The sequence below is a fragment of the Phasianus colchicus genome, chromosome 9 (assembly GCF_987193195.1).
Source record: "Phasianus colchicus chromosome 9, bPhaCol1.hap1.1, whole genome shotgun sequence".
NCBI lineage: Eukaryota > Metazoa > Chordata > Aves > Galliformes > Phasianidae > Phasianus > Phasianus colchicus.
In genome coordinates this window covers 657,009-729,097 of record NC_143444.1, presented here as the reverse complement: position 1 = coordinate 729,097, position 72,089 = coordinate 657,009, and positions in this window count along the sequence as shown.

Sequence of the window (72,089 nt, the reverse complement as noted above, 5' to 3'; positions counted from 1 at the left end):
TACACTCCGCAAGAGGACAGTTTCTTTCAGAAATGTGGCATTTTATCACAGATACACCATTTTTATGCCCAGTAGAGCTCCTTTTCTCCCAGAAATAGCACTGCTCTTAGGAAGAGCTCCCATTTTCTAACCAAAATGCTGCTTTTCACTCCTCAAGATCACACTTACCCCCATCAAGATGGCAGTGTCACAGAAATACCAGCTTCTGCCCCCAAAATGGGACTTTGGCTCTCCAAAACAAGACATTTTCTCCCAGAAATACCAGGACTCTTAGAAATACCTCACGTTTCATCTCAAGAATACTGCTTTCCACTCCTCAAGATCACACTGACTCCCATCACAATGGCCTTTTCTCCCACATACACCAGCTTTCTCCCAAATACACGACATTTTCTCCCACATACACCCGTTTTCTCCCAAAGATGGGACATATTCTCCAAGAAATGCCAGCTTATTCTTTAAAAAACGGCCTTTTTTCCCCAAAATACCAGCCTTTTCCCTCTCTAGCATCTGTTTCCTCACCAATACCTGGCATTTTCTCCCAGAAACACCAGCTTTCTCACAGATACATCACCTTCCCCCCCACATCAGACCTCTTCTCCCAGAAATACCAGGACTCTGCTGAATATTTCCCATTTCCTCCGGAACATACAGCATTACACTCCGCAAGAGGACAGTTTCTTTCAGAAATGTGGCATTTTATCACAGATACACCATTTTTATGCCCAGTAGAGCTCCTTTTCTCCCAGAAATAGCACTGCTCTTAGGAAGAGCTCCCATTTTCTAACCAAAATGCTGCTTTACACTCCTCAAGATCACACTTACCCCCATCAAGATGGCAGTGTCACAGAAATACCAGCTTCTGCCCCCAAAATGGGACTTTGGCTCTCCAAAACAAGACATTTTCTCCCAGAAATACCAGGACTCTTAGAAATACCTCACGTTTCATCTCAAGAATACTGCTTTCCACTCCTCAAGATCACACTGACTCCCATCACAATGGCCTTTTCTCCCACATACACCAGCTTTCTCCCAAATACACGACATTTTCTCCCACATACACCCGTTTTCTCCCAAAGATGGGACATATTCTCCCAGAAATGCCAGCTTATTCTTTAAAAAACGGCCTTTTTTCCCCAAAATACCAGCCTTTTCCCTCTCTAGCATCTGTTTCCTCACCAATACCTGGCATTTTCTCCCAGAAACACCAGCTTTCTCACAGATACATCACCTTCCCCCCCCCACATCAGACCTCTTCTCCCAGAAATACCAGGACTCTGCTGAATATTTCCCATTTCCTCCGGAACATACAGCATTACACTCCGCAAGAGGACAGCTTCTTTCAGAAATGTGGCATTTTATCACAGGTACACCATTTTTATGCCCAGTAGAGCTCCTTTTCTCCCAGAAATAGCACTGCTCTTAGGAAGAGCTCCCATTTTCTAACCGAAATGCTGCTTTACACTCCTCAAGATCACACTTACCCCCATCAAGGTGGCAGTGTCACAGAAATACCAGCTTCTGCCCCCAAAATGGGACTTTGGCTCTCCAAAACAAGACATTTTCTCCCAGAAATACCAGGACTCTTAGAAATACCTCACGTTTCATCTCAAGAATACTGCTTTCCACTCCTCAAGATCACACTGACTCCCATCACAATGGCCTTTTCTCCCACATACACCAGCTTTCTCCCAAATACACGACATTTTCTCCCACATACACCCGTTTTCTCCCAAAGATGGGACATATTCTCCCAGAAATGCCAGCTTATTCTTTAAAAAACGGCCTTTTTTCCCCAAAATACCAGCCTTTTCCCTTTCTAGCATCTGTTTCCTCACCAATACCTGGCATTTTCTCCCAGAAACACCAGCTTTCTCACAGATACATCACCTTCCCCCCCCCACATCAGACCTCTTCTCCCAGAAATACCAGGACTCTGCTGAATATTTCCCATTTCCTCCGGAACATACAGCATTACACTCCGCAAGAGGACAGTTTCTTTCAGAAATGTGGCATTTTATCACAGATACACCATTTTTATGCCCAGTAGAGCTCCTTTTCTCCCAGAAATAGCACTGCTCTTAGGAAGAGCTCCCATTTTCTCACCAAAATGCTGCTTTACACTCCTCAAGATCACACTTACCCCCATCAAGATGGCAGTGTCACAGAAATACCAGCTTCTGCCCCCAAAATGGGACTTTGGCTCTCCAAAACAAGACATTTTCTCCCAGAAATACCAGGACTCTTAGAAATACCTCACGTTTCATCTCAAGAATACTGCTTTCCACTCCTCAAGATCACACTGACTCCCATCACAATGGCCTTTTCTCCCACATACACCAGCTTTCTCCCAAATACACGACATTTTCTCCCACATACACCCGTTTTCTCCCAAAGATGGGACATATTCTCCCAGAAATGCCAGCTTATTCTTTAAAAAACGGCCTTTTTTCCCCAAAATACCAGCCTTTTCCCTCTCTAGCATCTGTTTCCTCACCAATACCTGGCATTTTCTCCCAGAAACACCAGCTTTCTCACAGATACATCACCTTCCCCCCCCCACATCAGACCTCTTCTCCCAGAAATACCAGGACTCTGCTGAATATTTCCCATTTCCTCCGGAACATACAGCATTACACTCCGCAAGAGGACAGTTTCTTTCAGAAATGTGGCATTTTATCACAGATACACCATTTTTATGCCCAGTAGAGCTCCTTTTCTCCCAGAAATAGCACTGCTCTTAGGAAGAGCTCCCATTTTCTAACCAAAATGCTGCTTTACACTCCTCAAGATCACACTTACCCCCATCAAGATGGCAGTGTCACAGAAATACCAGCTTCTGCCCCCACAATGGGACTTTGGCTCTCCAAAACAAGACATTTTCTCCCAGAAATACCAGGACTCTTAGAAATACCTCACGTTTCATCTCAAGAATACTGCTTTCCACTCCTCAAGATCACACTGACTCCCATCACAATGGCCTTTTCTCCCACATACACCAGCTTTCTCCCAAATACACGACATTTTCTCCCACATACACCCGTTTTCTCCCAAAGATGGGACATATTCTCCAAGAAATGCCAGCTTATTCTTTAAAAAACGGCCTTTTTTCCCCAACATACCAGCCTTTTCCCTCTCTAGCATCTGTTTCCTCACCAATACCTGGCATTTTCTCCCAGAAACACCAGCTTTCTCACAGATACATCACCTTCCCCCCCACATCAGACCTCTTCTCCCAGAAATACCAGGACTCTGCTGAATATTTCCCATTTCCTCCGGAACATACAGCATTACACTCCGCAAGAGGACAGTTTCTTTCAGAAATGTGGCATTTTATCACAGATACACCATTTTTATGCCCAGTAGAGCTCCTTTTCTCCCAGAAATAGCACTGCTCTTAGGAAGAGCTCCCATTTTCTAACCAAAATGCTGCTTTACACTCCTCAAGATCACACTTACCCCCATCAAGATGGCAGTGTCACAGAAATACCAGCTTCTGCCCCCAAAATGGGACTTTGGCTCTCCAAAACAAGACATTTTCTCCCAGAAATACCAGGACTCTTAGAAATACCTCACGTTTCATCTCAAGAATACTGCTTTCCACTCCTCAAGATCACACTGACTCCCATCACAATGGCCTTTTCTCCCACATACACCAGCTTTCTCCCAAATACACGACATTTTCTCCCACATACACCCGTTTTCTCCCAACGATGGGACATATTCTCCCAGAAATGCCAGCTTATTCTTTAAAAAACGGCCTTTTTTCCCCAAAATACCAGCCTTTTCCCTCTCTAGCATCTGTTTCCTCACCAATACCTGGCATTTTCTCCCAGAAACACCAGCTTTATCACAGATACATCACCTTCCCCCCCCCACATCAGACCTCTTCTCCCAGAAATACCAGGACTCTGCTGAATATTTCCCATTTCCTCCGGAACATACAGCATTACACTCCGCAAGAGGACAGTTTCTTTCAGAAATGTGGCATTTTATCACAGATACACCATTTTTATGCCCAGTAGAGCTCCTTTTCTCCCAGAAATAGCACTGCTCTTAGGAAGAGCTCCCATTTTCTAACCAAAATGCTGCTTTACACTCCTCAAGATCACACTTACCCCCATCAAGATGGCAGTGTCACAGAAATACCAGCTTCTGCCCCCAAAATGGGACTTTGGCTCTCCAAAACAAGACATTTTCTCCCAGAAATACCAGGACTCTTAGAAATACCTCACGTTTCATCTCAAGAATACTGCTTTCCACTCCTCAAGATCACACTGACTCCCATCACAATGGCCTTTTCTCCCACATACACCAGCTTTCTCCCAAATACACGACATTTTCTCCCACATACACCCGTTTTCTCCCAAAGATGGGACATATTCTCCCAGAAATGCCAGCTTATTCTTTAAAAAACGGCCTTTTTTCCCCAAAATACCAGCCTTTTCCCTCTCTAGCATCTGTTTCCTCACCAATACCTGGCATTTTCTCCCAGAAACACCAGCTTTCTCACAGATACATCACCTTCCCCCCCACATCAGACCTCTTCTCCCAGAAATACCAGGACTCTGCTGAATATTTCCCATTTCCTCCGGAACATACAGCATTACACTCCGCAAGAGGACAGCTTCTTTCAGAAATGTGGCATTTTATCACAGATACACCATTTTTATGCCCAGTAGAGCTCCTTTTCTCCCAGAAATAGCACTGCTCTTAGGAAGAGCTCCCATTTTCTAACCAAAATGCTGCTTTACACTCCTCAAGATCACACTTACCCCCATCAAGATGGCAGTGTCACAGAAATACCAGCTTCTGCCCCCAAAATGGGACTTTGGCTCTCCAAAACAAGACATTTTCTCCCAGAAATACCAGGACTCTTAGAAATACCTCACGTTTCATCTCAAGAATACTGCTTTCCACTCCTCAAGATCACACTGACTCCCATCACAATGGCCTTTTCTCCCACATACACCAGCTTTCTCCCAAATACACGACATTTTCTCCCACATACACCCGTTTTCTCCCAAAGATGGGACATATTCTCCCAGAAATGCCAGCTTATTCTTTAAAAAACGGCCTTTTTTCCCCAAAATACCAGCCTTTTCCCTCTCTAGCATCTGTTTCCTCACCAATACCTGGCATTTTCTCCCAGAAACACCAGCTTTCTCACAGATACATCACCTTCCCCCCCCCCACATCAGACCTCTTCTCCCAGAAATACCAGGACTCTGCTGAATATTTCCCATTTCCTCCGGAACATACAGCATTACACTCCGCAAGAGGACAGTTTCTTTCAGAAATGTGGCATTTTATCACAGATACACCATTTTTATGCCCAGTAGAGCTCCTTCTCTCCCAGAAATAGCACTGCTCTTAGGAAGAGCTCCCATTTTCTAACCAAAATGCTGCTTTACACTCCTCAAGATCACACTTACCCCCATCAAGATGGCAGTGTCACAGAAATACCAGCTTCTGCCCCCAAAATGGGACTTTGGCTCTCCAAAACAAGACATTTTCTCCCAGAAATACCAGGACTCTTAGAAATACCTCACGTTTCATCTCAAGAATACTGCTTTCCACTCCTCAAGATCACACTGACTCCCATCACAATGGCCTTTTCTCCCACATACACCAGCTTTCTCCCAAATACACGACATTTTCTCCCACATACACCCGTTTTCTCCCAAAGATGGGACATATTCTCCCAGAAATGCCAGCTTATTCTTTAAAAAACGGCCTTTTTTCCCCAAAATACCAGCCTTTTCCCTCTCTAGCATCTGTTTCCTCACCGATACCTGGCATTTTCTCCCAGAAACACCAGCTTTCTCACAGATACATCACCTTCCCCCCCCCACATCAGACCTCTTCTCCCAGAAATACCAGGACTCTGCTGAATATTTCCCATTTCCTCCGGAACATACAGCATTACACTCCGCAAGAGGACAGTTTCTTTCAGAAATGTGGCATTTTATCACAGATACACCATTTTTATGCCCAGTAGAGCTCCTTTTCTCCCAGAAATAGCACTGCTCTTAGGAAGAGCTCCCATTTTCTAACCAAAATGCTGCTTTACACTCCTCAAGATCACACTTACCCCCATCAAGATGGCAGTGTCACAGAAATACCAGCTTCTGCCCCCAAAATGGGACTTTGGCTCTCCAAAACAAGACATTTTCTCCCAGAAATACCAGGACTCTTAGAAATACCTCACGTTTCATCTCAAGAATACTGCTTTCCACTCCTCAAGATCACACTGACTCCCATCACAATGGCCTTTTCTCCCACATACACCAGCTTTCTCCCAAATACACGACATTTTCTCCCACATACACCCGTTTTCTCCCAAAGATGGGACATATTCTCCCAGAAATGCCAGCTTATTCTTTAAAAAACGGCCTTTTTTCCCCAAAATACCAGCCTTTTCCCTCTCTAGCATCTGTTTCCTCACCAATACCTGGCATTTTCTCCCAGAAACACCAGCTTTCTCACAGATACATCACCTTCCCCCCCCCACATCAGACCTCTTCTCCCAGAAATACCAGGACTCTGCTGAATATTTCCCGTTTCCTCCGGAACATACAGCATTACACTCCGCAAGAGGACAGTTTCTTTCAGAAATGTGGCATTTTATCACAGATACACCATTTTTATGCCCAGTAGAGCTCCTTTTCTCCCAGAAATAGCACTGCTCTTAGGAAGAGCTCCCATTTTCTAACCAAAATGCTGCTTTACACTCCTCAAGATCACACTTACCCCCATCAAGATGGCAGTGTCACAGAAATACCAGCTTCTGCCCCCAAAATGGGACTTTGGCTCTCCAAAACAAGACATTTTCTCCCAGAAATACCAGGACTCTTAGAAATACCTCACGTTTCATCTCAAGAATACTGCTTTCCACTCCTCAAGATCACACTGACTCCCATCACAATGGCCTTTTCTCCCACATACACCAGCTTTCTCCCAAATACACGACATTTTCTCCCACATACACCCGTTTTCTCCCAACGATGGGACATATTCTCCCAGAAATGCCAGCTTATTCTTTAACAAACGGCCTTTTTTCCCCAAAATACCAGCCTTTTCCCTCTCTAGCATCTGTTTCCTCACCAATACCTGGCATTTTCTCCCAGAAACACCAGCTTTCTCACAGATACATCACCTTCCCCCCCCCACATCAGACCTCTTCTCCCAGAAATACCAGGACTCTGCTGAATATTTCCCATTTCCTCCGGAACATACAGCATTACACTCCGCAAGAGGACAGCTTCTTTCAGAAATGTGGCATTTTATCACAGATACACCATTTTTATGCCCAGTAGAGCTCCTTTTCTCCCAGAAATAGCACTGCTCTTAGGAAGAGCTCCCATTTTCTAACCAAAATGCTGCTTTACACTCCTCAAGATCACACTTACCCCCATCAAGATGGCAGTGTCACAGAAATACCAGCTTCTGCCCCCAAAATGGGACTTTGGCTCTCCAAAACAAGACATTTTCTCCCAGAAATACCAGGACTCTTAGAAATACCTCACGTTTCATCTCAAGAATACTGATTTCCACTCCTCAAGATCACACTGACTCCCATCACAATGGCCTTTTCTCCCACATACACCAGCTTTCTCCCAAATACACGACATTTTCTCCCACATACACCCGTTTTCTCCCAAAGATGGGACATATTCTCCCAGAAATGCCAGCTTATTCTTTAAAAAACGGCCTTTTTTCCCCAAAATACCAGCCTTTTCCCTCTCTAGCATCTGTTTCCTCACCAATACCTGGCATTTTCTCCCAGAAACACCAGCTTTCTCACAGATACATCACCTTCCCCCCCCCACATCAGACCTCTTCTCCCAGAAATACCAGGACTCTGCTGAATATTTCCCGTTTCCTCCGGAACATACAGCATTACACTCCGCAAGAGGACAGTTTCTTTCAGAAATGTGGCATTTTATCACAGATACACCATTTTTATGCCCAGTAGAGCTCCTTTTCTCCCAGAAATAGCACTGCTCTTAGGAAGAGCTCCCATTTTCTAACCAAAATGCTGCTTTACACTCCTCAAGATCACACTTACCCCCATCAAGATGGCAGTGTCACAGAAATACCAGCTTCTGCCCCCAAAATGGGACTTTGGCTCTCCAAAACAAGACATTTTCTCCCAGAAATACCAGGACTCTTAGAAATACCTCACGTTTCATCTCAAGAATACTGATTTCCACTCCTCAAGATCACACTGACTCCCATCACAATGGCCTTTTCTCCCACATACACCAGCTTTCTCCCAAATACACGACATTTTCTCCCACATACACCCGTTTTCTCCCAAAGATGGGACATATTCTCCCAGAAATGCCAGCTTATTCTTTAAAAAACGGCCTTTTTTCCCCAAAATACCAGCCTTTTCCCTCTCTAGCATCTGTTTCCTCACCAATACCTGGCATTTTCTCCCAGAAACACCAGCTTTCTCACAGATACATCACCTTCCCCCCCCCACATCAGACCTCTTCTCCCAGAAATACCAGGACTCTGCTGAATATTTCCCGTTTCCTCCGGAACATACAGCATTACACTCCGCAAGAGGACAGTTTCTTTCAGAAATGTGGCATTTTATCACAGATACACCATTTTTATGCCCAGTAGAGCTCCTTTTCTCCCAGAAATAGCACTGCTCTTAGGAAGAGCTCCCATTTTCTAACCAAAATGCTGCTTTACACTCCTCAAGATCACACTTACCCCCATCAAGATGGCAGTGTCACAGAAATACCAGCTTCTGCCCCCAAAATGGGACTTTGGCTCTCCAAAACAAGACATTTTCTCCCAGAAATACCAGGACTCTTAGAAATACCTCACGTTTCATCTCAAGAATACTGCTTTCCACTCCTCAAGATCACACTGACTCCCATCACAATGGCCTTTTCTCCCACATACACCAGCTTTCTCCCAAATACACGACATTTTCTCCCACATACACCCGTTTTCTCCCAACGATGGGACATATTCTCCCAGAAATGCCAGCTTATTCTTTAAAAAACGGCCTTTTTTCCCCAAAATACCAGCCTTTTCCCTCTCTAGCATCTGTTTCCTCACCAATACCTGGCATTTTCTCCCAGAAACACCAGCTTTCTCACAGATACATCACCTTCCCCCCCCCACATCAGACCTCTTCTCCCAGAAATACCAGGACTCTGCTGAATATTTCCCGTTTCCTCCGGAACATACAGCATTACACTCCGCAAGAGGACAGTTTCTTTCAGAAATGTGGCATTTTATCACAGATACACCATTTTTATGCCCAGTAGAGCTCCTTTTCTCCCAGAAATAGCACTGCTCTTAGGAAGAGCTCCCATTTTCTAACCAAAATGCTGCTTTACACTCCTCAAGATCACACTTACCCCCATCAAGATGGCAGTGTCACAGAAATACCAGCTTCTGCCCCCAAAATGGGACTTTGGCTCTCCAAAACAAGACATTTTCTCCCAGAAATACCAGGACTCTTAGAAATACCTCACGTTTCATCTCAAGAATACTGCTTTCCACTCCTCAAGATCACACTGACTCCCATCACAATGGCCTTTTCTCCCACATACACCAGCTTTCTCCCAAATACACGACATTTTCTCCCACATACACCCGTTTTCTCCCAACGATGGGACATATTCTCCCAGAAATGCCAGCTTATTCTTTAACAAACGGCCTTTTTTCCCCAAAATACCAGCCTTTTCCCTCTCTAGCATCTGTTTCCTCACCAATACCTGGCATTTTCTCCCAGAAACACCAGCTTTCTCACAGATACATCACCTTCCCCCCCCACATCAGACCTCTTCTCCCAGAAATACCAGGACTCTGCTGAATATTTCCCATTTCCTCCGGAACATACAGCATTACACTCCGCAAGAGGACAGTTTCTTTCAGAAATGTGGCATTTTATCACAGGTACACCATTTTTATGCCCAGTAGAGCTCCTTTTCTCCCAGAAATAGCACTGCTCTTAGGAAGAGCTCCCATTTTCTAACCAAAATGCTGCTTTACACTCCTCAAGATCACACTTACCCCCATCAAGATGGCAGTGTCACAGAAATACCAGCTTCTGCCCCCAAAATGGGACTTTGGCTCTCCAAAACAAGACATTTTCTCCCGGAAATACCAGGACTCTTAGAAATACCTCACGTTTCATCTCAAGAATACTGCTTTCCACTCCTCAAGATCACACTGACTCCCATCACAATGGCCTTTTCTCCCACATACACCAGCTTTCTCCCAAATACACGACATTTTCTCCCACATACACCCGTTTTCTCCCAAAGATGGGACATATTCTCCCAGAAATGCCAGCTTATTCTTTAAAAAACGGCCTTTTTTTCCCAAAATACCAGCTTTCTCACAAACACCTGTCATTTTCCAACCAAGTCTGCTACTATCTCCCAGAAACAGCCGGTTTCCGAGAAATACCTGACGTTTGCTCTCCCAAATACTACTTGACACTCCTCCAGAGGACATTGTCTCCCCTATTTACCACGTTGTCTCCCCAAGAGACCACTTGGCACACCAAAAAGACCACCGTTGCTCTCCAGTACAAGATCTTCTTTCCCACCGGTTCCCACTTTTCTCCCCCAGCTATGTCATTTCCTCCCAGAAATGCCACTTTTCCCTTGGAAATTTCACCTTCTCTTCCAAAAAGAGGAGATTTGCTCCCAGAAATACCCCTTCTCTTACAACTGCCACACGCTTTCTCCCCAAAAAGCCTCCATGACAATGCCAACTGGGACACTTGCAGCCAAGAAGAGGACACCTTCTCTCAGAAAGACCACTTTTCTCCCCAAGAGAGGAGATTTTCTCCCAATTGGATGACATTTGCTGTAAGAAAGACCTCTTTTCTTCCCTCAAGAGGACATTGTCTTTCCCACTGAGGACATTTTCTCCCAGAAGTGCCGCTACTCTGTGAAACACCTCCATTTCCTCCCAAATCTAATCCATGACACGCCTCAGGATGACACTTACTCCCCGATTTGGGGCATTTTCTCCCAGAAATACCACTTCTCTCCCAAAGGGATGGCCTTTTCCCTCTCTAGCATCTGTTTCCTCACCAATACCTGGCATTTTCTCCCAGAAACACCAGCTTTCTCACAGATACATCACCTTCCCCCCCCCACATCAGACCTCTTCTCCCAGAAATACCAGGACTCTGCTGAATATTTCCCATTTCCTCCGGAACATACAGCATTACACTCCGCAAGAGGACAGTTTCTTTCAGAAATGTGGCATTTTATCACAGATACACCATTTTTATGCCCAGTAGAGCTCCTTTTCTCCCAGAAATAGCACTGCTCTTAGGAAGAGCTCCCATTTTCTAACCAAAATGCTGCTTTTCACTCCTCAAGATCACACTTACCCCCATCAAGATGGCAGTGTCACAGAAATACCAGCTTCTGCCCCCAAAATGGGACTTTGGCTCTCCAAAACAAGACATTTTCTCCCAGAAATACCAGGACTCTTAGAAATACCTCACGTTTCATCTCAAGAATACTGCTTTCCACTCCTCAAGATCACACTGACTCCCATCACAATGGCCTTTTCTCCCACATACACCAGCTTTCTCCCAAATACACGACATTTTCTCCCACATACACCCGTTTTCTCCCAAAGATGGGACATATTCTCCCAGAAATGCCAGCTTATTCTTTAAAAAACGGCCTTTTTTCCCCAAAATACCAGCTTTCTCACAAACACCTGTCATTTTCCAACCAAGTCTGCTACTATCTCCCAGAAACAGCCGGTTTCCGAGAAATACCTGATGTTTGCTCTCCCAAATACTACTTGACACTCCTCCAGAGGACATTGTCTCCCCTATTTACCACGTTGTCTCCCCAAGAGACCACTTGGCACACCAAAAAGACCACCGTTGCTCTCCAGTACAAGATCTTCTTTCCCACCGGTTCCCACTTTTCTCCCCCAGCTATGTCATTTCCTCCCAGAAATGCCACTTTTCCCTTGGAAATTTCACCTTCTCTTCCAAAAAGAGGAGATTTGCTCCCAGAAATACCCCTTCTCTTACAACTGCCACACGCTTTCTCCCCAAAAAGCCTCCATGACAATGCCAACTGGGACACTTGCAGCCAAGAAGAGGACACCTTCTCTCAGAAAGACCACTTTTCTCCCCAAGAGAGGAGATTTTCTCCCAATTGGATGACATTTGCTGTAAGAAAGACCTCTTTTCTTCCCTCAAGAGGACATTGTCTTTCCCACTGAGGACATTTTCTCCCAGAAGTGCCGCTACTCTGTGAAACACCTCCATTTCCTCCCAAATCTACTCCATGACACGCCTCAGGATGACACTTACTCCCCGATTTGGGGCATTTTCTCCCAGAAATACCACTTCTCTCCCAAAGGGATGGCCTTTTCCCTCTCTAGCATCTGTTTCCTCACCAATACCTGGCATTTTCTCCCAGAAACACCAGCTTTCTCACAGATACATCACCTTCCCCCCCCCACATCAGACCTCTTCTCCCAGAAATACCAGGACTCTGCTGAATATTTCCCATTTCCTCCGGAACATACAGCATTACACTCCGCAAGAGGACAGTTTCTTTCAGAAATGTGGCATTTTATCACAGATACACCATTTTTATGCCCAGTAGAGCTCCTTTTCTCCCAGAAATAGCACTGCTCTTAGGAAGAGCTCCCATTTTCTAACCAAAATGCTGCTTTTCACTCCTCAAGATCACACTTACCCCCATCAAGATGGCAGTGTCAGAGAAATACCAGCTTCTGCCCCCAAAATGGGACTTTGGCTCTCCAAAACAAGACATTTTCTCCCAGAAATACCAGGACTCTTAGAAATACCTCACGTTTCATCTCAAGAATACTGCTTTCCACTCCTCAAGATCACACTGACTCCCATCACAATGGCCTTTTCTCCCACATACACCAGCTTTCTCCCAAATACACGACATTTTCTCCCACATACACCCGTTTTCTCCCAAAGATGGGACATATTCTCCCAGAAATGCCAGCTTATTCTTTAAAAAACGGCCTTTTTTCCCCAAAATACCAGCTTTCTCACAAACACCTGTCATTTTCCAACCAAGTCTGCTACTATCTCCCAGAAACAGCCGGTTTCCGAGAAATACCTGACGTTTGCTCTCCCAAATACTACTTGACACTCCTCCAGAGGACATTGTCTCCCCTATTTACCACGTTGTCTCCCCAAGAGACCACTTGGCACACCAAAAAGACCACCGTTGCTCTCCAGTACAAGATCTTCTTTCCCACCGGTTCCCACTTTTCTCCCCCAGCTATGTCATTTCCTCCCAGAAATGCCACTTTTCCCTTGGAAATTTCACCTTCTCTTCCAAAAAGAGGAGATTTGCTCCCAGAAATACCCCTTCTCTTACAACTGCCACACGCTTTCTCCCCAAAAAGCCTCCATGACAATGCCAACTGGGACACTTGCAGCCAAGAAGAGGACACCTTCTCTCAGAAAGACCACTTTTCTCCCCAAGAGAGGAGATTTTCTCCCAATTGGATGACATTTGCTGTAAGAAAGACCTCTTTTCTTCCCTCAAGAGGACATTGTCTTTCCCACTGAGGACATTTTCTCCCAGAAGTGCCGCTACTCTGTGAAACACCTCCATTTCCTCCCAAATCTACTCCATGACACGCCTCAGGATGACACTTACTCCCCGATTTGGGGCATTTTCTCCCAGAAATACCACTTCTCTCCCAAAGGGATGGCCTTTTCCCTCTCTAGCATCTGTTTCCTCACCAATACCTGGCATTTTCTCCCAGAAACACCAGCTTTCTCACAGATACATCACCTTCCCCCCCCCACATCAGACCTCTTCTCCCAGAAATACCAGGACTCTGCTGAATATTTCCCATTTCCTCCGGAACATACAGCATTACACTCCGCAAGAGGACAGTTTCTTTCAGAAATGTGGCATTTTATCACAGATACACCATTTTTATGCCCAGTAGAGCTCCTTTTCTCCCAGAAATAGCACTGCTCTTAGGAAGAGCTCCCATTTTCTAACCAAAATGCTGCTTTACACTCCTCAAGATCACACTTACCCCCATCAAGATGGCAGTGTCACAGAAATACCAGCTTCTGCCCCCAAAATGGGACTTTGGCTCTCCAAAACAAGACATTTTCTCCCAGAAATACCAGGACTCTTAGAAATACCTCACGTTTCATCTCAAGAATACTGCTTTCCACTCCTCAAGATCACACTGACTCCCATCACAATGGCCTTTTCTCCCACATACACCAGCTTTCTCCCAAATACACGACATTTTCTCCCACATACACCCGTTTTCTCCCAAAGATGGGACATATTCTCCCAGAAATGCCAGCTTATTCTTTAAAAAACGGCCTTTTTTCCCCAAAATACCAGCCTTTTCCCTCTCTAGCATCTGTTTCCTCACCAATACCTGGCATTTTCTCCCAGAAACACCAGCTTTCTCACAGATACATCACCTTCCCCCCCACATCAGACCTCTTCTCCCAGAAATACCAGGACTCTGCTGAATATTTCCCATTTCCTCCGGAACATACAGCATTACACTCCGCAAGAGGACAGTTTCTTTCAGAAATGTGGCATTTTATCACAGGTACACCATTTTTATGCCCAGTAGAGCTCCTTTTCTCCCAGAAATAGCACTGCTCTTAGGAAGAGCTCCCATTTTCTAACCAAAATGCTGCTTTACACTCCTCAAGATCACACTTACCCCCATCAAGATGGCAGTGTCACAGAAATACCAGCTTCTGCCCCCAAAATGGGACTTTGGCTCTCCAAAACAAGACATTTTCTCCCAGAAATACCAGGACTCTTAGAAATACCTCACGTTTCATCTCAAGAATACTGCTTTCCACTCCTCAAGATCACACTGACTCCCATCACAATGGCCTTTTCTCCCACATACACCAGCTTTCTCCCAAATACACGACATTTTCTCCCACATACACCCATTTTCTCCCAAAGATGGGACATATTCTCCCAGAAATGCCAGCTTATTCTTTAACAAACGGCCTTTTTTCCCCAAAATACCAGCCTTTTCCCTCTCTAGCATCTGTTTCCTCACCAATACCTGGCATTTTCTCCCAGAAACACCAGCTTTCTCACAGATACATCACCTTCCCCCCCCCACATCAGACCTCTTCTCCCAGAAATACCAGGACTCTGCTGAATATTTCCCGTTTCCTCCGGAACATACAGCATTACACTCCGCAAGAGGACAGTTTCTTTCAGAAATGTGGCATTTTATCACAGATACACCATTTTTATGCCCAGTAGAGCTCCTTTTCTCCCAGAAATAGCACTGCTCTTAGGAAGAGCTCCCATTTTCTAACCAAAATGCTGCTTTACACTCCTCAAGATCACACTTACCCCCATCAAGATGGCAGTGTCACAGAAATACCAGCTTCTGCCCCCAAAATGGGACTTTGGCTCTCCAAAACAAGACATTTTCTCCCAGAAATACCAGGACTCTTAGAAATACCTCACGTTTCATCTCAAGAATACTGATTTCCACTCCTCAAGATCACACTGACTCCCATCACAATGGCCTTTTCTCCCACATACACCAGCTTTCTCCCAAATACACGACATTTTCTCCCACATACACCCGTTTTCTCCCAACGATGGGACATATTCTCCCAGAAATGCCAGCTTATTCTTTAACAAACGGCCTTTTTTCCCCAAAATACCAGCCTTTTCCCTCTCTAGCATCTGTTTCCTCACCAATACCTGGCATTTTCTCCCAGAAACACCAGCTTTCTCACAGATACATCACCTTCCCCCCCACATCAGACCTCTTCTCCCAGAAATACCAGGACTCTGCTGAATATTTCCCATTTCCTCCGGAACATACAGCATTACACTCCGCAAGAGGACAGTTTCTTTCAGAAATGTGGCATTTTATCACAGGTACACCATTTTTATGCCCAGTAGAGCTCCTTTTCTCCCAGAAATAGCACTGCTCTTAGGAAGAGCTCCCATTTTCTAACCAAAATGCTGCTTTACACTCCTCAAGATCACACTTACCCCCATCAAGATGGCAGTGTCACAGAAATACCAGCTTCTGCCCCCAAAATGGGACTTTGGCTCTCCAAAACAAGACATTTTCTCCCGGAAATACCAGGACTCTTAGAAATACCTCACGTTTCATCTCAAGAATACTGCTTTCCACTCCTCAAGATCACACTGACTCCCATCACAATGGCCTTTTCTCCCACATACACCAGCTTTCTCCCAAATACACGACATTTTCTCCCACATACACCCGTTTTCTCCCAAAGATGGGACATATTCTCCCAGAAATGCCAGCTTATTCTTTAAAAAACGGCCTTTTTTTCCCAAAATAGCAGCTTTCTCACAAACACCTGTCATTTTCCAACCAAGTCTGCTACTATCTCCCAGAAACAGCCGGTTTCCGAGAAATACCTGACGTTTGCTCTCCCAAATACTACTTGACACTCCTCCAGAGGACATTGTCTCCCCTATTTACCACGTTGTCTCCCCAAGAGACCACTTGGCACACCAAAAAGACCACCGTTGCTCTCCAGTACAAGATCTTCTTTCCCACCGGTTCCCACTTTTCTCCCCCAGCTATGTCATTTCCTCCCAGAAATGCCACTTTTCCCTTGGAAATTTCACCTTCTCTTCCAAAAAGAGGAGATTTGCTCCCAGAAATACCCCTTCTCTTACAACTGCCACACGCTTTCTCCCCAAAAAGCCTCCATGACAATGCCAACTGGGACACTTGCAGCCAAGAAGAGGACACCTTCTCTCAGAAAGACCACTTTTCTCCCCAAGAGAGGAGATTTTCTCCCAATTGGATGACATTTGCTGTAAGAAAGACCTCTTTTCTTCCCTCAAGAGGACATTGTCTTTCCCACTGAGGACATTTTCTCCCAGAAGTGCCGCTACTCTGTGAAACACCTCCATTTCCTCCCAAATCTACTCCATGACACGCCTCAGGATGACACTTACTCCCCGATTTGGGGCATTTTCTCCCAGAAATACCACTTCTCTCCCAAAGGGATGGCCTTTTCCCTCTCTAGCATCTGTTTCCTCACCAATACCTGGCATTTTCTCCCAGAAACACCAGCTTTCTCACAGATACATCACCTTCCCCCCCCCACATCAGACCTCTTCTCCCAGAAATACCAGGACTCTGCTGAATATTTCCCATTTCCTCCGGAACATACAGCATTACACTCCGCAAGAGGACAGTTTCTTTCAGAAATGTGGCATTTTATCACAGGTACACCATTTTTATGCCCAGTAGAGCTCCTTTTCTCCCAGAAATAGCACTGCTCTTAGGAAGAGCTCCCATTTTCTAACCAAAATGCTGCTTTACACTCCTCAAGATCACACTTACCCCCATCAAGATGGCAGTGTCACAGAAATACCAGCTTCTGCCCCCAAAATGGGACTTTGGCTCTCCAAAACAAGACATTTTCTCCCGGAAATACCAGGACTCTTAGAAATACCTCACGTTTCATCTCAAGAATACTGCTTTCCACTCCTCAAGATCACACTGACTCCCATCACAATGGCCTTTTCTCCCACATACACCAGCTTTCTCCCAAATACACGACATTTTCTCCCACATACACCCGTTTTCTCCCAAAGATGGGACATATTCTCCCAGAAATGCCAGCTTATTCTTTAAAAAACGGCCTTTTTTTCCCAAAATACCAGCTTTCTCACAAACACCTGTCATTTTCCAACCAAGTCTGCTACTATCTCCCAGAAACAGCCGGTTTCCGAGAAATACCTGACGTTTGCTCTCCCAAATACTACTTGACACTCCTCCAGAGGACATTGTCTCCCCTATTTACCACGTTGTCTCCCCAAGAGACCACTTGGCACACCAAAAAGACCACCGTTGCTCTCCAGTACAAGATCTTCTTTCCCACCGGTTCCCACTTTTCTCCCCCAGCTATGTCATTTCCTCCCAGAAATGCCACTTTTCCCTTGGAAATTTCACCTTCTCTTCCAAAAAGAGGAGATTTGCTCCCAGAAATACCCCTTCTCTTACAACTGCCACACGCTTTCTCCCCAAAAAGCCTCCATGACAATGCCAACTGGGACACTTGCAGCCAAGAAGAGGACACCTTCTCTCAGAAAGACCACTTTTCTCCCCAAGAGAGGAGATTTTCTCCCAATTGGATGACATTTGCTGTAAGAAAGACCTCTTTTCTTCCCTCAAGAGGACATTGTCTTTCCCACTGAGGACATTTTCTCCCAGAAGTGCCGCTACTCTGTGAAACACCTCCATTTCCTCCCAAATCTACTCCATGACACGCCTCAGGATGACACTTACTCCCCGATTTGGGGCATTTTCTCCCAGAAATACCACTTCTCTCCCAAAGGGATGGCCTTTTCCCTCTCTAGCATCTGTTTCCTCACCAATACCTGGCATTTTCTCCCAGAAACACCAGCTTTCTCACAGATACATCACCTTCCCCCCCCACATCAGACCTCTTCTCCCAGAAATACCAGGACTCTGCTGAATATTTCCCATTTCCTCCGGAACATACAGCATTACACTCCGCAAGAGGACAGTTTCTTTCAGAAATGTGGCATTTTATCACAGATACACCATTTTTATGCCCAGTAGAGCTCCTTTTCTCCCAGAAATAGCACTGCTCTTAGGAAGAGCTCCCATTTTCTAACCAAAATGCTGCTTTTCACTCCTCAAGATCACACTTACCCCCATCAAGATGGCAGTGTCACAGAAATACCAGCTTCTGCCCCCAAAATGGGACTTTGGCTCTCCAAAACAAGACATTTTCTCCCAGAAATACCAGGACTCTTAGAAATACCTCACGTTTCATCTCAAGAATACTGCTTTCCACTCCTCAAGATCACACTGACTCCCATCACAATGGCCTTTTCTCCCACATACACCAGCTTTCTCCCAAATACACGACATTTTCTCCCACATACACCCGTTTTCTCCCAAAGATGGGACATATTCTCCCAGAAATGCCAGCTTATTCTTTAAAAAACGGCCTTTTTTTCCCAAAATACCAGCTTTCTCACAAACACCTGTCATTTTCCAACCAAGTCTGCTACTATCTCCCAGAAACAGCCGGTTTCCGAGAAATACCTGACGTTTGCTCTCCCAAATACTACTTGACACTCCTCCAGAGGACATTGTCTCCCCTATTTACCACGTTGTCTCCCCAAGAGACCACTTGGCACACCAAAAAGACCACCGTTGCTCTCCAGTACAAGATCTTCTTTCCCACCGGTTCCCACTTTTCTCCCCCAGCTATGTCATTTCCTCCCAGAAATGCCACTTTTCCCTTGGAAATTTCACCTTCTCTTCCAAAAAGAGGAGATTTGCTCCCAGAAATACCCCTTCTCTTACAACTGCCACACGCTTTCTCCCCAAAAAGCCTCCATGACAATGCCAAATGGGACACTTGCAGCCAAGAAGAGGACACCTTCTCTCAGAAAGACCACTTTTCTCCCCAAGAGAGGAGATTTTCTCCCAATTGGATGACATTTGCTGTAAGAAAGACCTCTTTTCTTCCCTCAAGAGGACATTGTCTTTCCCACTGAGGACATTTTCTCCCAGAAGTGCCGCTACTCTGTGAAACACCTCCATTTCCTCCCAAATCTACTCCATGACACGCCTCAGGATGACACTTACTCCCCGATTTGGGGCATTTTCTCCCAGAAATACCACTTCTCTCCCAAAGGGATGGCCTTTTCCCTCTCTAGCATCTGTTTCCTCACCAATACCTGGCATTTTCTCCCAGAAACACCAGCTTTCTCACAGATACATCACCTTCCCCCCCCCACATCAGACCTCTTCTCCCAGAAATACCAGGACTCTGCTGAATATTTCCCATTTCCTCCGGAACATACAGCATTACACTCCGCAAGAGGACAGTTTCTTTCAGAAATGTGGCATTTTATCACAGATACACCATTTTTATGCCCAGTAGAGCTCCTTTTCTCCCAGAAATAGCACTGCTCTTAGGAAGAGCTCCCATTTTCTAACCAAAATGCTGCTTTTCACTCCTCAAGATCACACTTACCCCCATCAAGATGGCAGTGTCAGAGAAATACCAGCTTCTGCCCCCAAAATGGGACTTTGGCTCTCCAAAACAAGACATTTTCTCCCAGAAATACCAGGACTCTTAGAAATACCTCACGTTTCATCTCAAGAATACTGCTTTCCACTCCTCAAGATCACACTGACTCCCATCACAATGGCCTTTTCTCCCACATACACCAGCTTTCTCCCAAATACACGACATTTTCTCCCACATACACCCGTTTTCTCCCAAAGATGGGACATATTCTCCCAGAAATGCCAGCTTATTCTTTAAAAAACGGCCTTTTTTCCCCAAAATACCAGCTTTCTCACAAACACCTGTCATTTTCCAACCAAGTCTGCTACTATCTCCCAGAAACAGCCGGTTTCCGAGAAATACCTGACGTTTGCTCTCCCAAATACTACTTGACACTCCTCCAGAGGACATTGTCTCCCCTATTTACCACGTTGTCTCCCCAAGAGACCACTTGGCACACCAAAAAGACCACCGTTGCTCTCCAGTACAAGATCTTCTTTCCCACCGGTTCCCACTTTTCTCCCCCAGCTATGTCATTTCCTCCCAGAAATGCCACTTTTCCCTTGGAAATTTCACCTTCTCTTCCAAAAAGAGGAGATTTGCTCCCAGAAATACCCCTTCTCTTACAACTGCCACACGCTTTCTCCCCAAAAAGCCTCCATGACAATGCCAACTGGGACACTTGCAGCCAAGAAGAGGACACCTTCTCTCAGAAAGACCACTTTTCTCCCCAAGAGAGGAGATTTTCTCCCAATTGGATGACATTTGCTGTAAGAAAGACCTCTTTTCTTCCCTCAAGAGGACATTGTCTTTCCCACTGAGGACATTTTCTCCCAGAAGTGCCGCTACTCTGTGAAACACCTCCATTTCCTCCCAAATCTACTCCATGACACGCCTCAGGATGACACTTACTCCCCGATTTGGGGCATTTTCTCCCAGAAATACCACTTCTCTCCCAAAGGGATGGCCTTTTCCCTCTCTAGCATCTGTTTCCTCACCAATACCTGGCATTTTCTCCCAGAAACACCAGCTTTCTCACAGATACATCACCTTCCCCCCCCCACATCAGACCTCTTCTCCCAGAAATACCAGGACTCTGCTGAATATTTCCCATTTCCTCCGGAACATACAGCATTACACTCCGCAAGAGGACAGTTTCTTTCAGAAATGTGGCATTTTATCACAGATACACCATTTTTATGCCCAGTAGAGCTCCTTTTCTCCCAGAAATAGCACTGCTCTTAGGAAGAGCTCCCATTTTCTAACCAAAATGCTGCTTTACACTCCTCAAGATCACACTTACCCCCATCAAGATGGCAGTGTCACAGAAATACCAGCTTCTGCCCCCAAAATGGGACTTTGGCTCTCCAAAACAAGACATTTTCTCCCAGAAATACCAGGACTCTTAGAAATACCTCACGTTTCATCTCAAGAATACTGCTTTCCACTCCTCAAGATCACACTGACTCCCATCACAATGGCCTTTTCTCCCACATACACCAGCTTTCTCCCAAATACACGACATTTTCTCCCACATACACCCGTTTTCTCCCAAAGATGGGACATATTCTCCCAGAAATGCCAGCTTATTCTTTAAAAAACGGCCTTTTTTCCCCAAAATACCAGCCTTTTCCCTCTCTAGCATCTGTTTCCTCACCAATACCTGGCATTTTCTCCCAGAAACACCAGCTTTCTCACAGATACATCACCTTCCCCCCCCCACATCAGACCTCTTCTCCCAGAAATACCAGGACTCTGCTGAATATTTCCCATTTCCTCCGGAACATACAGCATTACACTCCGCAAGAGGACAGTTTCTTTCAGAAATGTGGCATTTTATCACAGGTACACCATTTTTATGCCCAGTAGAGCTCCTTTTCTCCCAGAAATAGCACTGCTCTTAGGAAGAGCTCCCATTTTCTAACCAAAATGCTGCTTTTCACTCCTCAAGATCACACTTACCCCCATCAAGATGGCAGTGTCACAGAAATACCAGCTTCTGCCCCCAAAATGGGACTTTGGCTCTCCAAAACAAGACATTTTCTCCCAGAAATACCAGGACTCTTAGAAATACCTCACGTTTCATCTCAAGAATACTGCTTTCCACTCCTCAAGATCACACTGACTCCCATCACAATGGCCTTTTCTCCCACATACACCAGCTTTCTCCCAAATACACGACATTTTCTCCCACATACACCCGTTTTCTCCCAAAGATGGGACATATTCTCCCAGAAATGCCAGCTTATTCTTTAAAAAACGGCCTTTTTTCCCCAAAATACCAGCCTTTTCCCTCTCTAGCATCTGTTTCCTCACCAATACCTAGCATTTTCTCCCAGAAACACCAGCTTTCTCACAGATACATCACCTTCCCCCCCCCACATCAGACCTCTTCTCCCAGAAATACCAGGACTCTGCTGAATATTTCCCATTTCCTCCGGAACATACAGCATTACACTCCGCAAGAGGACAGTTTCTTTCAGAAATGTGGCATTTTATCACAGATACACCATTTTTATGCCCAGTAGAGCTCCTTTTCTCCCAGAAATAGCACTGCTCTTAGGAAGAGCTCCCATTTTCTAACCAAAATGCTGCTTTACACTCCTCAAGATCACACTTACCCCCATCAAGATGGCAGTGTCACAGAAATACCAGCTTCTGCCCCCAAAATGGGACTTTGGCTCTCCAAAACAAGACATTTTCTCCCAGAAATACCAGGACTCTTAGAAATACCTCACGTTTCATCTCAAGAATACTGCTTTCCACTCCTCAAGATCACACTGACTCCCATCACAATGGCCTTTTCTCCCACATACACCAGCTTTCTCCCAAATACACGACATTTTCTCCCACATACACCCGTTTTCTCCCAAAGATGGGACATATTCTCCCAGAAATGCCAGCTTATTCTTTAAAAAACGGCCTTTTTTCCCCAAAATACCAGCTTTCTCACAAACACCTGTCATTTTCCAACCAAGTCTGCTACTATCTCCCAGAAACAGCCGGTTTCCGAGAAATACCTGACGTTTGCTCTCCCAAATACTACTTGACACTCCTCCAGAGGACATTGTCTCCCCTATTTACCACGTTGTCTCCCCAAGAGACCACTTGGCACACCAAAAAGACCACCGTTGCTCTCCAGTACAAGATCTTCTTTCCCACCGGTTCCCACTTTTCTCCCCCAGCTATGTCATTTCCTCCCAGAAATGCCACTTTTCCCTTGGAAATTTCACCTTCTCTTCCAAAAAGAGGAGATTTGCTCCCAGAAATACCCCTTCTCTTACAACTGCCACACGCTTTCTCCCCAAAAAGCCTCCATGACAATGCCAAATGGGACACTTGCAGCCAAGAAGAGGACACCTTCTCTCAGAAAGACCACTTTTCTCCCCAAGAGAGGAGATTTTCTCCCAATTGGATGACATTTGCTGTAAGAAAGACCTCTTTTCTTCCCTCAAGAGGACATTGTCTTTCCCACTGAGGACATTTTCTCCCAGAAGTGCCGCTACTCTGTGAAACACCTCCATTTCCTCCCAAATCTACTCCATGACACGCCTCAGGATGACACTTACTACCCGATTTGGGGCATTTTCTCCCAGAAATACCACTTCTCTCCCAAAGGGATGGCCTTTTCCCTCTCTAGCATCTGTTTCCTCACCAATACCTGGCATTTTCTCCCAGAAACACCAGCTTTCTCACAGATACATCACCTTCCCCCCCCCACATCAGACCTCTTCTCCCAGAAATACCAGGACTCTGCTGAATATTTCCCATTTCCTCCGGAACATACAGCATTACACTCCGCAAGAGGACAGTTTCTTTCAGAAATGTGGCATTTTATCACAGATACACCATTTTTATGCCCAGTAGAGCTCCTTTTCTCCCAGAAATAGCACTGCTCTTAGGAAGAGCTCCCATTTTCTAACCAAAATGCTGCTTTTCACTCCTCAAGATCACACTTACCCCCATCAAGATGGCAGTGTCACAGAAATACCAGCTTCTGCCCCCAAAATGGGACTTTGGCTCTCCAAAACAAGACATTTTCTCCCAGAAATACCAGGACTCTTAGAAATACCTCACGTTTCATCTCAAGAATACTGCTTTCCACTCCTCAAGATCACACTGACTCCCATCACAATGGCCTTTTCTCCCACATACACCAGCTTTCTCCCAAATACACGACATTTTCTCCCACATACACCCGTTTTCTCCCAAAGATGGGACATATTCTCCCAGAAATGCCAGCTTATTCTTTAAAAAACGGCCTTTTTTCCCCAAAATACCAGCCTTTTCCCTCTCTAGCATCTGTTTCCTCACCAATACCTGGCATTTTCTCCCAGAAACACCAGCTTTCTCACAGATACATCACCTTCCCCCCCCCACATCAGACCTCTTCTCCCAGAAATACCAGGACTCTGCTGAATATTTCCCATTTCCTCCGGAACATACAGCATTACACTCCGCAAGAGGACAGTTTCTTTCAGAAATGTGGCATTTTATCACAGATACACCATTTTTATGCCCAGTAGAGCTCCTTTTCTCCCAGAAATAGCACTGCTCTTAGGAAGAGCTCCCATTTTCTAACCAAAATGCTGCTTTACACTCCTCAAGATCACACTTACCCCCATCAAGATGGCAGTGTCACAGAAATACCAGCTTCTGCCCCCAAAATGGGACTTTGGCTCTCCAAAACAAGACATTTTCTCCCAGAAATACCAGGACTCTTAGAAATACCTCACGTTTCATCTCAAGAATACTGCTTTCCACTCCTCAAGATCACACTGACTCCCATCACAATGGCCTTTTCTCCCACATACACCAGCTTTCTCCCAAATACACGACATTTTCTCCCACATACACCCGTTTTCTCCCAAAGATGGGACATATTCTCCCAGAAATGCCAGCTTATTCTTTAAAAAACGGCCTTTTTTCCCCAAAATACCAGCCTTTTCCCTCTCTAGCATCTGTTTCCTCACCAATACCTGGCATTTTCTCCCAGAAACACCAGCTTTCTCACAGATACATCACCTTCCCCCCCCCACATCAGACCTCTTCTCCCAGAAATACCAGGACTCTGCTGAATATTTCCCATTTCCTCCGGAACATACAGCATTACACTCCGCAAGAGGACAGTTTCTTTCAGAAATGTGGCATTTTATCACAGGTACACCATTTTTATGCCCAGTAGAGCTCCTTTTCTCCCAGAAATAGCACTGCTCTTAGGAAGAGCTCCCATTTTCTAACCAAAATGCTGCTTTTCACTCCTCAAGATCACACTTACCCCCATCAAGATGGCAGTGTCACAGAAATACCAGCTTCTGCCCCCAAAATGGGACTTTGGCTCTCCAAAACAAGACATTTTCTCCCAGAAATACCAGGACTCTTAGAAATACCTCACGTTTCATCTCAAGAATACTGCTTTCCACTCCTCAAGATCACACTGACTCCCATCACAATGGCCTTTTCTCCCACATACACCAGCTTTCTCCCAAATACACGACATTTTCTCCCACATACACCCGTTTTCTCCCAAAGATGGGACATATTCTCCCAGAAATGCCAGCTTATTCTTTAAAAAACGGCCTTTTTTCCCCAAAATACCAGCCTTTTCCCTCTCTAGCATCTGTTTCCTCACCAATACCTGGCATTTTCTCCCAGAAACACCAGCTTTCTCACAGATACATCACCTTCCCCCCCCCACATCAGACCTCTTCTCCCAGAAATACCAGGACTCTGCTGAATATTTCCCATTTCCTCCGGAACATACAGCATTACACTCCGCAAGAGGACAGTTTCTTTCAGAAATGTGGCATTTTATCACAGGTACACCATTTTTATGCCCAGTAGAGCTCCTTTTCTCCCAGAAATAGCACTGCTCTTAGGAAGAGCTCCCATTTTCTAACCAAAATGCTGCTTTACACTCCTCAAGATCACACTTACCCCCATCAAGATGGCAGTGTCACAGAAATACCAGCTTCTGCCCCCCAAAATGGGACTTTGGCTCTCCAAAACAAGACATTTTCTCCCAGAAATACCAGGACTCTTAGAAATACCTCACGTTTCATCTCAAGAATACTGCTTTCCACTCCTCAAGATCACACTGACTCCCATCACAATGGCCTTTTCTCCCACATACACCAGCTTTCTCCCAAATACACGACATTTTCTCCCACATACACCCGTTTTCTCCCAAAGATGGGACATATTCTCCCAGAAATGCCAGCTTATTCTTTAAAAAACGGCCTTTTTTTCCCAAAATACCAGCTTTCTCACAAACACCTGTCATTTTCCAACCAAGTCTGCTACTATCTCCCAGAAACAGCCGGTTTCCGAGAAATACCTGACGTTTGCTCTCCCAAATACTACTTGACACTCCTCCAGAGGACATTGTCTCCCCTATTTACCACGTTGTCTCCCCAAGAGACCACTTGGCACACCAAAAAGACCACCGTTGCTCTCCAGTACAAGATCTTCTTTCCCACCGGTTCCCACTTTTCTCCCCCAGCTATGTCATTTCCTCCCAGAAATGCCACTTTTCCCTTGGAAATTTCACCTTCTCTTCCAAAAAGAGGAGATTTGCTCCCAGAAATACCCCTTCTCTTACAACTGCCACACGCTTTCTCCCCAAAAAGCCTCCATGACAATGCCAACTGGGACACTTGCAGCCAAGAAGAGGACACCTTCTCTCAGAAAGACCACTTTTCTCCCCAAGAGAGGAGATTTTCTCCCAATTGGATGACATTTGCTGTAAGAAAGACCTCTTTTCTTCCCTCAAGAGGACATTGTCTTTCCCACTGAGGACATTTTCTCCCAGAAGTGCCGCTACTCTGTGAAACACCTCCATTTCCTCCCAAATCTAATCCATGACACGCCTCAGGATGACACTTACTCCCCGATTTGGGGCATTTTCTCCCAGAAATACCACTTCTCTCCCAAAGGGATGGCCTTTTCCCTCTCTAGCATCTGTTTCCTCACCAATACCTGGCATTTTCTCCCAGAAACACCAGCTTTCTCACAGATACATCACCTTCCCCCCCCCACATCAGACCTCTTCTCCCAGAAATACCAGGACTCTGCTGAATATTTCCCATTTCCTCCGGAACATACAGCATTACACTCCGCAAGAGGACAGCTTCTTTCAGAAATGTGGCATTTTATCACAGATACACCATTTTTATGCCCAGTAGAGCTCCTTTTCTCCCAGAAATAGCACTGCTCTTAGGAAGAGCTCCCATTTTCTAACCAAAATGCTGCTTTACACTCCTCAAGATCACACTTACCCCCATCAAGATGGCAGTGTCACAGAAATACCAGCTTCTGCCCCCAAAATGGGACTTTGGCTCTCCAAAACAAGACATTTTCTCCCAGAAATACCAGGACTCTTAGAAATACCTCACGTTTCATCTCAAGAATACTGATTTCCACTCCTCAAGATCACACTGACTCCCATCACAATGGCCTTTTCTCCCACATACACCAGCTTTCTCCCAAATACACGACATTTTCTCCCACATACACCCGTTTTCTCCCAAAGATGGGACATATTCTCCCAGAAATGCCAGCTTATTCTTTAAAAAACGGCCTTTTTTCCCCAAAATACCAGCCTTTTCCCTCTCTAGCATCTGTTTCCTCACCAATACCTGGCATTTTCTCCCAGAAACACCAGCTTTCTCATAGATACATCACCTTCCCCCCCCCACATCAGACCTCTTCTCCCAGAAATACCAGGACTCTGCTGAATATTTCCCATTTCCTCCGGAACATACAGCATTACACTCCGCAAGAGGACAGTTTCTTTCAGAAATGTGGCATTTTATCACAGATACACCATTTTTATGCCCAGTAGAGCTCCTTTTCTCCCAGAAATAGCACTGCTCTTAGGAAGAGCTCCCATTTTCTAACCAAAATGCTGCTTTTCACTCCTCAAGATCACACTTACCCCCATCAAGATGGCAGTGTCACAGAAATACCAGCTTCTGCCCCCAAAATGGGACTTTGGCTCTCCAAAACAAGACATTTTCTCCCAGAAATACCAGGACTCTTAGAAATACCTCACGTTTCATCTCAAGAATACTGCTTTCCACTCCTCAAGATCACACTGACTCCCATCACAATGGCCTTTTCTCCCACATACACCAGCTTTCTCCCAAATACACGACATTTTCTCCCACATACACCCGTTTTCTCCCAAAGATGGGACATATTCTCCCAGAAATGCCAGCTTATTCTTTAAAAAACGGCCTTTTTTCCCCAACATACCAGCTTTCTCACAAACACCTGTCATTTTCCAACCAAGTCTGCTACTATCTCCCAGAAACAGCCGGTTTCCGAGAAATACCTGATGTTTGCTCTCCCAAATACTACTTGACACTCCTCCAGAGGACATTGTCTCCCCTATTTACCACGTTGTCTCCCCAAGAGACCACTTGGCACACCAAAAAGACCACCGTTGCTCTCCAGTACAAGATCTTCTTTCCCACCGGTTCCCACTTTTCTCCCCCAGCTATGTCATTTCCTCCCAGAAATGCCACTTTTCCCTTGGAAATTTCACCTTCTCTTCCAAAAAGAGGAGATTTGCTCCCAGAAATACCCCTTCTCTTACAACTGCCACACGCTTTCTCCCCAAAAAGCCTCCATGACAATGCCAACTGGGACACTTGCAGCCAAGAAGAGGACACCTTCTCTCAGAAAGACCACTTTTCTCCCCAAGAGAGGAGATTTTCTCCCAATTGGATGACATTTGCTGTAAGAAAGACCTCTTTTCTTCCCTCAAGAGGACATTGTCTTTCCCACTGAGGACATTTTCTCCCAGAAGTGCCGCTACTCTGTGAAACACCTCCATTTCCTCCCAAATCTACTCCATGACACGCCTCAGGATGACACTTACTCCCCGATTTGGGGCATTTTCTCCCAGAAATACCACTTCTCTCCCAAAGAGATGGCCTTTTCCCTCTCTAGCATCTGTTTCCTCACCAATACCTGGCATTTTCTCCCAGAAACACCAGCTTTCTCACAGATACATCACCTTCCCCCCCCCACATCAGACCTCTTCTCCCAGAAATACCAGGACTCTGCTGAATATTTCCCATTTCCTCCGGAACATACAGCATTACACTCCGCAAGAGGACAGTTTCTTTCAGAAATGTGGCATTTTATCACAGATACACCATTTTTATGCCCAGTAGAGCTCCTTTTCTCCCAGAAATAGCACTGCTCTTAGGAAGAGCTCCCATTTTCTAACCAAAATGCTGCTTTACACTCCTCAAGATCACACTTACCCCCATCAAGATGGCAGTGTCACAGAAATACCAGCTTCTGCCCCCAAAATGGGACTTTGGCTCTCCAAAACAAGACATTTTCTCCCAGAAATACCAGGACTCTTAGAAATACCTCACGTTTCATCTCAAGAATACTGATTTCCACTCCTCAAGATCACACTGACTCCCATCACAATGGCCTTTTCTCCCACATACACCAGCTTTCTCCCAAATACACGACATTTTCTCCCACATACACCCGTTTTCTCCCAAAGATGGGACATATTCTCCCAGAAATGCCAGCTTATTCTTTAACAAACGGCCTTTTTTCCCCAAAATACCAGCCTTTTCCCTCTCTAGCATCTGTTTCCTCACCAATACCTGGCATTTTCTCCCAGAAACACCAGCTTTCTCACAGATACATCACCTTCCCCCCCCCACATCAGACCTCTTCTCCCAGAAATACCAGGACTCTGCTGAATATTTCCCATTTCCTCCGGAACATACAGCATTACACTCCGCAAGAGGACAGTTTCTTTCAGAAATGTGGCATTTTATCACAGATACACCATTTTTATGCCCAGTAGAGCTCCTTTTCTCCCAGAAATAGCACTGCTCTTAGGAAGAGCTCCCATTTTCTAACCAAAATGCTGCTTTTCACTCCTCAAGATCACACTTACCCCCATCAAGATGGCAGTGTCACAGAAATACCAGCTTCTGCCCCCAAAATGGGACTTTGGCTCTCCAAAACAAGACATTTTCTCCCAGAAATACCAGGACTCTTAGAAATACCTCACGTTTCATCTCAAGAATACTGCTTTCCACTCCTCAAGATCACACTGACTCCCATCACAATGGCCTTTTCTCCCACATACACCAGCTTTCTCCCAAATACACGACATTTTCTCCCACATACACCCGTTTTCTCCCAAAGATGGGACATATTCTCCCAGAAATGCCAGCTTATTCTTTAAAAAACGGCCTTTTTTCCCCAAAATACCAGCCTTTTCCCTCTCTAGCATCTGTTTCCTCACCAATACCTGGCATTTTCTCCCAGAAACACCAGCTTTCTCACAGATACATCACCTTCCCCCCCCCACATCAGACCTCTTCTCCCAGAAATACCAGGACTCTGCTGAATATTTCCCATTTCCTCCGGAACATACAGCATTACACTCCGCAAGAGGACAGTTTCTTTCAGAAATGTGGCATTTTATCACAGATACACCATTTTTATGCCCAGTAGAGCTCCTTTTCTCCCAGAAATAGCACTGCTCTTAGGAAGAGCTCCCATTTTCTAACCAAAATGCTGCTTTTCACTCCTCAAGATCACACTTACCCCCATCAAGATGGCAGTGTCACAGAAATACCAGCTTCTGCCCCCAAAATGGGACTTTGGCTCTCCAAAACAAGACATTTTCTCCCAGAAATACCAGGACTCTTAGAAATACCTCACGTTTCATCTCAAGAATACTGCTTTCCACTCCTCAAGATCACACTGACTCCCATCACAATGGCCTTTTCTCCCACATACACCAGCTTTCTCCCAAATACACGACATTTTCTCCCACATACACCCGTTTTCTCCCAAAGATGGGACATATTCTCCCAGAAATGCCAGCTTATTCTTTAAAAAACGGCCTTTTTTCCCCAAAATACCAGCCTTTTCCCTCTCTAGCATCTGTTTCCTCACCAATACCTGGCATTTTCTCCCAGAAACACCAGCTTTCTCACAGATACATCACCTTCCCCCCCCCACATCAGACCTCTTCTCCCAGAAATACCAGGACTCTGCTGAATATTTCCCATTTCCTCCGGAACATACAGCATTACACTCCGCAAGAGGACAGTTTCTTTCAGAAATGTGGCATTTTATCACAGGTACACCATTTTTATGCCCAGTAGAGCTCCTTTTCTCCCAGAAATAGCACTGCTCTTAGGAAGAGCTCCCATTTTCTAACCAAAATGCTGCTTTACACTCCTCAAGATCACACTTACCCCCATCAAGATGGCAGTGTCACAGAAATACCAGCTTCTGCCCCCCAAAATGGGACTTTGGCTCTCCAAAACAAGACATTTTCTCCCAGAAATACCAGGACTCTTAGAAATACCTCACGTTTCATCTCAAGAATACTGCTTTCCACTCCTCAAGATCACACTGACTCCCATCACAATGGCCTTTTCTCCCACATACACCAGCTTTCTCCCAAATACACGACATTTTCTCCCACATACACCCGTTTTCTCCCAAAGATGGGACATATTCTCCCAGAAATGCCAGCTTATTCTTTAAAAAACGGCCTTTTTTTCCCAAAATACCAGCTTTCTCACAAACACCTGTCATTTTCCAACCAAGTCTGCTACTATCTCCCAGAAACAGCCGGTTTCCGAGAAATACCTGACGTTTGCTCTCCCAAATACTACTTGACACTCCTCCAGAGGACATTGTCTCCCCTATTTACCACGTTGTCTCCCCAAGAGACCACTTGGCACACCAAAAAGACCACCGTTGCTCTCCAGTACAAGATCTTCTTTCCCACCGGTTCCCACTTTTCTCCCCCAGCTATGTCATTTCCTCCCAGAAATGCCACTTTTCCCTTGGAAATTTCACCTTCTCTTCCAAAAAGAGGAGATTTGCTCCCAGAAATACCCCTTCTCTTACAACTGCCACACGCTTTCTCCCCAAAAAGCCTCCATGACAATGCCAACTGGGACACTTGCAGCCAAGAAGAGGACACCTTCTCTCAGAAAGACCACTTTTCTCCCCAAGAGAGGAGATTTTCTCCCAATTGGATGACATTTGCTGTAAGAAAGACCTCTTTTCTTCCCTCAAGAGGACATTGTCTTTCCCACTGAGGACATTTTCTCCCAGAAGTGCCGCTACTCTGTGAAACACCTCCATTTCCTCCCAAATCTAATCCATGACACGCCTCAGGATGACACTTACTCCCCGATTTGGGGCATTTTCTCCCAGAAATACCACTTCTCTCCCAAAGGGATGGCCTTTTCCCTCTCTAGCATCTGTTTCCTCACCAATACCTGGCATTTTCTCCCAGAAACACCAGCTTTCTCACAGATACATCACCTTCCCCCCCCCACATCAGACCTCTTCTCCCAGAAATACCAGGACTCTGCTGAATATTTCCCATTTCCTCCGGAACATACAGCATTACACTCCGCAAGAGGACAGCTTCTTTCAGAAATGTGGCATTTTATCACAGATACACCATTTTTATGCCCAGTAGAGCTCCTTTTCTCCCAGAAATAGCACTGCTCTTAGGAAGAGCTCCCATTTTCTAACCAAAATGCTGCTTTACACTCCTCAAGATCACACTTACCCCCATCAAGATGGCAGTGTCACAGAAATACCAGCTTCTGCCCCCAAAATGGGACTTTGGCTCTCCAAAACAAGACATTTTCTCCCAGAAATACCAGGACTCTTAGAAATACCTCACGTTTCATCTCAAGAATACTGATTTCCACTCCTCAAGATCACACTGACTCCCATCACAATGGCCTTTTCTCCCACATACACCAGCTTTCTCCCAAATACACGACATTTTCTCCCACATACACCCGTTTTCTCCCAAAGATGGGACATATTCTCCCAGAAATGCCAGCTTATTCTTTAAAAAACGGCCTTTTTTTCCCAAAATACCAGCTTTCTCACAAACACCTGTCATTTTCCAACCAAGTCTGCTACTATCTCCCAGAAACAGCCGGTTTCCGAGAAATACCTGATGTTTGCTCTCCCAAATACTACTTGACACTCCTCCAGAGGACATTGTCTCCCCTATTTACCACGTTGTCTCCCCAAGAGACCACTTGGCACACCAAAAAGACCACCGTTGCTCTCCAGTACAAGATCTTCTTTCCCACCGGTTCCCACTTTTCTCCCCCAGCTATGTCATTTCCTCCCAGAAATGCCACTTTTCCCTTGGAAATTTCACCTTCTCTTCCAAAAAGAGGAGATTTGCTCCCAGAAATACCCCTTCTCTTACAACTGCCACACGCTTTCTCCCCAAAAAGCCTCCATGACAATGCCAACTGGGACACTTGCAGCCAAGAAGAGGACACCTTCTCTCAGAAAGACCACTTTTCTCCCCAAGAGAGGAGATTTTCTCCCAATTGGATGACATTTGCTGTAAGAAAGACCTCTTTTCTTCCCTCAAGAGGACATTGTATTTCCCACTGAGGACATTTTCTCCCAGAAGTGCCGCTACTCTGTGAAACACCTCCATTTCCTCCCAAATCTACTCCATGACACGCCTCAGGATGACACTTACTCCCCGATTTGGGGCATTTTCTCCCAGAAATACCACTTCTCTCCCAAAGGGATGGCCTTTTCCCTCTCTAGCATCTGTTTCCTCACCAATACCTGGCATTTTCTCCCAGAAACACCAGCTTTCTCACAGATACATCACCTTCCCCCCCCCACATCAGACCTCTTCTCCCAGAAATACCAGGACTCTGCTGAATATTTCCCATTTCCTCCGGAACATACAGCATTACACTCCGCAAGAGGACAGTTTCTTTCAGAAATGTGGCATTTTATCACAGATACACCATTTTTATGCCCAGTAGAGCTCCTTTTCTCCCAGAAATAGCACTGCTCTTAGGAAGAGCTCCCATTTTCTAACCAAAATGCTGCTTTTCACTCCTCAAGATCACACTTACCCCCATCAAGATGGCAGTGTCACAGAAATACCAGCTTCTGCCCCCAAAATGGGACTTTGGCTCTCCAAAACAAGACATTTTCTCCCAGAAATACCAGGACTCTTAGAAATACCTCACGTTTCATCTCAAGAATACTGCTTTCCACTCCTCAAGATCACACTGACTCCCATCACAATGGCCTTTTCTCCCACATACACCAGCTTTCTCCCAAATACACGACATTTTCTCCCACATACACCCGTTTTCTCCCAAAGATGGGACATATTCTCCCAGAAATGCCAGCTTATTCTTTAAAAAACGGCCTTTTTTCCCCAAAATACCAGCCTTTTCCCTCTCTAGCATCTGTTTCCTCACCAATACCTGGCATTTTCTCCCAGAAACACCAGCTTTCTCACAGATACATCACCTTCCCCCCCCCACATCAGACCTCTTCTCCCAGAAATACCAGGACTCTGCTGAATATTTCCCATTTCCTCCGGAACATACAGCATTACACTCCGCAAGAGGACAGTTTCTTTCAGAAATGTGGCATTTTATCACAGATACACCATTTTTATGCCCAGTAGAGCTCCTTTTCTCCCAGAAATAGCACTGCTCTTAGGAAGAGCTCCCATTTTCTAACCAAAATGCTGCTTTTCACTCCTCAAGATCACACTTACCCCCATCAAGATGGCAGTGTCACAGAAATACCAGCTTCTGCCCCCAAAATGGGACTTTGGCTCTCCAAAACAAGACATTTTCTCCCAGAAATACCAGGACTCTTAGAAATACCTCACGTTTCATCTCAAGAATACTGCTTTCCACTCCTCAAGATCACACTGACTCCCATCACAATGGCCTTTTCTCCCACATACACCAGCTTTCTCCCAAATACACGACATTTTCTCCCACATACACCCGTTTTCTCCCAAAGATGGGACATATTCTCCCAGAAATGCCAGCTTATTCTTTAAAAAACGGCCTTTTTTCCCCAACATACCAGCTTTCTCACAAACACCTGTCATTTTCCAACCAAGTCTGCTACTATCTCCCAGAAACAGCCGGTTTCCGAGAAATACCTGATGTTTGCTCTCCCAAATACTACTTGACACTCCTCCAGAGGACATTGTCTCCCCTATTTACCACGTTGTCTCCCCAAGAGACCACTTGGCACACCAAAAAGACCACCGTTGCTCTCCAGTACAAGATCTTCTTTCCCACCGGTTCCCACTTTTCTCCCCCAGCTATGTCATTTCCTCCCAGAAATGCCACTTTTCCCTTGGAAATTTCACCTTCTCTTCCAAAAAGAGGAGATTTGCTCCCAGAAATACCCCTTCTCTTACAACTGCCACACGCTTTCTCCCCAAAAAGCCTCCATGACAATGCCAACTGGGACACTTGCAGCCAAGAAGAGGACACCTTCTCTCAGAAAGACCACTTTTCTCCCCAAGAGAGGAGATTTTCTCCCAATTGGATGACATTTGCTGTAAGAAAGACCTCTTTTCTTCCCTCAAGAGGACATTGTCTTTCCCACTGAGGACATTTTCTCCCAGAAGTGCCGCTACTCTGTGAAACACCTCCATTTCCTCCCAAATCTACTCCATGACACGCCTCAGGATGACACTTACTCCCCGATTTGGGGCATTTTCTCCCAGAAATACCACTTCTCTCCCAAAGGGATGGCCTTTTCCCTCTCTAGCATCTGTTTCCTCACCAATACCTGGCATTTTCTCCCAGAAACACCAGCTTTCTCACAGATACATCACCTTCCCCCCCCCACATCAGACCTCTTCTCCCAGAAATACCAGGACTCTGCTGAATATTTCCCATTTCCTCCGGAACATACAGCATTACACTCCGCAAGAGGACAGTTTCTTTCAGAAATGTGGCATTTTATCACAGATACACCATTTTTATGCCCAGTAGAGCTCCTTTTCTCCCAGAAATAGCACTGCTCTTAGGAAGAGCTCCCATTTTCTAACCAAAATGCTGCTTTACACTCCTCAAGATCACACTTACCCCCATCAAGATGGCAGTGTCACAGAAATACCAGCTTCTGCCCCCAAAATGGGACTTTGGCTCTCCAAAACAAGACATTTTCTCCCAGAAATACCAGGACTCTTAGAAATACCTCACGTTTCATCTCAAGAATACTGCTTTCCACTCCTCAAGATCACACTGACTCCCATCACAATGGCCTTTTCTCCCACATACACCAGCTTTCTCCCAAATACACGACATTTTCTCCCACATACACCCGTTTTCTCCCAAAGATGGGACATATTCTCCCAGAAATGCCAGCTTATTCTTTAAAAAACGGCCTTTTTTCCCCAACATACCAGCTTTCTCACAAACACCTGTCATTTTCCAACCAAGTCTGCTACTATCTCCCAGAAACAGCCGGTTTCCGAGAAATACCTGATGTTTGCTCTCCCAAATACTACTTGACACTCCTCCAGAGGACATTGTCTCCCCTATTTACCACGTTGTCTCCCCAAGAGACCACTTGGCACACCAAAAAGACCACCGTTGCTCTCCAGTACAAGATCTTCTTTCCCACCGGTTCCCACTTTTCTCCCCCAGCTATGTCATTTCCTCCCAGAAATGCCACTTTTCCCTTGGAAATTTCACCTTCTCTTCCAAAAAGAGGAGATTTGCTCCCAGAAATACCCCTTCTCTTACAACTGCCACACGCTTTCTCCCCAAAAAGCCTCCATGACAATGCCAACTGGGACACTTGCAGCCAAGAAGAGGACACCTTCTCTCAGAAAGACCACTTTTCTCCCCAAGAGAGGAGATTTTCTCCCAATTGGATGACATTTGCTGTAAGAAAGACCTCTTTTCTTCCCTCAAGAGGACATTGTCTTTCCCACTGAGGACATTTTCTCCCAGAAGTGCCGCTACTCTGTGAAACACCTCCATTTCCTCCCAAATCTACTCCATGACACGCCTCAGGATGACACTTACTCCCCGATTTGGGGCATTTTCTCCCAGAAATACCACTTCTCTCCCAAAGGGATGGCCTTTTCCCTCTCTAGCATCTGTTTCCTCACCAATACCTGGCATTTTCTCCCAGAAACACCAGCTTTCTCACAGATACATCACCTTCCCCCCCCCACATCAGACCTCTTCTCCCAGAAATACCAGGACTCTGCTGAATATTTCCCATTTCCTCCGGAACATACAGCATTACACTCCGCAAGAGGACAGTTTCTTTCAGAAATGTGGCATTTTATCACAGGTACACCATTTTTATGCCCAGTAGAGCTCCTTTTCTCCCAGAAATAGCACTGCTCTTAGGAAGAGCTCCCATTTTCTAACCAAAATGCTGCTTTACACTCCTCAAGATCACACTTACCCCCATCAAGATGGCAGTGTCACAGAAATACCAGCTTCTGCCCCCAAAATGGGACTTTGGCTCTCCAAAACAAGACATTTTCTCCCAGAAATACCAGGACTCTTAGAAATACCTCACGTTTCATCTCAAGAATACTGCTTTCCACTCCTCAAGATCACACTGACTCCCATCACAATGGCCTTTTCTCCCACATACACCAGCTTTCTCCCAAATACACGACATTTTCTCCCACATACACCCGTTTTCTCCCAAAGATGGGACATATTCTCCCAGAAATGCCAGCTTATTCTTTAAAAAACGGCCTTTTTTCCCCAAAATACCAGCCTTTTCCCTCTCTAGCATCTGTTTCCTCACCAATACCTGGCATTTTCTCCCAGAAACACCAGCTTTCTCACAGATACATCACCTTCCCCCCCCCACATCAGACCTCTTCTCCCAGAAATACCAGGACTCTGCTGAATATTTCCCATTTCCTCCGGAACATACAGCATTACACTCCGCAAGAGGACAGTTTCTTTCAGAAATGTGGCATTTTATCACAGGTACACCATTTTTATGCCCAGTAGAGCTCCTTTTCTCCCAGAAATAGCACTGCTCTTAGGAAGAGCTCCCATTTTCTAACCAAAATGCTGCTTTACACTCCTCAAGATCACACTTACCCCCATCAAGATGGCAGTGTCACAGAAATACCAGCTTCTGCCCCCAAAATGGGACTTTGGCTCTCCAAAACAAGACATTTTCTCCCAGAAATACCAGGACTCTTAGAAATACCTCACGTTTCATCTCAAGAATACTGCTTTCCACTCCTCAAGATCACACTGACTCCCATCACAATGGCCTTTTCTCCCACATACACCAGCTTTCTCCCAAATACACGACATTTTCTCCCACATACACCCGTTTTCTCCCAAAGATGGGACATATTCTCCCAGAAATGCCAGCTTATTCTTTAACAAACGGCCTTTTTTCCCCAAAATACCAGCCTTTTCCCTCTCTAGCATCTGTTTCCTCACCAATACCTGGCATTTTCTCCCAGAAACACCAGCTTTCTCACAGATACATCACCTTCCCCCCCCCACATCAGACCTCTTCTCCCAGAAATACCAGGACTCTGCTGAATATTTCCCATTTCCTCCGGAACATACAGCATTACACTCCGCAAGAGGACAGTTTCTTTCAGAAATGTGGCATTTTATCACAGGTACACCATTTTTATGCCCAGTAGAGCTCCTTTTCTCCCAGAAATAGCACTGCTCTTAGGAAGAGCTCCCATTTTCTAACCAAAATGCTGCTTTACACTCCTCAAGATCACACTTACCCCCATCAAGATGGCAGTGTCACAGAAATACCAGCTTCTGCCCCCAAAATGGGACTTTGGCTCTCCAAAACAAGACATTTTCTCCCAGAAATACCAGGACTCTTAGAAATACCTCACGTTTCATCTCAAGAATACTGCTTTCCACTCCTCAAGATCACACTGACTCCCATCACAATGGCCTTTTCTCCCACATACACCAGCTTTCTCCCAAATACACGACATTTTCTCCCACATACACCCGTTTTCTCCCAAAGATGGGACATATTCTCCCAGAAATGCCAGCTTATTCTTTAAAAAACGGCCTTTTTTCCCCAAAATACCAGCCTTTTCCCTCTCTAGCATCTGTTTCCTCACCAATACCTGGCATTTTCTCCCAGAAACACCAGCTTTCTCACAGATACATCACCTTCCCCCCCCCACATCAGACCTCTTCTCCCAGAAATACCAGGACTCTGCTGAATATTTCCCATTTCCTCCGGAACAAACAGCATTACACTCCGCAAGAGGACAGTTTCTTTCAGAAATGTGGCATTTTATCACAGATACACCATTTTTATGCCCAGTAGAGCTCCTTTTCTCCCAGAAATAGCACTGCTCTTAGGAAGAGCTCCCATTTTCTAACCAAAATGCTGCTTTACACTCCTCAAGATCACACTTACCCCCATCAAGATGGCAGTGTCACAGAAATACCAGCTTCTGCCCCCAAAATGGGACTTTGGCTCTCCAAAACAAGACATTTTCTCCCAGAAATACCAGGACTCTTAGAAATACCTCACGTTTCATCTCAAGAATACTGCTTTCCACTCCTCAAGATCACACTGACTCCCATCACAATGGCCTTTTCTCCCACATACACCAGCTTTCTCCCAAATACACGACATTTTCTCCCACATACACCCGTTTTCTCCCAAAGATGGGACATATTCTCCCAGAAATGCCAGCTTATTCTTTAACAAACGGCCTTTTTTCCCCAAAATACCAGCCTTTTCCCTCTCTAGCGTCTGTTTCCTCACCAATACCTGGCATTTTCTCCCAGAAACACCAGCTTTCTCACAGATACATCACCTTCCCCCCCCCACATCAGACCTCTTCTCCCAGAAATACCAGGACTCTGCTGAATATTTCCCATTTCCTCCGGAACATACAGCATTACACTCCGCAAGAGGACAGTTTCTTTCAGAAATGTGGCATTTTATCACAGATACACCATTTTTATGCCCAGTAGAGCTCCTTTTCTCCCAGAAATAGCACTGCTCTTAGGAAGAGCTCCCATTTTCTAACCAAAATGCTGCCTTTCACTCCTCAAGGTCACACTTACCCCCATCAAGATGGCAGTGTCACAGAAATACCAGCTTCTGCCCCCAAAATGGGACTTTGGCTCTCCAAAACAAGACATTTTCTCCCAGAAATACCAGGACTCTTAGAAATACCTCACGTTTCATCTCAAGAATACTGCTTTCCACTCCTCAAGATCACACTGACTCCCATCACAATGGCCTTTTCTCCCACATACACCAGCTTTCTCCCAAATACACGACATTTTCTCCCACATACACCCGTTTTCTCCCAAAGATGGGACATATTCTCCCAGAAATGCCAGCTTATTCTTTAAAAAACGGCCTTTTTTTCCCAAAATACCAGCTTTCTCACAAACACCTGTCATTTTCCAACCAAGTCTGCTACTATCTCCCAGAAACAGCCGGTTTCCGAGAAATACCTGACGTTTGCTCTCCCAAATACTACTTGACACTCCTCCAGAGGACATTTTCTCCCCTATTTACCACGTTGTCTCCCCAAGAGACCACTTGGCACACCAAAAAGACCACCGTTGCTCTCCAGTACAAGATCTTCTTTCCCACCGGTTCCCACTTTTCTCCCCCAGCTATGTCATTTCCTCCCAGAAATGCCACTTTTCCCTTGGAAATTTCACCTTCTCTTCCAAAAAGAGGAGATTTGCTCCCAGAAATACCCCTTCTCTTACAACTGCCACACGCTTTCTCCCCAAAAAGCCTCCATGACAATGCCAACTGGGACACTTGCAGCCAAGAAGAGGACACCTTCTCTCAGAAAGACCACTTTTCTCCCCAAGAGAGGAGATTTTCTCCCAATTGGATGACATTTGCTGTAAGAAAGACCTCTTTTCTTCCCTCAAGAGGACATTGTCTTTCCCACTGAGGACATTTTCTCCCAGAAGTGCCGCTACTCTGTGAAACACCTCCATTTCCTCCCAAATCTACTCCATGACACGCCTCAGGATGACACTTACTCCCCGATTTGGGGCATTTTCTCCCAGAAATACCACTTCTCTCCCAAAGGGATGGCCTTTTCCCTCTCTAGCATCTGTTTCCTCACCAATACCTGGCATTTTCTCCCAGAAACACCAGCTTTCTCACAGATACATCACCTTCCCCCCCCCACATCAGACCTCTTCTCCCAGAAATACCAGGACTCTGCTGAATATTTCCCATTTCCTCCGGAACATACAGCATTACACTCCGCAAGAGGACAGCTTCTTTCAGAAATGTGGCATTTTATCACAGGTACACCATTTTTATGCCCAGTAGAGCTCCTTTTCTCCCAGAAATAGCACTGCTCTTAGGAAGAGCTCCCATTTTCTAACCGAAATGCTGCTTTACACTCCTCAAGATCACACTTACCCCCATCAAGATGGCAGTGTCACAGAAATACCAGCTTCTGCCCCCAAAATGGGACTTTGGCTCTCCAAAACAAGACATTTTCTCCCAGAAATACCAGGACTCTTAGAAATACCTCACGTTTCATCTCAAGAATACTGCTTTCCACTCCTCAAGATCACACTGACTCCCATCACAATGGCCTTTTCTCCCACATACACCAGCTTTCTCCCAAATACACGACATTTTCTCCCACATACACCCGTTTTCTCCCAAAGATGGGACATATTCTCCCAGAAATGCCAGCTTATTCTTTAAAAAACGGCCTTTTTTCCCCAAAATACCAGCCTTTTCCCTCTCTAGCATCTGTTTCCTCACCAATACCTGGCATTTTCTCCCAGAAACACCAGCTTTCTCACAGATACATCACCTTCCCCCCCCCACATCAGACCTCTTCTCCCAGAAATACCAGGACTCTGCTGAATATTTCCCATTTCCTCCGGAACATACAGCATTACACTCCGCAAGAGGACAGTTTCTTTCAGAAATGTGGCATTTTATCACAGATACACCATTTTTATGCCCAGTAGAGCTCCTTTTCTCCCAGAAATAGCACTGCTCTTAGGAAGAGCTCCCATTTTCTAACCAAAATGCTGCTTTACACTCCTCAAGATCACACTTACCCCCATCAAGATGGCAGTGTCACAGAAATACCAGCTTCTGCCCCCAAAATGGGACTTTGGCTCTCCAAAACAAGACATTTTCTCCCAGAAATACCAGGACTCTTAGAAATACCTCACGTTTCATCTCAAGAATACTGCTTTCCACTCCTCAAGATCACACTGACTCCCATCACAATGGCCTTTTCTCCCACATACACCAGCTTTCTCCCAAATACACGACATTTTCTCCCACATACACCCGTTTTCTCCCAAAGATGGGACATATTCTCCCAGAAATGCCAGCTTATTCTTTAAAAAACGGCCTTTTTTCCCCAAAATACCAGCCTTTTCCCTCTCTAGCATCTGTTTCCTCACCAATACCTGGCATTTTCTCCCAGAAACACCAGCTTTCTCACAGATACATCACCTTCCCCCCCCCACATCAGACCTCTTCTCCCAGAAATACCAGGACTCTGCTGAATATTTCCCATTTCCTCCGGAACATACAGCATTACACTCCGCAAGAGGACAGTTTCTTTCAGAAATGTGGCATTTTATCACAGATACACCATTTTTATGCCCAGTAGAGCTCCTTTTCTCCCAGAAATAGCACTGCTCTTAGGAAGAGCTCCCATTTTCTAACCAAAATGCTGCTTTACACTCCTCAAGATCACACTTACCCCCATCAAGATGGCAGTGTCACAGAAATACCAGCTTCTGCCCCCAAAATGGGACTTTGGCTCTCCAAAACAAGACATTTTCTCCCAGAAATACCAGGACTCTTAGAAATACCTCACGTTTCATCTCAAGAATACTGCTTTCCACTCCTCAAGATCACACTGACTCCCATCACAATGGCCTTTTCTCCCACATACACCAGCTTTCTCCCAAATACACGACATTTTCTCCCACATACACCCGTTTTCTCCCAAAGATGGGACATATTCTCCCAGAAATGCCAGCTTATTCTTTAAAAAACGGCCTTTTTTCCCCAAAATACCAGCCTTTTCCCTCTCTAGCATCTGTTTCCTCACCAATACCTGGCATTTTCTCCCAGAAACACCAGCTTTCTCACAGATACATCACCTTCCCCCCCCCACATCAGACCTCTTCTCCCAGAAATACCAGGACTCTGCTGAATATTTCCCATTTCCTCCGGAACATACAGCATTACACTCCGCAAGAGGACAGTTTCTTTCAGAAATGTGGCATTTTATCACAGATACACCATTTTTATGCCCAGTAGAGCTCCTTTTCTCCCAGAAATAGCACTGCTCTTAGGAAGAGCTCCCATTTTCTAACCAAAATGCTGCTTTACACTCCTCAAGATCACACTTACCCCCATCAAGATGGCAGTGTCACAGAAATACCAGCTTCTGCCCCCAAAATGGGACTTTGGCTCTCCAAAACAAGACATTTTCTCCCAGAAATACCAGGACTCTTAGAAATACCTCACGTTTCATCTCAAGAATACTGCTTTCCACTCCTCAAGATCACACTGACTCCCATCACAATGGCCTTTTCTCCCACATACACCAGCTTTCTCCCAAATACACGACATTTTCTCCCACATACACCCGTTTTCTCCCAAAGATGGGACATATTCTCCCAGAAATGCCAGCTTATTCTTTAAAAAACGGCCTTTTTTCCCCAAAATACCAGCCTTTTCCCTCTCTAGCATCTGTTTCCTCACCAATACCTGGCATTTTCTCCCAGAAACACCAGCTTTCTCACAGATACATCACCTTCCCCCCCCCACATCAGACCTCTTCTCCCAGAAATACCAGGACTCTGCTGAATATTTCCCATTTCCTCCGGAACATACAGCATTACACTCCGCAAGAGGACAGCTTCTTTCAGAAATGTGGCATTTTATCACAGATACACCATTTTTATGCCCAGTAGAGCTCCTTTTCTCCCAGAAATAGCACTGCTCTTAGGAAGAGCTCCCATTTTCTAACCAAAATGCTGCTTTACACTCCTCAAGATCACACTTACCCCCATCAAGATGGCAGTGTCACAGAAATACCAGCTTCTGCCCCCAAAATGGGACTTTGGCTCTCCAAAACAAGACATTTTCTCCCAGAAATACCAGGACTCTTAGAAATACCTCACGTTTCATCTCAAGAATACTGATTTCCACTCCTCAAGATCACACTGACTCCCATCACAATGGCCTTTTCTCCCACATACACCAGCTTTCTCCCAAATACACGACATTTTCTCCCACATACACCCGTTTTCTCCCAAAGATGGGACATATTCTCCCAGAAATGCCAGCTTATTCTTTAAAAAACGGCCTTTTTTCCCCAAAATACCAGCCTTTTCCCTCTCTAGCATCTGTTTCCTCACCAATACCTGGCATTTTCTCCCAGAAACACCAGCTTTCTCACAGATACATCACCTTCCCCCCCCACATCAGACCTCTTCTCCCAGAAATACCAGGACTCTGCTGAATATTTCCCATTTCCTCCGGAACATACAGCATTACACTCCGCAAGAGGACAGTTTCTTTCAGAAATGTGGCATTTTATCACAGATACACCATTTTTATGCCCAGTAGAGCTCCTTTTCTCCCAGAAATAGCACTGCTCTTAGGAAGAGCTCCCATTTTCTAACCAAAATGCTGCTTTTCACTCCTCAAGGTCACACTTACCCCCATCAAGATGGCAGTGTCACAGAAATACCAGCTTCTGCCCCCAAAATGGGACTTTGGCTCTCCAAAACAAGACATTTTCTCCCAGAAATACCAGGACTCTTAGAAATACCTCACGTTTCATCTCAAGAATACTGCTTTCCACTCCTCAAGATCACACTGACTCCCATCACAATGGCCTTTTCTCCCACATACACCAGCTTTCTCCCAAATACACGACATTTTCTCCCACATACACCCGTTTTCTCCCAAAGATGGGACATATTCTCCCAGAAATGCCAGCTTATTCTTTAAAAAACGGCCTTTTTTTCCCAAAATACCAGCTTTCTCACAAACACCTGTCATTTTCCAACCAAGTCTGCTACTATCTCCCAGAAACAGCCGGTTTCCGAGAAATACCTGATGTTTGCTCTCCCAAATACTACTTGACACTCCTCCAGAGGACATTGTCTCCCCTATTTACCACGTTGTCTCCCCAAGAGACCACTTGGCACACCAAAAAGACCACCGTTGCTCTCCAGTACAAGATCTTCTTTCCCACCGGTTCCCACTTTTCTCCCCCAGCTATGTCATTTCCTCCCAGAAATGCCACTTTTCCCTTGGAAATTTCACCTTCTCTTCCAAAAAGAGGAGATTTGCTCCCAGAAATACCCCTTCTCTTACAACTGCCACACGCTTTCTCCCCAAAAAGCCTCCATGACAATGCCAACTGGGACACTTGCAGCCAAGAAGAGGACACCTTCTCTCAGAAAGACCACTTTTCTCCCCAAGAGAGGAGATTTTCTCCCAATTGGATGACATTTGCTGTAAGAAAGACCTCTTTTCTTCCCTCAAGAGGACATTGTCTTTCCCACTGAGGACATTTTCTCCCAGAAGTGCCGCTACTCTGTGAAACACCTCCATTTCCTCCCAAATCTACTCCATGACACGCCTCAGGATGACACTTACTCCCCGATTTGGGGCATTTTCTCCCAGAAATACCACTTCTCTCCCAAAGGGGAGAAACCACTTCTCTCCCTTTTCCCTCTCTAGCATCTGTTTCCTCACCAATACCTGACATTTTCTCCCAGAAACACCAGCTTTCTCACACATACATCACCTTCTCCCCCCCACATCAGATGTTCCCTCCCAGAAATATGGCATTTGATCACAGATATACTCTTTCAAGGGAATACCAGGTTTCATAAAAATACCTCATAATTTCTCCATGAAGTTCGTTAGCAAGATGACACTTTCACCCTAAATAGGAGATTTTCTCTCAGAAATGCATGCTTCCCCCTCACAGAACGGCATCTTCTCCCCAAATTAGGACATTATCTCCCCGAAATACCACATTTCTCCAATCCAATGACATTATCTCTACGGAGAGTTTGCAGTTGCTGCCCGTTAAATCTCTTTTCTCCCCGAATACCACTTTCAGACTTCAACAGCGGTCTTGTCGGATGCCGAGAAAGGGCGACTTCAGCCGGATGCTTTTCTCGGACGAGCGGCTTCTTCTGCGCACATCGCAAAGGAGCGGTTCTTGTCTTCTCCTTGTGTCCATGCATTCTGCACTACGCTTCTCTCTCATTCTTATGCCTTTCCGTTTATTCCTAGGGACATTTCGTTTTTCTCTGTTTTTCCGATGCTACACTTCAGCATTCTGTGACGAACAGAGTGGAAGGGAAAAGCCCCTCTAATAAGGCAGCTAGAAGTTCCAGGAGCGACACACGTTGTGCTTTCAGAGAGGACGTTACAGAAAGTCGAGAGATGTGGATTCTTTCCTGCGGAGAAAAAACCCCCTGTTTTCAGGCAATGCAGTATGCAGAATTCACACGTTCTTGGCATCACAGTTCCGTTATTTCGCTCACGCACGTCTAAATCGGCTCTCGCGTTGAACCGCTTCGGAGAGTTTGCAGTTGCTGGTCGAGAAATCGCGGTTCTCCCCGAATGCCGCTGTGTGCCTTCAGCAGCGGTCTCGTCTCTCTCGCATGCCGAGAAAGAGCGACTTCAGCCGGATGCTTTTCTCGGACGAGCGGCTTCTTCTGCGCACATCGCAAAGGAGCGGTTCTTGTCTTCTCCTTGTGTCCATGCATTCTGCACTACGCTTCTCTCTCATTCTTAACCCTTGATTCCTAGGGACATTTCGTTTTTCTCTGTTTTTCCGATGCTACACTTCAGCATTCTGTGACGAACAGAGTGGAAGGGAAAAGCCCCTCTAATAAGGCAGCTAGAAGTTCCAGGAGCGACACACGTTGCGCTTTCAGAGAGGACGTTACAGAAAGTCGAGAGATGTGGATTCTTTCCTGCGGAGAAAAAACCACCTGTTTTCAGGAAATGCAGTATACTGAAATCGCACGTTCTTGGCATCACAGTTCCGTTATTTCGCTCACGCACGTCTAAATCGGCTCTCGCGTTGATCAGCTTCGGAGAGTTTGCAGTTGCTGGTCGAGAAATCGCGGTTCTCCCCGAATGCCGCTGTGTGCCTTCAGCAGCGGTCTCGTCTCTCTCGCATGCCGAGAAAGAGCGACTTCAGCCGGATGCTTTTCTCGGACGAGCGGCTTCTTCTGCGCACATCGCAAAGGAGCGGTTCTTGTCTTCTCCTTGTGTCCATGCATTCTGCACTACGCTTCTCTCTCATTCTTATGCCTTTCCGTTTATTCCTAGGGACATTTCGTTTTTCTCTGTTTTTCCGATGCTACACTTCAGCATTCTGTGACGAACAGAGTGGAAGGGAAAAGCCCCTCTAATAAGGCAGCTAGAAGTTCCAGGAGCGACACACGTTGTGCTTTCAGAGAGGACGTTACAGAAAGTCGAGAGATGTGGATTCTTTCCTGCGGAGAAAAAACCCCCTGTTTTCAGGCAATGCAGTATGCAGAATTCACACGTTCTTGGCATCACAGTTCCGTTATTTCGCTCACGCACGTCTAAATCGGCTCTCGCGTTGAACCGCTTCGGAGAGTTTGCAGTTGCTGGTCGAGAAATCGCGGTTCTCCCCGAATGCCGCTGTGTGCCTTCAGCAGCGGTCTCGTCTCTCTCGCATGCCGAGAAAGAGCGACTTCAGCCGGATGCTTTTCTCGGACGAGCGGCTTCTTCTGCGCACATCGCAAAGGAGCGGTTCTTGTCTTCTCCTTGTGTCCATGCATTCTGCACTACGCTTCTCTCTCATTCTTAACCCTTGATTCCTAGGGACATTTCGTTTTTCTCTGTTTTTCCGATGCTACACTTCAGCATTCTGTGACGAACAGAGTGGAAGGGAAAAGCCCCTCTAATAAGGCAGCTAGAAGTTCCAGGAGCGACACACGTTGTGCTTTCAGAGAGGACGTTACAGAAAGTCGAGAGATGTGGATTCTTTCCTGCGGAGAAAAAACCCCCTTTTTTCAGGCAATGCAGTATTCTGAAATCGCACGTTCTCGGCATAGCAATTTCCCTATTTCGCTCTCGTGGGTGGACGGCGCCACTCTCTGTTAACCGCTTCGGAGAGTTTGCAGTTGCTGGCCGAGAAATCGCGGTTCTCCCCGAATGCCGCTGTGTGCCTTCAGCAGCGGTCTCGTCTCTCTCGCATGCCGAGAAAGAGCGACTTCAGCCGGATGCTTTTCTCGGACGAGCGGCTTCTTCTGCGCACATCGCAAAGGAGCGGTTCTTGTCTTCTCCTTGTGTCCATGCATTCTGCACTACGCTTCTCTCTCATTCTTATGCCTTTCTGTTTATTCCTAGGGACATTTCGTTTTTCTCTGTTTTTCCGATGCTACACTTCAGCATTCTGTGACGAACAGAGTGGAAGGGAAAAGCCCCTCTAATAAGGCAGCTAGAAGTTCCAGGAGCGACACACGTTGTGCTTTCAGAGAGGACGTTACAGAAAGTCGAGAGATGTGGATTCTTTCCTGCGGAGAAAAAACCCCCTGTTTTCAGGAAATGCAGTATTCTGAAATCGCACGTTCTCGGCATAGCAATTTCGCTATTTCGCTCTCGTGGGTGGACGGCGCCACTCTCTGTTAACCGCTTCGGAGAGTTTGCAGTTGCTGGCCGAGAAATCGCGGTTCTCCCCGAATGCCGCTGTGTGCCTTCAGCAGCGGTCTCGTCTCTCTCGCATGCCGAGAAAGAGCGACTTCAGCCGGATGCTTTTCTCGGACGAGCGGCTTCTTCTGCGCACATCGCAAAGGAGCGGTTCTTGTCTTCTCCTTGTGTCCATGCATTCTGCACTACGCTTCTCTCTCATTCTTAACCCTTGATTCCTAGGGACATTTCGTTTTTCTCTGTTTTTCCGATGCTACACTTCAGCATTCTGTGACGAACAGAGTGGAAGGGAAAAGCCCCTCTAATAAGGCAGCTAGAAGTTCCAGGAGCGACACACGTTGTGCTTTCAGAGAGGACGTTACAGAAAGTCGAGAGATGTGGATTCTTTCCTGCGGAGAAAAAACCCCCTGTTTTCAGGCAATGCAGTATGCAGAATTCACACGTTCTTGGCATCACAGTTCCGTTATTTCGCTCACGCACGTCTAAATCGGCTCTCGCGTTGAACCGCTTCGGAGAGTTTGCAGTTGCTGGTCGAGAAATCGCGGTTCTCCCCGAATGCCGCTGTGTGCCTTCAGCAGCGGTCTCTTCTCTCTCGCATGCCGAGAAAGAGCGACTTCAGCCGGATGCTTTTCTCGGACGAGCGGCTTCTTCTTCAGGCAACGTTTGAATTCTGCATACTGCCTGTCCACCCACTAGAGCGAAATAGCGAAATTGCTATGCCGAGAACGTGCGATTTCAGAATACTGCATTTCCTGAAAACAGGGGGTTTTTTCTCCGCAGGAAAGAATCCACATCTCTCGACTTTCTGTAACGTCCTCTCTGAAAGCGCAACGTGTGTCGCTCCTGGAACTTCTAGCTGCCTTATTAGAGGGGCTTTTCCCTTCTACTATGTTCGTCACAGAATGCTGAAGTGTAGCATCGGAAAAACAGAGAAAAACGAAATGTCCCTAGGAATCAAGGGTTAAGAATGAGAGAGAAGCGTAGTGCAGAATGCATGGACACAAGGAGAAGACAAGAACCGCTCCTTTGCGATGTGCGCAGAAGAAGCCGCTCGTCCGAGAAAAGCATCCGGCTGAAGTCGCTCTTTCTCGGCATGCGAGAGAGACGAGACCGCTGCTGAAGGCACACAGCGGCATTCGGGGAGAAAAGCGATTTAACGGGCAGCAACTGCAAACTCTCCGAAGCAGTTAACAGAGAGTGGCGCTGTCCACCCACGAGAGCGAAATAGGGAAATTGCTATGCCGAGAACGTGCGATTTGAGAATACTGCATTTCCTGAAAACAGGGGGTTTTTTCTCCGCAGGAAAGAATCCACATCTCTCGACTTTCTGTAACGTCCTGTCTGAAAGCACAACGTGTGTCTCTCCTGGAACTTCTAGCTACCTTATTAGAGGGGCTTTTCCCTTCTACTATGTTCGTCACAGAATGCTGAAGTGTAGCATCGGAAAAACAGAGAAAAACGAAATGTCCCTAGGAATCAGGGGTTAAGAATGAGAGAGAAGCGTAGTGCAGAATGCATGGACACAAGGAGAAGTCAAGAACCGCTCCTTTGCGATGTGCGCAGAAGAAGCCGCTCGTCCGAGAAAAGCATCCGGCTGAAGTTGCCCTTTCTCGGCATCCGACAAGACCGCTGTTGAAGTCTGAAAGTGGTATTCGGGGAGAAAAGAGATTTAACGGGCAGCAACTGCAAACTCTCCGTAGAGATAATGTCATTGGATTGGAGAAATGTGGTATTTCGGGGAGATAATGTCCTAATTTGGGGAGAAGATGCCGTTCTGTGAGGGGGAAGCATGCATTTCTGAGAGAAAATCTCCTATTTAGGGTGAAAGTGTCATCTTGCTAACGAACTTCATGGAGAAATTATGAGGTATTTTTATGAAACCTGGTATTCCCTTGAAAGAGTATATCTGTGATCAAATGCCATATTTCTGGGAGGGAACATCTGATGTGGGGGGGAGAAGGTGATGTATGTGTGAGAAAGCTGGTGTTTCTGGGAGAAAATGTCAGGTATTGGTGAGGAAACAGATGCTAGAGAGGGAAAAGGGAGAGAAGTGGTTTCTCCCCTTTGGGAGAGAAGTGGTATTTCTGGGAGAAAATGCCCCAAATCGGGGAGTAAGTGTCATCCTGAGGCGTGTCATGGAGTAGATTTGGGAGGAAATGGAGGTGTTTCACAGAGTAGCGGCACTTCTGGGAGAAAATGTCCTCAGTGGGAAAGACAATGTCCTCTTGAGGGAAGAAAAGAGGTCTTTCTTACAGCAAATGTCATCCAATTGGGAGAAAATCTCCTCTCTTGGGGAGAAAAGTGGTCTTTCTGAGAGAAGGTGTCCTCTTCTTGGCTGCAAGTGTCCCAGTTGGCATTGTCATGGAGGCTTTTTGGGGAGAAAGCGTGTGACAGTTGTAAGAGAAGGGGTATTTCTGGGAGCAAATCTCCTCTTTTTGGAAGAGAAGGTGAAATTTCCAAGGGAAAAGTGGCATTTCTGGGAGGAAATGACATAGCTGGGGGAGAAAAGTGGGAACCGGTGGGAAAGAAGATCTTGTACTGGAGAGCAACGGTGGTCTTTTTGGTGTGCCAAGTGGTCTCTTGGGGAGACAACGTGGTAAATAGGGGAGACAATGTCCTCTGGAGGAGTGTCAAGTAGTATTTGGGAGAGCAAACGTCAGGTATTTCTCGGAAACCGGCTGTTTCTGGGAGATAGTAGCAGACTTGGTTGGAAAATGACAGGTGTTTGTGAGAAAGCTGGTATTTTGGGAAAAAAAGGCCGTTTTTTAAAGAATAAGCTGGCATTTCTGGGAGAATATGTCCCATCTTTGGGAGAAAACGGGTGTATGTGGGAGAAAATGTCGTGTATTTGGGAGAAAGCTGGTGTATGTGGGAGAAAAGGCCATTGTGATGGGAGTCAGTGTGATCTTGAGGAGTGGAAAGCAGTATTCTTGAGATGAAACGTGAGGTATTTCTAAGAGTCCTGGTATTTCTGGGAGAAAATGTCTTGTTTTGGAGAGCCAAAGTCCCATTTTGGGGGCAGAAGCTGGTATTTCTGTGACACTGCCATCTTGATGGGGGTAAGTGTGATCTTGAGGAGTGTAAAGCAGCATTTTGGTTAGAAAATGGGAGCTCTTCCTAAGAGCAGTGCTATTTCTGGGAGAAAAGGAGCTCTACTGGGCATAAAAATGGTGTATCTGTGATAAAATGCCACATTTCTGAAAGAAACTGTCCTCTTGCGGAGTGTAATGCTGTATGTTCCGGAGGAAATGGGAAATATTCAGCAGAGTCCTGGTATTTCTGGGAGAAGAGGTCTGATGTGGGGGGGGGAAGGTGATGTATCTGTGAGAAAGCTGGTGTTTCTGGGAGAAAATGCCAGGTATTGGTGAGGAAACAGACGCTAGAGAGGGAAAAGGCTGGTATTTTGGGGAAAAAAGGCCGTTTTTTAAAGAATAAGCTGGCATTTCTGGGAGAATATGTCCCATCTTTGGGAGAAAACGGGTGTATGTGGGAGAAAATGTCGTGTATTTGGGAGAAAGCTGGTGTATGTGGGAGAAAAGGCCATTGTGATGGGAGTCAGTGTGATCTTGAGGAGTGGAAAGCAGTATTCTTGAGATGAAACGTGAGGTATTTCTAAGAGTCCTGGTATTTCTGGGAGAAAATGTCTTGTTTTGGAGAGCCAAAGTCCCATTTTGGGGGCAGAAGCTGGTATTTCTGTGACACTGCCATCTTGATGGGGGTAAGTGTGATCTTGAGGAGTGTAAAGCAGCATTTTGGTTAGAAAATGGGAGCTCTTCCTAAGAGCAGTGCTATTTCTGGGAGAAAAGGAGCTCTACTGGGCATAAAAATGGTGTATCTGTGATAAAATGCCACATTTCTGAAAGAAACTGTCCTCTTGCGGAGTGTAATGCTGTATGTTCCGGAGGAAACGGGAAATATTCAGCAGAGTCCTGGTATTTCTGGGAGAAGAGGTCTGATGTGGGGGGGGGAAGGTGATGTATCTGTGAGAAAGCTGGTGTTTCTGGGAGAAAATGCCAGGTATTGGTGAGGAAACAGATGCTAGAGAGGGAAAAGGCTGGTATTTTGGGGAAAAAAGGCCGTTTGTTAAAGAATAAGCTGGCATTTCTGGGAGAATATGTCCCATCTTTGGGAGAAAACGGGTGTATGTGGGAGAAAATGTCGTGTATTTGGGAGAAAGCTGGTGTATGTGGGAGAAAAGGCCATTGTGATGGGAGTCAGTGTGATCTTGAGGAGTGGAAAGCAGTATTCTTGAGATGAAACGTGAGGTATTTCTAAGAGTCCTGGTATTTCTGGGAGAAAATGTCTTGTTTTGGAGAGCCAAAGTCCCATTTTGGGGGCAGAAGCTGGTATTTCTCTGACACTGCCATCTTGATGGGGGTAAGTGTGATCTTGAGGAGTGTAAAGCAGCATTTTGGTTAGAAAATGGGAGCTCTTCCTAAGAGCAGTGCTATTTCTGGGAGAAAAGGAGCTCTACTGGGCATAAAAATGGTGTATCTGTGATAAAATGCCACATTTCTGAAAGAAACTGTCCTCTTGCGGAGTGTAATGCTGTATGTTCCGGAGGAAATGGGAAATATTCAGCAGAGTCCTGGTATTTCTGGGAGAAGAGGTCTGATGTGGGGGGGGGAAGGTGATGTATCTGTGAGAAAGCTGGTGTTTCTGGGAGAAAATGCCAGGTATTGGTGAGGAAACAGATGCTAGAGAGGGAAAAGGCTGGTATTTTGGGGAAAAAAGGCCGTTTTTTAAAGAATAAGCTGGCATTTCTGGGAGAATATGTCCCATCTTTGGGAGAAAACGGGTGTATGTGGGAGAAAATGTCGTGTATTTGGGAGAAAGCTGGTGTATGTGGGAGAAAAGGCCATTGTGATGGGAGTCAGTGTGATCTTGAGGAGTGGAAAGCAGTATTCTTGAGATGAAACGTGAGGTATTTCTAAGAGTCCTGGTATTTCTGGGAGAAAATGTCTTGTTTTGGAGAGCCAAAGTCCCATTTTGGGGGCAGAAGCTGGTATTTCTGTGACACTGCCATCTTGATGGGGGTAAGTGTGATCTTGAGGAGTGTAAAGCAGCATTTTGGTTAGAAAATGGGAGCTCTTCCTAAGAGCAGTGCTATTTCTGGGAGAAAAGGAGCTCTACTGGGCATAAAAATGGTGTATCTGTGATAAAATGCCACATTTCTGAAAGAAACTGTCCTCTTGCGGAGTGTAATGCTGTATGTTCCGGAGGAAACGGGAAATATTCAGCAGAGTCCTGGTATTTCTGGGAGAAGAGGTCTGATGTGGGGGGGGGAAGGTGATGTATCTGTGAGAAAGCTGGTGTTTCTGGGAGAAAATGCCAGGTATTGGTGAGGAAACAGATGCTAGAGAGGGAAAAGGCTGGTATTTTGGGGAAAAAAGGCCGTTTTTTAAAGAATAAGCTGGCATTTCTGGGAGAATATGTCCCATCGTTGGGAGAAAACGGGTGTATGTGGGAGAAAATGTCGTGTATTTGGGAGAAAGCTGGTGTATGTGGGAGAAAAGGCCATTGTGATGGGAGTCAGTGTGATCTTGAGGAGTGGAAAGCAGTATTCTTGAGATGAAACATGAGGTATTTCTAAGAGTCCTGGTATTTCTGGGAGAAAATGTCTTGTTTTGGAGAGCCAAAGTCCCATTTTGGGGGCAGAAGCTGGTATTTCTGTGACACTGCCATCTTGATGGGGGTAAGTGTGATCTTGAGGAGTGTAAAGCAGCATTTTGGTTAGAAAATGGGAGCTCTTCCTAAGAGCAGTGCTATTTCTGGGAGAAAAGGAGCTCTACTGGGCATAAAAATGGTGTATCTGTGATAAAATGCCACATTTCTGAAAGAAGCTGTCCTCTTGCGGAGTGTAATGCTGTATGTTCCGGAGGAAATGGGAAATATTCAGCAGAGTCCTGGTATTTCTGGGAGAAGAGGTCTGATGTGGGGGGGGAAGGTGATGTATCTGTGAGAAAGCTGGTGTTTCTGGGAGAAAATGCCAGGTATTGGTGAGGAAACAGATGCTAGAGAGGGAAAAGGCTGGTATTTTGGGGAAAAAAGGCCGTTTTTTAAAGAATAAGCTGGCATTTCTGGGAGAATATGTCCCATCTTTGGGAGAAAACGGGTGTATGTGGGAGAAAATGTCGTGTATTTGGGAGAAAGCTGGTGTATGTGGGAGAAAAGGCCATTGTGATGGGAGTCAGTGTGATCTTGAGGAGTGGAAAGCAGTATTCTTGAGATGAAACGTGAGGTATTTCTAAGAGTCCTGGTATTTCTGGGAGAAAATGTCTTGTTTTGGAGAGCCAAAGTCCCATTTTGGGGGCAGAAGCTGGTATTTCTGTGACACTGCCATCTTGATGGGGGTAAGTGTGATCTTGAGGAGTGTAAAGCAGCATTTTGGTTAGAAAATGGGAGCTCTTCCTAAGAGCAGTGCTATTTCTGGGAGAAAAGGAGCTCTACTGGGCATAAAAATGGTGTACCTGTGATAAAATGCCACATTTCTGAAAGAAACTGTCCTCTTGCGGAGTGTAATGCTGTATGTTCCGGAGGAAATGGGAAATATTCAGCAGAGTCCTGGTATTTCTGGGAGAAGAGGTCTGATGTGGGGGGGGGAAGGTGATGTATCTGTGAGAAAGCTGGTGTTTCTGGGAGAAAATGCCAGGTATTGGTGAGGAAACAGATGCTAGAGAGGGAAAAGGCTGGTATTTTGGGGAAAAAAGGCCGTTTTTTAAAGAATAAGCTGGCATTTCTGGGAGAATATGTCCCATCTTTGGGAGAAAACGGGTGTATGTGGGAGAAAATGTCGTGTATTTGGGAGAAAGCTGGTGTATGTGGGAGAAAAGGCCATTGTGATGGGAGTCAGTGTGATCTTGAGGAGTGGAAAGCAGTATTCTTGAGATGAAACGTGAGGTATTTCTAAGAGTCCTGGTATTTCTGGGAGAAAATGTCTTGTTTTGGAGAGCCAAAGTCCCATTTTGGGGGCAGAAGCTGGTATTTCTGTGACACTGCCATCTTGATGGGGGTAAGTGTGATCTTGAGGAGTGTAAAGCAGCATTTTGGTTAGAAAATGGGAGCTCTTCCTAAGAGCAGTGCTATTTCTGGGAGAAAAGGAGCTCTACTGGGCATAAAAATGGTGTATCTGTGATAAAATGCCACATTTCTGAAAGAAACTGTCCTCTTGCGGAGTGTAATGCTGTATGTTCCGGAGGAAATGGGAAATATTCAGCAGAGTCCTGGTATTTCTGGGAGAAGAGGTCTGATGTGGGGGGGGGAAGGTGACGTATCTGTGAGAAAGCTGGTGTTTCTGGGAGAAAATGCCAGGTATTGGTGAGGAAACAGACGCTAGAGAGGGAAAAGGCTGGTATTTTGGGGAAAAAAGGCCGTTTTTTAAAGAATAAGCTGGCATTTCTGGGAGAATATGTCCCATCTTTGGGAGAAAACGGGTGTATGTGGGAGAAAATGTCGTGTATTTGGGAGAAAGCTGGTGTATGTGGGAGAAAAGGCCATTGTGATGGGAGTCAGTGTGATCTTGAGGAGTGGAAAGCAGTATTCTTGAGATGAAACGTGAGGTATTTCTAAGAGTCCTGGTATTTCTGGGAGAAAATGTCTTGTTTTGGAGAGCCAAAGTCCCATTTTGGGGGCAGAAGCTGGTATTTCTGTGACACTGCCATCTTGATGGGGGTAAGTGTGATCTTGAGGAGTGTAAAGCAGCATTTTGGTTAGAAAATGGGAGCTCTTCCTAAGAGCAGTGCTATTTCTGGGAGAAAAGGAGCTCTACTGGGCATAAAAATGGTGTACCTGTGATAAAATGCCACATTTCTGAAAGAAACTGTCCTCTTGCGGAGTGTAATGCTGTATGTTCCGGAGGAAATGGGAAATATTCAGCAGAGTCCTGGTATTTCTGGGAGAAGAGGTCTGATGTGGGGGGGGGGAAGGTGATGTATCTGTGAGAAAGCTGGTGTTTCTGGGAGAAAATGCCAGGTATTGGTGAGGAAACAGACGCTAGAGAGGGAAAAGGCTGGTATTTTGGGGAAAAAAGGCCGTTTTTTAAAGAATAAGCTGGCATTTCTGGGAGAATATGTCCCATCTTTGGGAGAAAACGGGTGTATGTGGGAGAAAATGTCGTGTATTTGGGAGAAAGCTGGTGTATGTGGGAGAAAAGGCCATTGTGATGGGAGTCAGTGTGATCTTGAGGAGTGGAAAGCAGTATTCTTGAGATGAAACGTGAGGTATTTCTAAGAGTCCTGGTATTTCTGGGAGAAAATGTCTTGTTTTGGAGAGCCAAAGTCCCATTTTGGGGGCAGAAGCTGGTATTTCTCTGACACTGCCATCTTGATGGGGGTAAGTGTGATCTTGAGGAGTGTAAAGCAGCATTTTGGTTAGAAAATGGGAGCTCTTCCTAAGAGCAGTGCTATTTCTGGGAGAAAAGGAGCTCTACTGGGCATAAAAATGGTGTATCTGTGATAAAATGCCACATTTCTGAAAGAAACTGTCCTCTTGCGGAGTGTAATGCTGTATGTTCCGGAGGAAATGGGAAATATTCAGCAGAGTCCTGGTATTTCTGGGAGAAGAGGTCTGATGTGGGGGGGGGAAGGTGATGTATCTGTGAGAAAGCTGGTGTTTCTGGGAGAAAATGCCAGGTATTGGTGAGGAAACAGACGCTAGAGAGGGAAAAGGCTGGTATTTTGGGGAAAAAAGGCCGTTTGTTAAAGAATAAGCTGGCATTTCTGGGAGAATATGTCCCATCTTTGGGAGAAAACGGGTGTATGTGGGAGAAAATGTCGTGTATTTGGGAGAAAGCTGGTGTATGTGGGAGAAAAGGCCATTGTGATGGGAGTCAGTGTGATCTTGAGGAGTGGAAAGCAGTATTCTTGAGATGAAACGTGAGGTATTTCTAAGAGTCCTGGTATTTCTGGGAGAAAATGTCTTGTTTTGGAGAGCCAAAGTCCCATTTTGGGGGCAGAAGCTGGTATTTCTCTGACACTGCCATCTTGATGGGGGTAAGTGTGATCTTGAGGAGTGTAAAGCAGCATTTTGGTTAGAAAATGGGAGCTCTTCCTAAGAGCAGTGCTATTTCTGGGAGAAAAGGAGCTCTACTGGGCATAAAAATGGTGTATCTGTGATAAAATGCCACATTTCTGAAAGAAACTGTCCTCTTGCGGAGTGTAATGCTGTATGTTCCGGAGGAAATGGGAAATATTCAGCAGAGTCCTGGTATTTCTGGGAGAAGAGGTCTGATGTGGGGGGGGGAAGGTGATGTATCTGTGAGAAAGCTGGTGTTTCTGGGAGAAAATGCCAGGTATTGGTGAGGAAACAGATGCTAGAGAGGGAAAAGGCTGGTATTTTGGGGAAAAAAGGCCGTTTTTTAAAGAATAAGCTGGCATTTCTGGGAGAATATGTCCCATCTTTGGGAGAAAACGGGTGTATGTGGGAGAAAATGTCGTGTATTTGGGAGAAAGCTGGTGTATGTGGGAGAAAAGGCCATTGTGATGGGAGTCAGTGTGATCTTGAGGAGTGGAAAGCAGTATTCTTGAGATGAAACGTGAGGTATTTCTAAGAGTCCTGGTATTTCTGGGAGAAAATGTCTTGTTTTGGAGAGCCAAAGTCCCATTTTGGGGGCAGAAGCTGGTATTTCTCTGACACTGCCATCTTGATGGGGGTAAGTGTGATCTTGAGGAGTGTAAAGCAGCATTTTGGTTAGAAAATGGGAGCTCTTCCTAAGAGCAGTGCTATTTCTGGGAGAAAAGGAGCTCTACTGGGCATAAAAATGGTGTATCTGTGATAAAATGCCACATTTCTGAAAGAAGCTGTCCTCTTGCGGAGTGTAATGCTGTATGTTCCGGAGGAAATGGGAAATATTCAGCAGAGTCCTGGTATTTCTGGGAGAAGAGGTCTGATGTGGGGGGGGGAAGGTGATGTATCTGTGAGAAAGCTGGTGTTTCTGGGAGAAAATGCCAGGTATTGGTGAGGAAACAGATGCTAGAGAGGGAAAAGGCTGGTATTTTGGGGAAAAAAGGCCGTTTTTTAAAGAATAAGCTGGCATTTCTGGGAGAATATGTCCCATCTTTGGGAGAAAACGGGTGTATGTGGGAGAAAATGTCGTGTATTTGGGAGAAAGCTGGTGTATGTGGGAGAAAAGGCCATTGTGATGGGAGTCAGTGTGATCTTGAGGAGTGGAAAGCAGTATTCTTGAGATGAAACGTGAGGTATTTCTAAGAGTCCTGGTATTTCTGGGAGAAAATGTCTTGTTTTGGAGAGCCAAAGTCCCATTTTGGGGGCAGAAGCTGGTATTTCTGTGACACTGCCATCTTGATGGGGGTAAGTGTGATCTTGAGGAGTGTAAAGCAGCATTTTGGTTAGAAAATGGGAGCTCTTCCTAAGAGCAGTGCTATTTCTGGGAGAAAAGGAGCTCTACTGGGCATAAAAATGGTGTATCTGTGATAAAATGCCACATTTCTGAAAGAAGCTGTCCTCTTGCGGACTGTAATGCTGTATGTTCCGGAGGAAATGGGAAATATTCAGCAGAGTCCTGGTATTTCTGGGAGAAGAGGTCTGATGTGGGGGGGGGAAGGTGATGTATCTGTGAGAAAGCTGGTGTTTCTGGGAGAAAATGCCAGGTATTGGTGAGGAAACAGACGCTAGAGAGGGAAAAGGCTGGTATTTTGGGGAAAAAAGGCCGTTTTTTAAAGAATAAGCTGGCATTTCTGGGAGAATATGTCCCATCTTTGGGAGAAAACGGGTGTATGTGGGAGAAAATGTCGTGTATTTGGGAGAAAGCTGGTGTATGTGGGAGAAAAGGCCATTGTGATGGGAGTCAGTGTGATCTTGAGGAGTGGAAAGCAGTATTCTTGAGATGAAACGTGAGGTATTTCTAAGAGTCCTGGTATTTCTGGGAGAAAATGTCTTGTTTTGGAGAGCCAAAGTCCCATTTTGGGGGCAGAAGCTGGTATTTCTGTGACACTGCCATCTTGATGGGGGTAAGTGTGATCTTGAGGAGTGTAAAGCAGCATTTTGGTTAGAAAATGGGAGCTCTTCCTAAGAGCAGTGCTATTTCTGGGAGAAAAGGAGCTCTACTGGGCATAAAAATGGTGTATCTGTGATAAAATGCCACATTTCTGAAAGAAACTGTCCTCTTGCGGAGTGTAATGCTGTATGTTCCGGAGGAAATGGGAAATATTCAGCAGAGTCCTGGTATTTCTGGGAGAAGAGGTCTGATGTGGGGGGGGGAAGGTGATGTATCTGTGAGAAAGCTGGTGTTTCTGGGAGAAAATGCCAGGTATTGGTGAGGAAACAGACGCTAGAGAGGGAAAAGGCTGGTATTTTGGGGAAAAAAGGCCGTTTTTTAAAGAATAAGCTGGCATTTCTGGGAGAATATGTCCCATCTTTGGGAGAAAACGGGTGTATGTGGGAGAAAATGTCGTGTATTTGGGAGAAAGCTGGTGTATGTGGGAGAAAAGGCCATTGTGATGGGAGTCAGTGTGATCTTGAGGAGTGGAAAGCAGTATTCTTGAGATGAAACGTGAGGTATTTCTAAGAGTCCTGGTATTTCTGGGAGAAAATGTCTTGTTTTGGAGAGCCAAAGTCCCATTTTGGGGGCAGAAGCTGGTATTTCTGTGACACTGCCATCTTGATGGGGGTAAGTGTGATCTTGAGGAGTGTAAAGCAGCATTTTGGTTAGAAAATGGGAGCTCTTCCTAAGAGCAGTGCTATTTCTGGGAGAAAAGGAGCTCTACTGGGCATAAAAATGGTGTATCTGTGATAAAATGCCACATTTCTGAAAGAAACTGTCCTCTTGCGGAGTGTAATGCTGTATGTTCCGGAGGAAATGGGAAATATTCAGCAGAGTCCTGGTATTTCTGGGAGAAGAGGTCTGATGTGGGGGGGGGGAAGGTGATGTATCTGTGAGAAAGCTGGTGTTTCTGGGAGAAAATGCCAGGTATTGGTGAGGAAACAGACGCTAGAGAGGGAAAAGGCTGGTATTTTGGGGAAAAAAGGCCGTTTGTTAAAGAATAAGCTGGCATTTCTGGGAGAATATGTCCCATCGTTGGGAGAAAACGGGTGTATGTGGGAGAAAATGTCGTGTATTTGGGAGAAAGCTGGTGTATGTGGGAGAAAAGGCCATTGTGATGGGAGTCAGTGTGATCTTGAGGAGTGGAAAGCAGTATTCTTGAGATGAAACGTGAGGTATTTCTAAGAGTCCTGGTATTTCTGGGAGAAAATGTCTTGTTTTGGAGAGCCAAAGTCCCATTTTGGGGGCAGAAGCTGGTATTTCTGTGACACTGCCATCTTGATGGGGGTAAGTGTGATCTTGAGGAGTGTAAAGCAGCATTTTGGTTAGAAAATGGGAGCTCTTCCTAAGAGCAGTGCTATTTCTGGGAGAAAAGGAGCTCTACTGGGCATAAAAATGGTGTATCTGTGATAAAATGCCACATTTCTGAAAGAAACTGTCCTCTTGCGGAGTGTAATGCTGTATGTTCCGGAGGAAATGGGAAATATTCAGCAGAGTCCTGGTATTTCTGGGAGAAGAGGTCTGATGTGGGGGGGGGAAGGTGATGTATCTGTGAGAAAGCTGGTGTTTCTGGGAGAAAATGCCAGGTATTGGTGAGGAAACAGACGCTAGAGAGGGAAAAGGCTGGTATTTTGGGGAAAAAAGGCCGTTTGTTAAAGAATAAGCTGGCATTTCTGGGAGAATATGTCCCATCGTTGGGAGAAAACGGGTGTATGTGGGAGAAAATGTCGTGTATTTGGGAGAAAGCTGGTGTATGTGGGAGAAAAGGCCATTGTGATGGGAGTCAGTGTGATCTTGAGGAGTGGAAAGCAGTATTCTTGAGATGAAACGTGAGGTATTTCTAAGAGTCCTGGTATTTCTGGGAGAAAATGTCTTGTTTTGGAGAGCCAAAGTCCCATTTTGGGGGCAGAAGCTGGTATTTCTGTGACACTGCCATCTTGATGGGGGTAAGTGTGATCTTGAGGAGTGTAAAGCAGCATTTTGGTTAGAAAATGGGAGCTCTTCCTAAGAGCAGTGCTATTTCTGGGAGAAAAGGAGCTCTACTGGGCATAAAAATGGTGTATCTGTGATAAAATGCCACATTTCTGAAAGAAGCTGTCCTCTTGCGGAGTGTAATGCTGTATGTTCCGGAGGAAATGGGAAATATTCAGCAGAGTCCTGGTATTTCTGGGAGAAGAGGTCTGATGTGGGGGGGAAGGTGATGTATCTGTGAGAAAGCTGGTGTTTCTGGGAGAAAATGCCAGGTATTGGTGAGGAAACAGATGCTAGAGAGGGAAAAGGCTGGTATTTTGGGGAAAAAAGGCCGTTTGTTAAAGAATAAGCTGGCATTTCTGGGAGAATATGTCCCATCTTTGGGAGAAAACGGGTGTATGTGGGAGAAAATGTCGTGTATTTGGGAGAAAGCTGGTGTATGTGGGAGAAAAGGCCATTGTGATGGGAGTCAGTGTGATCTTGAGGAGTGGAAAGCAGTATTCTTGAGATGAAACGTGAGGTATTTCTAAGAGTCCTGGTATTTCTGGGAGAAAATGTCATGTTTTGGAGAGCCAAAGTCCCATTTTGGGGGCAGAAGCTGGTATTTCTGTGACACTGCCATCTTGATGGGGGTAAGTGTGATCTTGAGGAGTGTAAAGCAGCATTTTGGTTAGAAAATGGGAGCTCTTCCTAAGAGCAGTGCTATTTCTGGGAGAAAAGGAGCTCTACTGGGCATAAAAATGGTGTACCTGTGATAAAATGCCACATTTCTGAAAGAAACTGTCCTCTTGCGGAGTGTAATGCTGTATGTTCCGGAGGAAATGGGAAATATTCAGCAGAGTCCTGGTATTTCTGGGAGAAGAGGTCTGATGTGGGGGGGGGAAGGTGATGTATCTGTGAGAAAGCTGGTGTTTCTGGGAGAAAATGCCAGGTATTGGTGAGGAAACAGACGCTAGAGAGGGAAAAGGCTGGTATTTTGGGGAAAAAAGGCCGTTTTTTAAAGAATAAGCTGGCATTTCTGGGAGAATATGTCCCATCTTTGGGAGAAAACGGGTGTATGTGGGAGAAAATGTCGTGTATTTGGGAGAAAGCTGGTGTATGTGGGAGAAAAGGCCATTGTGATGGGAGTCAGTGTGATCTTGAGGAGTGGAAAGCAGTATTCTTGAGATGAAACGTGAGGTATTTCTAAGAGTCCTGGTATTTCTGGGAGAAAATGTCTTGTTTTGGAGAGCCAAAGTCCCATTTTGGGGGCAGAAGCTGGTATTTCTGTGACACTGCCATCTTGATGGGGGTAAGTGTGATCTTGAGGAGTGTAAAGCAGCATTTTGGTTAGAAAATGGGAGCTCTTCCTAAGAGCAGTGCTATTTCTGGGAGAAAAGGAGCTCTACTGGGCATAAAAATGGTGTATCTGTGATAAAATGCCACATTTCTGAAAGAAACTGTCCTCTTGCGGAGTGTAATGCTGTATGTTCCGGAGGAAATGGGAAATATTCAGCAGAGTCCTGGTATTTCTGGGAGAAGAGGTCTGATGTGGGGGGGGAAGGTGATGTATCTGTGAGAAAGCTGGTGTTTCTGGGAGAAAATGCCAGGTATTGGTGAGGAAACAGACGCTAGAGAGGGAAAAGGCTGGTATTTTGGGGAAAAAAGGCCGTTTGTTAAAGAATAAGCTGGCATTTCTGGGAGAATATGTCCCATCTTTGGGAGAAAACGGGTGTATGTGGGAGAAAATGTCGTGTATTTGGGAGAAAGCTGGTGTATGTGGGAGAAAAGGCCATTGTGATGGGAGTCAGTGTGATCTTGAGGAGTGGAAAGCAGTATTCTTGAGATGAAACGTGAGGTATTTCTAAGAGTCCTGGTATTTCTGGGAGAAAATGTCTTGTTTTGGAGAGCCAAAGTCCCATTTTGGGGGCAGAAGCTGGTATTTCTCTGACACTGCCATCTTGATGGGGGTAAGTGTGATCTTGAGGAGTGTAAAGCAGCATTTTGGTTAGAAAATGGGAGCTCTTCCTAAGAGCAGTGCTATTTCTGGGAGAAAAGGAGCTCTACTGGGCATAAAAATGGTGTATCTGTGATAAAATGCCACATTTCTGAAAGAAACTGTCCTCTTGCGGAGTGTAATGCTGTATGTTCCGGAGGAAATGGGAAATATTCAGCAGAGTCCTGGTATTTCTGGGAGAAGAGGTCTGATGTGGGGGGGGGAAGGTGATGTATCTGTGAGAAAGCTGGTGTTTCTGGGAGAAAATGCCAGGTATTGGTGAGGAAACAGACGCTAGAGAGGGAAAAGGCTGGTATTTTGGGGAAAAAAGGCCGTTTGTTAAAGAATAAGCTGGCATTTCTGGGAGAATATGTCCCATCGTTGGGAGAAAACGGGTGTATGTGGGAGAAAATGTCGTGTATTTGGGAGAAAGCTGGTGTATGTGGGAGAAAAGGCCATTGTGATGGGAGTCAGTGTGATCTTGAGGAGTGGAAAGCAGTATTCTTGAGATGAAACGTGAGGTATTTCTAAGAGTCCTGGTATTTCTGGGAGAAAATGTCTTGTTTTGGAGAGCCAAAGTCCCATTTTGGGGGCAGAAGCTGGTATTTCTGTGACACTGCCATCTTGATGGGGGTAAGTGTGATCTTGAGGAGTGTAAAGCAGCATTTTGGTTAGAAAATGGGAGCTCTTCCTAAGAGCAGTGCTATTTCTGGGAGAAAAGGAGCTCTACTGGGCATAAAAATGGTGTATCTGTGATAAAATGCCACATTTCTGAAAGAAACTGTCCTCTTGCGGAGTGTAATGCTGTATGTTCCGGAGGAAATGGGAAATATTCAGCAGAGTCCTGGTATTTCTGGGAGAAGAGGTCTGATGTGGGGGGGGGAAGGTGATGTATCTGTGAGAAAGCTGGTGTTTCTGGGAGAAAATGCCAGGTATTGGTGAGGAAACAGACGCTAGAGAGGGAAAAGGCTGGTATTTTGGGGAAAAAAGGCCGTTTTTTAAAGAATAAGCTGGCATTTCTGGGAGAATATGTCCCATCTTTGGGAGAAAACGGGTGTATGTGGGAGAAAATGTCGTGTATTTGGGAGAAAGCTGGTGTATGTGGGAGAAAAGGCCATTGTGATGGGAGTCAGTGTGATCTTGAGGAGTGGAAAGCAGTATTCTTGAGATGAAACGTGAGGTATTTCTAAGAGTCCTGGTATTTCTGGGAGAAAATGTCTTGTTTTGGAGAGCCAAAGTCCCATTTTGGGGGCAGAAGCTGGTATTTCTGTGACACTGCCATCTTGATGGGGGTAAGTGTGATCTTGAGGAGTGTAAAGCAGCATTTTGGTTAGAAAATGGGAGCTCTTCCTAAGAGCAGTGCTATTTCTGGGAGAAAAGGAGCTCTACTGGGCATAAAAATGGTGTATCTGTGATAAAATGCCACATTTCTGAAAGAAACTGTCCTCTTGCGGAGTGTAATGCTGTATGTTCCGGAGGAAATGGGAAATATTCAGCAGAGTCCTGGTATTTCTGGGAGAAGAGGTCTGATGTGGGGGGGGGAAGGTGATGTATCTGTGAGAAAGCTGGTGTTTCTGGGAGAAAATGCCAGGTATTGGTGAGGAAACAGACGCTAGAGAGGGAAAAGGCTGGTATTTTGGGGAAAAAAGGCCGTTTGTTAAAGAATAAGCTGGCATTTCTGGGAGAATATGTCCCATCGTTGGGAGAAAACGGGTGTATGTGGGAGAAAATGTCGTGTATTTGGGAGAAAGCTGGTGTATGTGGGAGAAAAGGCCATTGTGATGGGAGTCAGTGTGATCTTGAGGAGTGGAAAGCAGTATTCTTGAGATGAAACGTGAGGTATTTCTAAGAGTCCTGGTATTTCTGGGAGAAAATGTCTTGTTTTGGAGAGCCAAAGTCCCATTTTGGGGGCAGAAGCTGGTATTTCTGTGACACTGCCATCTTGATGGGGGTAAGTGTGATCTTGAGGAGTGTAAAGCAGCATTTTGGTTAGAAAATGGGAGCTCTTCCTAAGAGCAGTGCTATTTCTGGGAGAAAAGGAGCTCTACTGGGCATAAAAATGGTGTATCTGTGATAAAATGCCACATTTCTGAAAGAAGCTGTCCTCTTGCGGAGTGTAATGCTGTATGTTCCGGAGGAAATGGGAAATATTCAGCAGAGTCCTGGTATTTCTGGGAGAAGAGGTCTGATGTGGGGGGGGGAAGGTGATGTATCTGTGAGAAAGCTGGTGTTTCTGGGAGAAAATGCCAGGTATTGGTGAGGAAACAGATGCTAGAGAGGGAAAAGGCTGGTATTTTGGGGAAAAAAGGCCGTTTGTTAAAGAATAAGCTGGCATTTCTGGGAGAATATGTCCCATCTTTGGGAGAAAACGGGTGTATGTGGGAGAAAATGTCGTGTATTTGGGAGAAAGCTGGTGTATGTGGGAGAAAAGGCCATTGTGATGGGAGTCAGTGTGATCTTGAGGAGTGGAAAGCAGTATTCTTGAGATGAAACGTGAGGTATTTCTAAGAGTCCTGGTATTTCTGGGAGAAAATGTCTTGTTTTGGAGAGCCAAAGTCCCATTTTGGGGGCAGAAGCTGGTATTTCTGTGACACTGCCATCTTGATGGGGGTAAGTGTGATCTTGAGGAGTGTAAAGCAGCATTTTGGTTAGAAAATGGGAGCTCTTCCTAAGAGCAGTGCTATTTCTGGGAGAAAAGGAGCTCTACTGGGCATAAAAATGGTGTATCTGTGATAAAATGCCACATTTCTGAAAGAAGCTGTCCTCTTGCGGACTGTAATGCTGTATGTTCCGGAGGAAATGGGAAATATTCAGCAGAGTCCTGGTATTTCTGGGAGAAGAGGTCTGATGTGGGGGGGGGAAGGTGATGTATCTGTGAGAAAGCTGGTGTTTCTGGGAGAAAATGCCAGGTATTGGTGAGGAAACAGACGCTAGAGAGGGAAAAGGCTGGTATTTTGGGGAAAAAAGGCCGTTTTTTAAAGAATAAGCTGGCATTTCTGGGAGAATATGTCCCATCTTTGGGAGAAAACGGGTGTATGTGGGAGAAAATGTCGTGTATTTGGGAGAAAGCTGGTGTATGTGGGAGAAAAGGCCATTGTGATGGGAGTCAGTGTGATCTTGAGGAGTGGAAAGCAGTATTCTTGAGATGAAACGTGAGGTATTTCTAAGAGTCCTGGTATTTCTGGGAGAAAATGTCTTGTTTTGGAGAGCCAAAGTCCCATTTTGGGGGCAGAAGCTGGTATTTCTGTGACACTGCCATCTTGATGGGGGTAAGTGTGATCTTGAGGAGTGTAAAGCAGCATTTTGGTTAGAAAATGGGAGCTCTTCCTAAGAGCAGTGCTATTTCTGGGAGAAAAGGAGCTCTACTGGGCATAAAAATGGTGTATCTGTGATAAAATGCCACATTTCTGAAAGAAGCTGTCCTCTTGCGGAGTGTAATGCTGTATGTTCCGGAGGAAATGGGAAATATTCAGCAGAGTCCTGGTATTTCTGGGAGAAGAGGTCTGATGTGGGGGAGGGAAGGTGATGTATCTGTGAGAAAGCTGGTGTTTCTGGGAGAAAATGCCAGGTATTGGTGAGGAAACAGACGCTAGAGAGGGAAAAGGCTGGTATTTTGGGGAAAAAAGGCCGTTTGTTAAAGAATAAGCTGGCATTTCTGGGAGAATATGTCCCATCGTTGGGAGAAAACGGGTGTATGTGGGAGAAAATGTCGTGTATTTGGGAGAAAGCTGGTGTATGTGGGAGAAAAGGCCATTGTGATGGGAGTCAGTGTGATCTTGAGGAGTGGAAAGCAGTATTCTTGAGATGAAACGTGAGGTATTTCTAAGAGTCCTGGTATTTCTGGGAGAAAATGTCTTGTTTTGGAAAGCCAAAGTCCCATTTTGGGGGCAGAAGCTGGTATTTCTCTGACACTGCCATCTTGATGGGGGTAAGTGTGATCTTGAGGAGTGTAAAGCAGCATTTTGGTTAGAAAATGGGAGCTCTTCCTAAGAGCAGTGCTATTTCTGGGAGAAAAGGAGCTCTACTGGGCATAAAAATGGTGTATCTGTGATAAAATGCCACATTTCTGAAAGAAGCTGTCCTCTTGCGGAGTGTAATGCTGTATGTTCCGGAGGAAATGGGAAATATTCAGCAGAGTCCTGGTATTTCTGGGAGAAGAGGTCTGATGTGGGGGGGGGAAGGTGATGTATCTGTGAGAAAGCTGGTGTTTCTGGGAGAAAATGCCAGGTATTGGTGAGGAAACAGATGCTAGAGAGGGAAAAGGCTGGTATTTTGGGGAAAAAAGGCCGTTTTTTAAAGAATAAGCTGGCATTTCTGGGAGAATATGTCCCATCTTTGGGAGAAAACGGGTGTATGTGGGAGAAAATGTCGTGTATTTGGGAGAAAGCTGGTGTATGTGGGAGAAAAGGCCATTGTGATGGGAGTCAGTGTGATCTTGAGGAGTGGAAAGCAGTATTCTTGAGATGAAACGTGAGGTATTTCTAAGAGTCCTGGTATTTCTGGGAGAAAATGTCTTGTTTTGGAGAGCCAAAGTCCCATTTTGGGGGCAGAAGCTGGTATTTCTGTGACACTGCCATCTTGATGGGGGTAAGTGTGATCTTGAGGAGTGTAAAGCAGCATTTTGGTTAGAAAATGGGAGCTCTTCCTAAGAGCAGTGCTATTTCTGGGAGAAAAGGAGCTCTACTGGGCATAAAAATGGTGTATCTGTGATAAAATGCCACATTTCTGAAAGAAACTGTCCTCTTGCGGAGTGTAATGCTGTATGTTCCGGAGGAAATGGGAAATATTCAGCAGAGTCCTGGTATTTCTGGGAGAAGAGGTCTGATGTGGGGGGGGGAAGGTGATGTATCTGTGAGAAAGCTGGTGTTTCTGGGAGAAAATGCCAGGTATTGGTGAGGAAACAGACGCTAGAGAGGGAAAAGGCTGGTATTTTGGGGAAAAAAGGCCGTTTGTTAAAGAATAAGCTGGCATTTCTGGGAGAATATGTCCCATCTTTGGGAGAAAACGGGTGTATGTGGGAGAAAATGTCGTGTATTTGGGAGAAAGCTGGTGTATGTGGGAGAAAAGGCCATTGTGATGGGAGTCAGTGTGATCTTGAGGAGTGGAAAGCAGTATTCTTGAGATGAAACGTGAGGTATTTCTAAGAGTCCTGGTATTTCTGGGAGAAAATGTCTTGTTTTGGAGAGCCAAAGTCCCATTTTGGGGGCAGAAGCTGGTATTTCTGTGACACTGCCATCTTGATGGGGGTAAGTGTGATCTTGAGGAGTGTAAAGCAGCATTTTGGTTAGAAAATGGGAGCTCTTCCTAAGAGCAGTGCTATTTCTGGGAGAAAAGGAGCTCTACTGGGCATAAAAATGGTGTATCTGTGATAAAATGCCACATTTCTGAAAGAAGCTGTCCTCTTGCGGAGTGTAATGCTGTATGTTCCGGAGGAAATGGGAAATATTCAGCAGAGTCCTGGTATTTCTGGGAGAAGAGGTCTGATGTGGGGGGGGGAAGGTGATGTATCTGTGAGAAAGCTGGTGTTTCTGGGAGAAAATGCCAGGTATTGGTGAGGAAACAGATGCTAGAGAGGGAAAAGGCTGGTATTTTGGGGAAAAAAGGCCGTTTGTTAAAGAATAAGCTGGCATTTCTGGGAGAATATGTCCCATCTTTGGGAGAAAACGGGTGTATGTGGGAGAAAATGTCGTGTATTTGGGAGAAAGCTGGTGTATGTGGGAGAAAAGGCCATTGTGATGGGAGTCAGTGTGATCTTGAGGAGTGGAAAGCAGTATTCTTGAGATGAAACGTGAGGTATTTCTAAGAGTCCTGGTATTTCTGGGAGAAAATGTCTTGTTTTGGAGAGCCAAAGTCCCATTTTGGGGGCAGAAGCTGGTATTTCTGTGACACTGCCATCTTGATGGGGGTAAGTGTGATCTTGAGGAGTGTAAAGCAGCATTTTGGTTAGAAAATGGGAGCTCTTCCTAAGAGCAGTGCTATTTCTGGGAGAAAAGGAGCTCTACTGGGCATAAAAATGGTGTATCTGTGATAAAATGCCACATTTCTGAAAGAAGCTGTCCTCTTGCGGAGTGTAATGCTGTATGTTCCGGAGGAAATGGGAAATATTCAGCAGAGTCCTGGTATTTCTGGGAGAAGAGGTCTGATGTGGGGGGGGGAAGGTGATGTATCTGTGAGAAAGCTGGTGTTTCTGGGAGAAAATGCCAGGTATTGGTGAGGAAACAGACGCTAGAGAGGGAAAAGGCTGGTATTTTGGGGAAAAAAGGCCGTTTTTTAAAGAATAAGCTGGCATTTCTGGGAGAATATGTCCCATCTTTGGGAGAAAACGGGTGTATGTGGGAGAAAATGTCGTGTATTTGGGAGAAAGCTGGTGTATGTGGGAGAAAAGGCCATTGTGATGGGAGTCAGTGTGATCTTGAGGAGTGGAAAGCAGTATTCTTGAGATGAAACGTGAGGTATTTCTAAGAGTCCTGGTATTTCTGGGAGAAAATGTCTTGTTTTGGAGAGCCAAAGTCCCATTTTGGGGGCAGAAGCTGGTATTTCTGTGACACTGCCATCTTGATGGGGGTAAGTGTGATCTTGAGGAGTGTAAAGCAGCATTTTGGTTAGAAAATGGGAGCTCTTCCTAAGAGCAGTGCTATTTCTGGGAGAAAAGGAGCTCTACTGGGCATAAAAATGGTGTATCTGTGATAAAATGCCACATTTCTGAAAGAAACTGTCCTCTTGCGGAGTGTAATGCTGTATGTTCCGGAGGAAATGGGAAATATTCAGCAGAGTCCTGGTATTTCTGGGAGAAGAGGTCTGATGTGGGGGGGAAGGTGATGTATCTGTGAGAAAGCTGGTGTTTCTGGGAGAAAATGCCAGGTATTGGTGAGGAAACAGATGCTAGAGAGGGAAAAGGCTGGTATTTTGGGGAAAAAAGGCCGTTTTTTAAAGAATAAGCTGGCATTTCTGGGAGAATATGTCCCATCTTTGGGAGAAAACGGGTGTATGTGGGAGAAAATGTCGTGTATTTGGGAGAAAGCTGGTGTATGTGGGAGAAAAGGCCATTGTGATGGGAGTCAGTGTGATCTTGAGGAGTGGAAAGCAGTATTCTTGAGATGAAACGTGAGGTATTTCTAAGAGTCCTGGTATTTCTGGGAGAAAATGTCTTGTTTTGGAGAGCCAAAGTCCCATTTTGGGGGCAGAAGCTGGTATTTCTCTGACACTGCCATCTTGATGGGGGTAAGTGTGATCTTGAGGAGTGTAAAGCAGCATTTTGGTTAGAAAATGGGAGCTCTTCCTAAGAGCAGTGCTATTTCTGGGAGAAAAGGAGCTCTACTGGGCATAAAAATGGTGTACCTGTGATAAAATGCCACATTTCTGAAAGAAACTGTCCTCTTGCGGAGTGTAATGCTGTATGTTCCGGAGGAAATGGGAAATATTCAGCAGAGTCCTGGTATTTCTGGGAGAAGAGGTCTGATGTGGGGGGGGGAAGGTGATGTATCTGTGAGAAAGCTGGTGTTTCTGGGAGAAAATGCCAGGTATTGGTGTGGAAACAGATGCTAGAGAGGGAAAAGGCTGGTATTTTGGGGAAAAAAGGCCGTTTTTTAAAGAATAAGCTGGCATTTCTGGGAGAATATGTCCCATCTTTGGGAGAAAACGGGTGTATGTGGGAGAAAATGTCGTGTATTTGGGAGAAAGCTGGTGTATGTGGGAGAAAAGGCCATTGTGATGGGAGTCAGTGTGATCTTGAGGAGTGGAAAGCAGTATTCTTGAGATGAAACGTGAGGTATTTCTAAGAGTCCTGGTATTTCTGGGAGAAAATGTCTTGTTTTGGAGAGCCAAAGTCCCATTTTGGGGGCAGAAGCTGGTATTTCTGTGACACTGCCATCTTGATGGGGGTAAGTGTGATCTTGAGGAGTGTAAAGCAGCATTTTGGTTAGAAAATGGGAGCTCTTCCTAAGAGCAGTGCTATTTCTGGGAGAAAAGGAGCTCTACTGGGCATAAAAATGGTGTATCTGTGATAAAATGCCACATTTCTGAAAGAAACTGTCCTCTTGCGGAGTGTAATGCTGTATGTTCCGGAGGAAATGGGAAATATTCAGCAGAGTCCTGGTATTTCTGGGAGAAGAGGTCTGATGTGGGGGGGGGAAGGTGATGTATCTGTGAGAAAGCTGGTGTTTCTGGGAGAAAATGCCAGGTATTGGTGAGGAAACAGACGCTAGAGAGGGAAAAGGCTGGTATTTTGGGGAAAAAAGGCCGTTTGTTAAAGAATAAGCTGGCATTTCTGGGAGAATATGTCCCATCGTTGGGAGAAAACGGGTGTATGTGGGAGAAAATGTCGTGTATTTGGGAGAAAGCTGGTGTATGTGGGAGAAAAGGCCATTGTGATGGGAGTCAGTGTGATCTTGAGGAGTGGAAAGCAGTATTCTTGAGATGAAACGTGAGGTATTTCTAAGAGTCCTGGTATTTCTGGGAGAAAATGTCTTGTTTTGGAGAGCCAAAGTCCCATTTTGGGGGCAGAAGCTGGTATTTCTGTGACA